This window comes from Pimephales promelas, chromosome 19 (assembly GCF_988280905.1).
Source record: "Pimephales promelas chromosome 19, fPimPro1.hap1.1, whole genome shotgun sequence".
NCBI classification, from domain to species: Eukaryota; Metazoa; Chordata; class Actinopteri; order Cypriniformes; family Leuciscidae; genus Pimephales; species Pimephales promelas.
In genome coordinates, this window is record NC_142787.1 from 20,148,665 (window position 1) to 20,212,556 (window position 63,892).

Sequence of the window (63,892 nt, forward strand, 5' to 3'; positions counted from 1 at the left end):
GCTTGAGTATGAAAACAACACTTATACTTACAATCATAGTTCAATTGATTAAGTACAACGCACAAAATTTCACTTTTTCACCAAACCTAATCAGTGTGTCAACAAATAAATACCTTTCATATGGAGTAACTGTCTTTCACAATGCAATGCTCACAATACTTTTGATATGCTTCTCATCTGACTTGCGTAAATACATTTGACCAACACTTAATCCAACTGATCTTAATGGTTAATCACTGAGCCGTTTGGTAAACCTATAGATTTTTATTTCAGCAATATACAGTATGGATTTTGAGAACTAAAGAAATAAACTGTGTTTGTACGAACATATAAATTATGTGTAACCACATATGATGAATACTCGTTATTGCAACCAAAATTGGTCACTATAAATGAAAGTGGGTGTGTAAACACTGGCCATTTCTTTCAACATGGAGCAGGATAGACAGCAAGAAATAGGAAGAGCTTGTGGCCAAGGGATCCGTCAGAGAGGTGGGCATGGGCACCAAAAGAAAGGTCAGAGAAAGGGTTGTTCATCAGACAGAGGGAGGCAGAACTGTTGTCTCTAATAAAGTCTGGGCCATCATTGTTGATCATGTAGTGAATTGAATTCATACTATGGCAGAGGCTGCCAGATTAGTTGATCCAAATCTAAAAAGTTCAACTGTCAATTCTATCATCCAAACTTTTCGCCAAGAAAACCGGTAGGTTTGGAGGATGTATACTGTTACATTTACAGTAAATTGTATGTAAATTCATGAAAATTCATCAGACATGTTACAGTATTGGTACAGTATGTTTATTAAAAGTATACTCTATGCTTAGAATCGACAGACAACACCATAGTGGTGGCCGTGGCCTTGTGCTGACCGACCAGCTAGAGAGACTGGCTTGATCCAAATTACTGTAATGTCATGTGTGCACTAAATGTTATGTTTGGTTCTCATTTAATTACATTTAATTATAGAAAGTAGACCCATGTTACAATTATATCTGAAAAAATAAAAACTAATTGGCCCAAATGATTGATAACACATTGGATGGATATTTTGGAAATGATAGATTATGTAAATGTTGTGTAATGTAAGTGTATTCCCTGATGTGAAAACTGTGTAATCTGTTTGTATAGTTCTGTAGCATATTAATTTACTGACTTTTAAGGCTGATTTGAAACATGTATTGCATTGTTTTGCAGTTGGATAAACTGATTGTTAAAAGTACTAAACTGAAAGAAGATTCATCCTGTCGTGTTTCGGTGATTGAACCAAAATGTTCTCATTACATATTACAATAATCTTGAGTTTGAAATCATGATTATGTGGACTGAGAACGTGTAACTGACTGAAAGCATTACATCTGGTTTTGAAAGAATTATAGCTGCTTACAAGTGTGATTCGTTTTGATTTTTGTACTACAAATTTTGAAAATGTATACATTACTTGTGAAAATAGTACCAAAATGAATAAAAAACTGTAAATTGTAGTCAACATAACTTCAGTTGTTGTTATGCTGTAAATGTTATAACAAACAGCATAGTTTTTTTTTGTCACTGATCAAAAAGACAGACAGACAGATGCAGCTCAGGGGAGTGTTTATTGCTCTGTCGCTGGTTGGCTAACACACAGATGTTGAATGTTGGGCTGTCGTTGTCTGTCTTGGAAGAGGAACTCATGACTGACTGTTTCCAGTTGAAAATAAATAAATTATAAAACCCGTGTGTTGAGGAGAAGATGCTGGTTTTCAAAGCATCTCAATGAGGTAATTAAGGGAGAAGAAGTTCAAGATCGCGTCTGAGAAACTTTGAAAGGAATAACGAGCCACCGAATCAATCACAGTAAGTGCGCGCAGTGTTTTTGTTATTTCTATAAAATATCTCTCTTTAAACTGTGGACATAAACATTTACCATTATTTTTATGATCTGCTGGAGGAAATTGTGTCGATTTAGTAGTGTCGGTTACTTTATAACATCATCTCATGTCGCCTGTTTAGATGTGAAAATGAAATCGATTTTTAAACAGGTTAACAGCCTTTGATAAGCATATCCTTTCTAATGCAAAAATAAAATGCTAAATTAACCGATTAACGTTTAATAGTGCTATATAGATAATATAGATATAGCTAACCATTAATTGGATATTTATTTTCTTGTATTTTTTTTGTATTAACAAAAAATATGCATATCAAATTTTTTTTTCTGTAATGTAAATGAAATTTAGCCTACTGTTTACATTTAATATATTTAATATAGCTAATCGCAGTCATTTTAATGAGAGAACGAGAACGAAAGTTGCCACAAGGTGACGTTGTCTCAAGGGCTGCATCTTAGTATAAAGTTTAGTCATTCATTTCAAAGTAGGCCAACACAAATATGCTTTTCTCTATTTTTCATGTAAAATAAATAAATAAAAGTTCTGTCATCTAAACTACAATTTCCCTATCATCAGGTGACGTTGTCTCAAGGGCTGCATCTTAGTAAGTATAAAGTTTAGTCATTCATTTCAAAGTAGGCTAACACAAACATGCCTTTCTCTATTTTTCACGTAAAATAAATAAATAAAAGTTCTGTCATCTAGACTACAATTTCCCTATCATCATATTTTAATAATGCTTGGGTAGCCTATTTTGTTATCCACTGTATGGAAGTAGATTCTACACAACTGTGTTCAGAACAAGGATATTTTTTTTATAAATGGCAGCTTGGGGCAAGTTGTCACACGTGTTTTGAATCAATATTTTTTATTCATAAATATGTCCTCAGTGGTGTTCAAATACCTCTACCAATTATTTGGCTTATCCTCGTAAACAAAGAATTCATTTCTATATACATGGGACGGATAGGTCCACTGAGGCTTCCATAGTTCCCGCATCTTGAAAAACTATAATAGCAGAGAGGGACAAAAAGTACTAGGCCAACGTGTTTCCACAACATATTATCATTCAGATTCAGATCCATTGAAAGCAGCCGAAATGGGATAGCTTTTTCCTGGTGGATAGCGCTAATGCAAGAGAAAGATTTCAAAAGACACGCTGAAGTCCTGCTTTCTTCTCGACAGGTAAGTCAATGTTACAGTCTTAATTACAAGCTTTTTTTTCACTGTTTGGTTGTGTACTTTATTTTATAGACAGATGAAACTGACTGGGCATCATTTTGACTGGAGAGGTCCAGCAGAGCAGCAGCCTGTTAATGAACACAACAGATTGTCCCAAAAGGAGATAAAGGCATGAAAGCCTTCAACAACATCAAGGAACAACCATGACAAATGCCTGTAAGCCATCATTTTCAAAAAGAAACAAATCAATATAACACACCTCTATTTATTAATGTAGACTAAACAGGCTCTGTGGAGAATTCGCAAAGATCAGACTCCAGAGATCAGAAGAACTGTTGCTATAAAAGTGGGTGCTATAAAGGAAGTATCAATACTGGATTTCTTCCAACAAATTACACCCTGAAAACCATCAATATGAACCTGACCGCCCATCTTCTGGACCTCATGCTGAAGGCTTCCAACCTCTCTCGCTGGCAGTTCATCCAGGAATACTCCATTCCTCCGTTGGTTGCTGTGCCCAGACTCCCTAGGGCCCTGCTTCCGGTTTTTGGCCTGCTCTACATGCTCATCTTTGGGTTTGCGGTGGTGGGTAACGGGGCGGTGCTGGTTCTCTTATGTCGCAGGAAGGCTCTGCAATCTCCCAGCACCTTTTTTATTTGCTCTCTGGCACTCAGTGACCTTCTGATATCCATAGTGTGTGTTCCTGCCACACTGTTGCAGCACTTCTTCACCAACTGGTTGGCAGGTAGAATTATTTCTTGTTCACGCTTGGCAGAAATCTTAGTTTCTGTTGTGTTCATGATGTTTCATAACTGTGCGTATATCCACGTGGCCACCTCATTTTTCCTTCATTATGTTTTTTTTTTCAGTCTCAGTTTTATAAAGTGAAAGCTTTGAAAATGTAAGTATATAGCCTATTGCTGAAATAGAGTGTTACATACTCTTAGTTAACAGTACACGAGTAAAGACCCTGATAAAAGGATATCAGGGTAATAGGGTAATTAATGGCAATCAATACATAAACTCAAAGTACAAAGTGTAAAGGTTTTATGTGTTTCTAGACATTCTTGTTCATTCATAACAATTCAAAAAGGTTTTTGCTACACTTCAATACATGGGCACTGAATAAAAGATGCGCTTGAATCATGAATTTAGTGATTAATTACCCTTGAAACACAAAAATGAGCACTAAGGTTTTTTTTTTTTAAGAGACAAACTGTGTTTAAAAATTTCTAGGCACCTCAAGGTATCATCAGAATTCATATACTTTTCCATCTCTGAAGAGGGTTTCTGATGTTATTAGTAATTCACTACAAAAAACTATTTACTGATTTACTTATGTTCTGCCAAATCAGTGAAAAATGAAAAATGCCTCCTTGTTTTTTCAACCATACAATGCATGTCAAAAAGCTCCAATGTTGTTTTAGACCCCATTTACTTTAATTGCATGCGCAAAAATAGTTGAAATTCAGGTTTGGATTTTTTTTAGCCATCAAAATTGTGCTAATGGCTGAATTGTGTTAATTCACAGCCCTCCTAAAAGTACGATGTCTGCAATGGAGCTGTCATCCATAAATGAGTTGTTGTGACCAGAAACAGCCTCACTAAGACTAGAAAGCCACTGTTGTGTTTAAACATCTGCATGTTATGTGCACTTGACATTTATCTGTATTTGTGGTATGGTTTTTCAACACTTTAATTACGTACAACAAGTACTCTCACATTAGAGTTACAAGTAGCCATTGCCTTATTGTTAAGATGGAAGGTCACCATTGATTAACCGAGATCAATGGAACATGCAGTTGAATTGTAAATGAGCTCTTTACCGAAGTTCTTGGAATCCTATTAGTTGCAGCAGCCCATATTTCTATAACAACAACGTTTGTGTAAACAACAAATGTTAATGTGGTTGTGTTGTTGTAGAAACAGTGTTCAAATATACTTTTTAGTGTTTTTGAAAAAAGTATCTTATGCTCACCAAGGCCGTATTTATTTGATTTCTTTGACAGCAAAAACTGTATTATTGTTACTGAAAATATAAATATAGATTATTACTGCATATTACAATCTAAAACACCAGCTTTCTATTTTAATTTATTTATGTGATGGATAAGCAGCATTTTCAGCATTATTACTTTAGCCTTCAATGTCACATGATCCTTCAGAAATTATTCCAATATGCTGATTTGATGCTCAAGAAACATTTCTTAATATTATCAGTTTAAAACACTGATTTAGCAGGATTTGTTGATTAATAGAAAACTATTTATTTTTATTCTTTTATTTAAAAGTATATATTTGTCAGATTTGATCAATCTAATGTGCCCTTTCTGAATAAAAGTATAATCTTTCTTTAAAAAAAAAAACAACTTACTGATCACAATGGGATACAATGCATAGATATACAGCTTTATGATTTTTATTTATAAAATCTAATATTTGATGCATTAAAGCAAACAAGTTTTTTTTTTTTTTTTTTGCAGTTCTGGACATTATTTCATCATAATACATGGCTACTTTCGATTGGCCGCCAATAAAAAAAAAAAAAAAAGCTGCCAGATGGGGACAATATCTACAAGCAGGGCCTACCAACCAGCCAGCCAAAATTTTAACACTTGACATAAACCAAAACAAACATTAAATAAACATAACTTCAATTAACAGTAAGACCAAGCTATGGCTGCCATTTGCTTTACAAATCAGACATAGTTTGCAGTTTGCATTGCATGTGCCATTAGCATCCGTCATGTTATATTTTAGATTCTGTCATTCGCAAGGGTTATTGACCTTTTAATCTAATGGCACAGCACAATGAAGGACAGTCATGATCAGCATGAAGTGAGTTGGAAAATAAGGGTTATAGAAAGCTGGATTAAGACTGCTCCACAAATCCATGGCAACACAAACCCAATCTGTGATATAATAATTTTGAGGATCATTGTGTCAGAAAAGAACATGCATGTGGTCCTGTGCTCTATTGCCTTCTGTCCTCATCATTGTCCATAAAGACCATACATTTACTGCCCACACATTTCCTTCTGTTAGTTAGCCATTCTCCGAAAGTCTTAGTATCCTATGCCTTATTGTTAAGTATCCGTTGTGTACATCTGGAATTATTTAGTTCATTAGCCTGTTCTCTCACTCAATTTCTGTCTCACTGATTCATTTGCTGTTCCTAAAACATTTTTTTTCATCTACAGGAGATTTTCTCTGCAAGCTAATACCATTCCTACAAGTGACAGCTATAGCGACCAGCATGCTTACCATGACGTGTATTGCTGTAGAGCGTTTCCAGGGAATCCTTTATCCTCTTCATGTCTGCAACAACTACTTTCTCTGTCATGCCTTCAAGATGCTGGGTGAGTTATGGAGAGAAAGAAATGAAAGATTTTTGGTGGTTAGTGGTTATTAACATTTACATTAGCAGCCAGACTTAAAATTTGTTAATGCATTTAAAGGTAGTTCACCCCAAAATGAAAGTTATTTCATTAATTACTCACCCTCATGTCATTCCAAACATGTAAGACTTCTGTTCATCTGCGGAACACAAATGATTATAATTTTGATGAAATCAGAGAGAGAACTGGAACGTTGACGCTTCAAAAAGTTCATGAAGAGATCGTGCAACTAATCCATATGAATTGAGTGGTTTAGTCAAAATTTTCTGAAAAGACTTGAATGGTTTGAACAGATTGAATTTAGGTTGCTATGCTGTACAAATATAGCATACATGTAGCATCTATATATTTGGGGAAGAAGGACAGTTTCTGAAAACACTACGCTGCACTGCTAAGGCTAATGCTATCCAAGTATTTGAAGGTTGAGCATGTAATCTCATTGGCTACTGAAACAGCAGTAACCAATAAGCTTTGACCTATAGATAACGATTTGATTGCAAGCAAGTTAACTTAAGTACATATCAGCCTGCACCATCTCGAGTTTCACGAAAGAACTTTGTATAAAGGAGTCCTCTTAACCCTTAAATGCATGAATGTTTTGCCAATCATTATTCCATATCCGGGTCTTTAGCGACCCAAATCTATAACAGAAAGAAACAAAAGAACAGGCACTCAGTCAAGTCTTCAATGAGGAGAAGGATACAGTTAAAAGCCCTTTATTAAATGTGGCATAATCAAAGTACATGAGTCAACATGTTTTGACAAACAAGTGGTCTTCTTCAGGGCAAAGCACTCTGGTTTCTCTAGCTATTCAATAAATGAAAACATAATACTTACATTTAAATGTGAATTTGCCGTCCACCACCGAATTCTTGGCCGCCTATTTTTTGTAATAAAAATGCTGTCGTCACCAACACAATGACTTATGGGGAGGAATAGGCCCCTTAGGATCTATTTATCGCTGCATTCCAATCCACTTTTAACTTGCCTAAGCACTTCCCCTCGGGGGAATCCCTGCCACCGATTTGAAGTGCGTTCCACTTCGTGAAGTGGACGAGGAACAGGTACTTGTTCCCTCGATTTTGACTGAGGGAGAGAGTCTACTTCATGGCGGTGTCCAAAACCGCTCAGTTGTTCACTCATTAACTAATCCTTAAATAATGTATGGCATTTGAGTGCACTATGGCCCAGTCCCAATATCTGCTCTTGCGCCCTTGTGCCCCTCAATGCAAGTTCTTGCTAAGGGGTGCAAGACCTTAGGTTTTCCCGATCCTCTAATAGGTCATAAGGGCACTTAATGCACCCCTTTTAATGCACGTTTTTCTCACTTCCGTCTTCCGTGTAGGCTTAATTTTTCAGATTAGAATGTTGCCGCTTGGAACGAATGGAATGATATTGATCTTTCAGAATTCGGACACCACTGCAAAATGGCCAACACCCTGTATAGTGCACTATATAGTGGATAGGGATCGATTTCAGACACAGCTCATATGTACACTTCAGGCAGCTCCATATACCACAATGCAACAATTGTGACGTCGTCCAATCACCACCACCACAAACAACTCTGATATATTAATTATATATATATATATATATATATATATAGTTTTTTTTTTTTTTTTAAACAACCCAAACACAACTACAGTACATACATTTGGATGCTGCATTAAACAAATTCTTATAGGGGATTTTTTTTTTTTTTTTTTTTTTTTTATAAATCAACTCCATGGCTGATTCCAAGTGATAAGGGTCTTAGGACATTCCTGTTCAGCCAATTAGAGTTTCCACCAGGTAGTGGGCACTCATGCAAGGTAAGCAATGACATACATCCGAGTGAACAAGACGGAGGGAAGTTAGCTAGTGAAGGGCATGATAATTTTGGACTGGAACGCAGCCTGAGTATTCTCTCTTTCATGGGGAAATGAAGGGTGCATTTGGTGTCGCTTTTGAATCAGGGAAGCCTTCGTCGCGCCGCTGTGACACAGTCGGCCTTCAAATACGGCCTTCGGAGGATGGAGTCTTAACATTGGGACACAGCTATTGTATCAGACATTGTCCACTTGTGGAATAAAGGTGAATTGCACTTATTCAGTGATCAAATATTCAATGACTGTTGTTCAAAAAAAAAAAATGTATACTTACTAGAGTTGAGCCGGATACTCGGCTGAAACGAGTATCCGGTACGGATAAAGCACTTTTGTCGAGTACGAATATTATACGAGTAATACGAGTCAATATCTGTGCTCGGATAAAAAAAAAAAAGTTATGTTGAGATTAAGGCTGAGCGATATATCAATATAAAAATATATATATATATTTTTAAATGTGATATGTAATTAAACCATATTGCATACCGATATAGGCTATTCAGGTTTGCGCTGTGATCCTTGCTCCAAGCAAGCTGCTGAGTGCTGATCCAGAGCTCTCTGCACTGCTCCCCGCGCCCCAGCCACTCCTTTTCCACTTTGCGTGCTTGATTAAAGCATGTTATGTTATGAAATAAAGTCTTTCACCTCAGCAAAACGGACTTTCTGTCCTGTCACCCGTTATACTGTAACGTTAGTCGTAGCGCACACTCAATTGCACGCGCAAATGCGGCTGCGCGCGCTGGATCGCCTCTGTATAAAGTGCAAAAGAAACTATACGAGCATGCAACACCGTTACGTTGTAAATTACACGAAATAAAAGCAATGCAGTTATGATTTTCATTCTATTCACCAGAGCAGTTTCCATGTTTCATAAACAGTTCTTGTTAGTATTGTGTATTCACTATTCACCATAGTAACTGTCGTTTCTATATTAACCCCTTAATGCCCCTATTTTTCTTTGTGTTATTTTTTATATTTTTTTAATGACTGTAATGGCTCATACCAACGTTGTATTAACAAAATAAATAAACCAATTAATAAATCACAATTAAAATTCCAAGGGAATAATCTGCAATGAAGATTTTTGTCATAGCTAATCATGCAGCCCTAAGGTGAAGAAACCTGTTTATTATTTATTCATTTGGTTTGGCAAATGTTCAAGTTTCAATAAAACTATACTTGTGACATGTCATATTTGGCTTTGACTGAACATTTGCTCTCACTTTGCAGAAAAAATATCGGGATATATTTTGTATATCGAAATTCAGCCTAAATATATCGGGATATGACTTTTGGTCCATATCACCCAGCCGTAGTTGAGATGAATACTCTTGTTCATTACATTTTACTTCATAATTGCAGCCACATGTGTTGTATTCATTGTTGCAAAACTTGTTTTGTAGTTCGTTTGTTATCGTGATCAAAACCATTGATCTGAAGCTCAATGCTGTCATGTAAATAGTTTTATTTCTTATCAGCAAAAAATAAAGCAATTTCAGATCAACCCATATCAATTGCATGCTTAAAATAACATACCGGTTAAAGCCCCGCCCATTTCAAGACTACCCGACCCACTTCCGGGTTTAGGCCCCGCCCAGTCCGAGTACAGATACAGATACAGATAATTCATATGGTTAACAGATACAGATACAGATAATGCTGTACTCGCTCATCCCTAATACTTACACTGTTACAAACCTTAGGTCATTAGCGGCCATATACATTTTTCATAAAGAATTAATGGGAAAACAGGCATTCTTTTTTCTTTTTCTTGTTATATTGTTTATTATGAACTGATTTAGAAATACTAAGAAGGTTAATGACTAATAAAAAAAAAAAACGTCCCGGGTCACTAAAGACCCAAGGTATGCTTTTAAAGGTTAAAAAAATATACAATATATATTTTAATGTATAAACACCCGTTTACAATGTGTGGGAAAAAAACAACAACTTATTTTTGTTTCACATATTATAATGTAGTACAAATAATATACCCAATAATATACTAAAAATATTATGTCCTACAAAATTAGCATTTTCATTCTTTTAAATACTAGTACTGTCAGAAAAAAAAAAACACAATTAATTTCACAATGTCTGACCTGTTTTTTGCAAAGCAGACTGAAAAATAATATTTTCAAATTTAGTTTCGGATTTCTTGCGGTTTCCAGACCTCAGTTTGAAAACCCTGAACAAGACAATACTGACATTTAAAATTCTAGAAAACAACAAATATTATGTCTTTTCCCTCATATACAGTGGCCGTGTGGTTGGTTGCCCTGGCAATTGCAGCTCCCTTGTGGTTTGTCCAGAAAGTGGAGGTAAATGTGCGACCTTAAAAAAAAAATACTACATTCACATGTCATTTCTAGAACAATCCCTATCATCACCACTACAGAGACCACTGTTTGTAGAGTAAATAGGCCATTTACACTTTGCTGCTGGACATTATGTCACCGACAAAACTCAAGTCATTAACAATTAGAGACAAGCAACACAGTGAACTGGGACAGAAACATCAGTATTCATCTTATATAGTAGAATCAGCTGAATCTATCTGAGGGAAGAAACAAATGTTCTAGTTTTCAGTGAATTTATTAAATGGTTTGTAATTATTAAACCAGAAGATGATATGAAAGAAATAGTAAAAAAAAAAGCTGCTGATAGTTTAAATATGATCAGATCAATAGCCACTTGATTCAGCAATTATTAGGCACGGCAGCGGCCGCTAGAAACAATAGATGCATCAACAATAGGTTCAAATTAGATTCTTGCTGTGCTAGCCTAGAAGAGACCATTGAGGGCTTCAAATGCAATGTTCATGTGTTTTCATTGAGATAGTAATGCCTTCCACATATTGGGTCTTTGCTTTATGTTTATCGTTCTCGATTATGCATCTTTCATGTTATCTATAAGCTCTTATTTTTCAAAGACGTCTTGCATGAATCACTCCAATCAAATGGTCATTGATGTCACGCTGTTTAACCAGAAGATAAACTCCATGAGTAGGATCAAAAGCTCACTTTACTCATTAGAAATGCCTGTCAGTCAGTAAATCAGACCCTTATAGCTGACTTTTTTTTTTAGAAACATGATAGAAGAATGAAGGGGTCACATAATGAATTTCCTCTATCCAGGTGAAATATGACTTCCTGTTTGATGTCCACTACACGTGTTGTTTGGAAGTCTGGCCAAGCCAGCAGCAGAGGAGAGCCTACACTACCTGCCTGTCCGTGCTAGTGTTCCTGGTACCCTTGGCGACCATGGCCATCCTGTACTGGAAGATCATGCGAGAGCTTTGGGGCAAACACAAAGTGCATGATGTTATGTTTCAAACACTCCCGGGATCTGAAATCAACAAGATTACAAGGTTAGTCTTAAAGAGAGTACTCCAAAAATGCTTGGTTAAAAAAACATAATATGCCTATTTTTGGCAAAACGACACTTGATCAAAAATAAAGGTAGCGCAAATGCGCCATCTAGTGGATGGGCTGGAAGTGATAGCGCACGAGAAATGCGCGTGATACAAACAGCTGCATTTATTCTCCACACAGTCCACAGCAAGACTATTCAAGAGGTCGCGGTGTAGTGTTTGTGTTGAACATTAACTGTACGTCCTAATGAGAAAAGTGAGTTTTATTTATCCGTTACTGGTTTAGGGTCGATTATATATGTGAATATCTAGAAATACTTCAGTATTTGGGTCATAAATCCACTCGAGAGCCGTGCAGTTGGCAAAGAATGAACGTCACCTTAGTATGCTTATGCATGTTGTTTGTATTTGTGTATTTTGCTATATACAATGTTAAAGGAGTAGTTCACTTTAAAACAAAAAAACAAAAAAAACTTTTGCTGATAATTTACTCACCATCATGTCATCGAAGATGTCCATGTCATTCTTTCTTCAAGGGTTAGTTCACCTAAAAATGAAAATTCTGTCAGTATTTACTCATTTGGAAGAATGTTTTAATCAAACAGATCTCAATATCTTTGCTATGCTCAGGGGTGAGCATAGCAAAAACACTGAAGACCTTTTAGCAAGGCACCGAACCCCCAATCACTCTTTCCAGGCGCAATGGCAAAAATGGCTGGGTGTGTGTCCAGGGTTTGCAGTCTAATATGTTTGTGTTCACTACTCACTTCTCCTAATGTGTGCACTAACTTGGAATGGGTTAAATACATGTTTACATGTCTCTTTGCCTTTTGTAATGATTGAATATATGTGCCGTTTAATTATACGCTGCTTTTTAGAGGCCCAATGAGCAGATGCTTCCATTTCAAGCATTGTGTAGCTTCTAGATTGTTGCTCTTGGATCAGATGATCTTGGTAGACTGGTACTTGAAATGCTGTTTGATTGACACCCTGTATTTAATGACATGTGTGTAACAATAGAAATGCCTTTCATTCTCAGGAGGAAGAAGCGTGCAATAAGAATGATGGCCACCGTGGTGCTGCTCTTTGCTTCCTGCTGGGCACCTTTCCATCTGGTCTCCCTCCTCCTTGACTATGGTAACACAACATGTCTTGTACCCTTCCCTCCTGCTTACTGTTGTCAATCTTCCTGTTTTTTCTGCCTCTCACACAGGTAATGCAACATAATAATAATTTTACATTTTTGTCTGTCAACCAGCTGCTGTCTTTCCTGTCATAAAACATTCAGATTCTCTTCTTCTTTTACTCTCCCCTCAAAACATATGAGGGTCAACAGATCATTCCTCTGAACCATCGGCAAACAATTTACAATTTTTTTAATCCATTGTCTCACACTTAACACTATCAACTATTGTGAGTTTGGTTTAGTAGCTATCAGTGACTCTATACAAAGATTGTTATTTTACAAACATCTGACAACAAAATATTTCATACTACATAAAACAATGCATTAACAAAATCTGCAAAAATGTCTAGCAACATTTTATGTGCCTAATTTATTCTATGATGATGCTTATTAAAATCAGTAAATGAATAATTAATAAAAGTCTTTCGTTATTGTAATTCTTGTTTAAAAGTTATAATTTAAACCAAATGTAAAGTATTTTTGGTGAAGTACATACATTTTTACATTAATTCAAATGTAAAACAGAGGTTACGTCAGTAACAGAGTATGTTTTGCTTTTTTAGTTGAGAATTGTGTCTTGTAAACAGCCCCTTAGTCTTTTATACAGTATACATAAATGTCCTTTCCTGGTTTAATATTTTAACCATTATCCTTACCATTATCGTCTGAAGTGCTTTTGTTGCAGAAACACGTGAACCATGGAAAGGACCATATTGTGCACGACAATGGAGTGCACGATGTGGAAGGAGTCCATTGTCATGTGCACAACATGGTTCTTTCCATGGTTCACGTGTTTCTGCAACAAAAGCACTGAAGACGATTTAACCAGTTCTTCCATTTCCAGTAAAATGACTTTCAAAAGCATTTGTCTGAGACATATTGTGTGTTTAGCCTCTCCTGTTTGGAAATGCAGGTTTAAATGTAACAGTAAAAAAGAATATGCGACACTAACAAGTTTGCATCACCAATCACACTTTCTACAGTGTACATTGTTACAGTGACTGATATGTTAATTGTCAATATTCTCCTTTTTCTTTTAAAAAGATTTTCAGTGAGAAATGTATAAAGTTATAGTTCACCCAAAAATAACAATTCTGTCATCATTTACTCACCCTCAGGTTGCTCCAATCCTGTAAACATTTCTTCGTACTGTTGAACACAAAGGAAGATATTATGAAGAATGTTGGAAAATGATCAGTTCTGGTGCATCATTGACTTCATAGTATATATTTTTTTTCCAACTATGGAAGTCAATGCTGGCCCAAAGTGGCCTGGAATTCCATCTAAATTGAATTTAAAAATGGCAGACGAAATGAATTCAAGAAACATTCAAGAAAAAAAACACCACGGTACTGCTTGGGGACTTACAATGTTCTACTGTGGCTTTGATTGGAACTATGTGTACACCAGGGCTGTGCACACCAAGGACGATAGCTATAAAGTTTTAATAATCGTTCTAATTCTATGAGATTAAGGAAGTTCTCAACACAACTAAAACGATAACGACACAGAGGAAAGATAACATTGGAATCATTTTTAGACCAATTTTTTTTTCTAGTCGATGAACAATACGAACATTGACAGCCAATCAGAATCAATTCAACTTGAACAAGTGACCATTTAAATCGACAGAAGACATATCTGCGGTGTGCGCTTATAATAAACAGAACTTTATCATGCATTGGTGTGAATTCTATATAGTTATCTTTATTGTGATTGCTTTTGATGTCATTTGGTCTTAACTGCCAATATTGTGCCAAAAACATGTTGTATTTTTGAATGTTATATCACACTCGCAATTGTGATGATTACAACTAACAATTTAGTTGACACTAAACATATTTTCCATATATCTGTGACGCTCATATTTTGCATCTCAAGCTTGCTAAAAAAAAAAAAATTTTAATCACAAACATGTTTTTAAACAAAAACAAGTCAAACCCCTAAAAGTCAATCCTGATATTATTTTTCATGGATAGTCAAATCCTGAAATTCAAAATTTTATGAAATTAGTTTTCTTGATTTGTGGGTAAATTGTCTTACAGCTTTATAATTTACCTTGCGTGTCTGTTCTCGAAACACAGGTCAGCTGGACCTTGATCTTGACTCTGAGTTTCTCCTGGTCAGTGTGGTTCAGATCCTGGGATTCAGCAACTCGGTGTGTAACCCATTGGTTTATGCCGCCCTCAACACCACCTTCAAGAGGGACCTACTAGCTCTGCTCACCCGAGGATGGAGCTTCGGCGGAAGAGTTTGCAGCTGTAGCGTGTGTTCCTGTTGGTCCTGGATGAGTCACAAACGAGTGGGCATATCAACAGTGGAGTCACTCGAACCCAGGCGGGTCCTGGAGACAACATCTAGACAAAGAGAGATCAGGTCATGGAGTAAACCTGCATGGGAAGCTGAACCAGAGAGGCCTGTGTCTAACATGTTTCCCCCCATGAATCTTCTTAGTGCCATCAGATCCAAAAAGACCTCCAGTAGTATGATACTTAGCGTCATTGACCCTCCACACACAGACAGCACGTCTAGTTCTGACCAGCCTCTCACAGTGATACTGGGAAAGTGAACTTTTGAGAGTTTTAAACCATCTCAAATTCACAACTATAGTATTTTTGCTCTCGGAATGTCTCCCACAGCTAATGATGTGGATTCAACAACCCGCAGGTCCCAGTTTTCAGACATTTGAGAGATGTTTTTGCGTTTGGAGCTCTGTTAATACTACACGACAAAGATTGGAGTGAGTCACCAATGAATCAAATTGAGATGTTTTTGAAGTGCTTCCAGTTTTTGAGCTTCTGAAGAACAGCTACAGTACATCATTAGTTTCGGTTCATTCTGAGAAGATCATTTATTTGTGCACCTTTCCTAAACTATGGTTATTATTTTCTTGCTGGAGTGGATTATTTGTAGAACAATGTCTTTTAATGTCAGTTTGTGGAGAGAAACACATGACTTTTGTCTGAAGTCATTCTACAAAACAATGTTCAATTTTTTTTTTTTTTTTTTAAATGTAATACTGCTTTTTTTACATCTCTGCTTAGCTCTTCCCTGCTATTTCAGGTGTCACCCTGAATCCTGCCTGTGCTCAGCATTCTTAGCTAAGAGAGTGTCTGTGTGTCTTTGCAGCTGTGAATATTTGCTAGGGATAAAGTAGAGTCCTTACCTGTTTTTGAGTTTATGGTGTGCTGAATGCTTGCTTAGCCATTCTGTTTGAGGACCGTCTGACAGGTCGTGCATCGCTGGCTCCGGTGGTCATAAGTCATAAAATTGTGTTGCCGCAGGACAGTTTCATTGATTGGAACATGTTTGACATGACCAAGAAGATTTGAAAGGACCACTATAAAAATAGAGTAAAATAGTGTAATAAAAATATAGTAAGGCACCACTATTTATAAAAGGCAGACACACACACACAAACATTTTATGGGGACTTTTATAAACATAATAATTTTAAACTATATAAACTTTATATTCGATCCCCTGCAGAAAATATTCAGTATTTTTACAATTTAGAATGATTTTCACAGATGAAAAAAAAAAGAGTTGATGCACATGGATAAAAAAAAAATTAGCCCATGTGTAAAATGAAATACTCTGCTGTATCTTTAATGCCATTGGCCTAATTTTCTGCTAGAGGTCCTGGACATCTTGTCCAGATACATGGATTCGATCAACTACAAACAGATAAAAAATGAAAACCTGACAGCCTGTGTTAGAAATAGGCTATTAAAATATGCCATGTTTGGATCATCCAACAGAACAGTGATCCAAAAACAAACTTCAAAACAAAAATGGGTCACTGAGCACAAAACCAAGAATTTGCAATGGCCCTCCTAGTCTCAGAACTCAAGAGAAGAAGCGCCAACATGGATCTGAGAATTCTGTATGGAGGAATGGTTCCAATGTGTTTTGAAGAAAAACATTTTACACACACACACACACACACACACACACATGTATATATATTTACACATACATACACTATATATATATATATATATATATATATATATATACACAATATATATATATATATATATATATATATATATATAAACAATTAATATTGATAATTAATAACAATACAAACATTGACATTAAAGGCATTTTAAATATGAATTATCCATCCAATTAAAATCAAAACTCAGACTGAAATGTAACCCACCGCATGTTAACAAATTAATAAAAATTCAATTCACTTTTCTTTCTTTCTTGAACTTCTGATGGATGAACTTGCCATGGAAAGTTTTTGGTATTTTTTTTTTTTTTATTGTTTTAAAACAAAAACATTCTACAAACAACTTTGCAACAGCAAACATTTGACATTCACAAACGAGCAAACAATTGTCTAAGGGGAAAAAAGCAGATACAAAACTTCTACTCGTAGAGAGATATTGTGGAAAATAAAGTGTAGAAAGAGCGAGCACTGAGGCATGCATCTACTGTATGTTAGAGGCATCAAGGCACAAACAATGTGGCTTCAATATAACACTAAAAACATGTATAAAAACCTCAGAAAACAGACAAAGATGGCATGAGCTGCTCGAGCTCCTGCACTTACATCTGAACAGACACTCAATGTTAAATTCAGTGCAAAAAGATAAAAGATGTGAGAAAAAAACAAACAAATAGTTAAGATGTGAAAAAAGGTCCCTTGAAATTGATGCAGGTTTTCTCTTGCTATTCAACTCTACGTCAATAGGTGGCAGTGCCTGCACTGTATGTTAGCTCTACAATTTCAAAATTAAATGGGGAAGCTCAATTGGGATGGGGAGCCATTTTGTCCTGACCTGATTTCAGCTTTCCATCAAATATATCCATCCTATTTCATACACCGATACATCTACATAGCTATACAGCCGAGTCAGAGGTCACAGTTCATTCACTGCTGTGTAAAATTGATTTAGAAGCCATGTTTATTTAGACAACATCTATTCCGTTTGTTCATTTTAAATTTCAATTTGTTCCTTCTGTTTGGTTTTTAGGCAGTACTTCATTACATCTACACTCGTAGGGCTTCCATAAATATATATCTATTAGTTTCCTTTAATAGAATTCTTGACTATGTACATACTAGATAAAACGCTAGTAGTTTCTGGATGAGCATAAATTTCCTTCATCTTTTAGCTATTTTAAAAACACGTACCTGTGCACTACCCCATAAAAAAAATAAATAAATAAAAAAAACAAGAACAGCGAGCAGAAGTTTGAAATGCCTCCTTATCCTTGACATTAATGCAACCTGCGGAAGCAGTTACAAGCGCCCAAGAGATACTGACTGTGGTACTCTTTCAAGCTTTTTCTTTATCTTTCATCATACACATCAACAACATGTCCACAACGAAGGACGCTTTTTCTGATTCAAACAATGATGATGAGTATAGTAAGCGACATGCTCAGGGTTAATTCAGAAATGTCTTAGCTACAGAAAAAACTATGTGGATATGGCTCTAAATCCGCTTGTAAAAGGACCGGAAAGGATTTGTCTTGTGAACATCTCAGTTACGGCACAAAAATGCTCCAGGAACACTTACTGTAGGTGAATATTGGTAACAGGTATAAATAATACGTTATTACACAATACAAATAAATACGTCACTTATTTAAATATAACAACGGAACAGGCAAGAAAGGTGGAGAAGGTGAAGAACAACTCAGCCTTGGAGAAACGTCATTGGAGGGAGAGAGTGGGGGATGTGTGTGGCAAAGATCACCTTTCACAGACTGGCATAATTCGAGGGCAGCCTAGCATATGAGATATTCTGTAAAAACCAAAGTAAAATGAATGGTTCTAAACTTCAAATGTAACCCTAAACTGCTGACATAACTGTACATCTAAAATTCAAAACCCACAGCTCATCTTAAAGCATATTTGTTCATTTGTAACTGAGTTGAGTTCATCGACAATGCACTGAGGCCAGTGCATCAAGTAACACTAGAATGCACATTTTAGAGGGAACACAGCGCCCTCTACTGCTAGCCAGTGTAAATCCTTGGAAAAGGGTCCAGTGTTGGCTTCTAAACCCACTGTGGGTTGGGCGCTACAGAGAGGCGATTCACCAATGTCTCCGTGACGGGACATCAGGTTCATCCAATAAGACCCACAGGCCCATTGGAGAGAATTCAAAAGGAATCTACACCTCTCAATTATTTTGTTCTTTTACTCGACAACTGTCTTGTAGTCTTGAAAAGACATCATTCATATTTGTAGAAGCCTCGTTCAACAGCCTTGGAGGCTATGTTTTCTGCTGAATATCGCTGGTCTAGGTCCAGAAGAGCTTGCAGTAACGTGTTAATGTTTGCCCGCAGGCCCTCTTTCTGCATCCACACCCGCAGTAGCTCGTAGACTTTGTCATTGGTATTTGTTTCGGCCACCTTGATGGCGTTGTCGCTCACGCCGATGCTCCGGAAGAACTTATTGTGGTACCGCACGTCCAGGGTGTCAAACAGGTCGAAACTCTTGCTCAGAGACTCCTCCTCACCTTTTAAACCAAAGCATAGAGACTTCAGAAATTGTCAAATGGCCAATTTCTGGAATATGAACTAAAAATGAACCAATTATAATGATAAATAGTGTATGTTGTGTGGTTAGGAATAATTAAATACTTAAACAGGAATAGTTTTAGATTAAATGTTTATTAAAACACTACCTTTCAAAAGTTTTGGGGGATTAACTTTTTTTAAAGATTTTTTTTATTCACTAAGGATAGAGCAAATTAATCAGAAGTCACAGTAAATACATTTATAACGTTACAAAATAGTTATATTTCGAATAAATACTGTTTTCAAGAGTGACAGTAATAAGAAAACACTGGAGTAATGGCCTCTGAAAAGTCTGAACTTTTGAATGGAAGTGAATCTTCTCTTATTTGAAAGTCTATCTTACTTATTGTGCATCTTATTTATCTAATGGTTCTTGAACATTTGAATTCTTCAGAATAATATACTTTTTTTCTTAAAAAAAAAATAGGCAAAACATATTTCTATTGTGTCTAAACTCACTCACTAAATCATTAAAGTCTGAATTACCATCTAACCCAGTCACTGAACCAATAAAGACGCATACAATATCAATAAAACCAAGAACGTACATGGTTACTAACGTAACTTCGGTTCTCTCTAGAAGAGGGAACGAGTACTGCGTAATATCTTTTGAATTAATGTAAAACGCGTTACGGCAGTATGCAGACATAGGCTTGCGTGCCTATTGGCTGTCCTGCGGTAACAGTAGCAGCCTTTCGAGAGAGGCCCTTGGTGACGTCAGATCCAATGGGGGCACTTCGCGCCCAATACGTCCCGCCGAGACAGGCGTGGCCTGGGCCTATAAATACAGCTCGATGGGCTAATATAATCCGGCGAAGCAAACCAGGGCGTGGTTCGCCGAAGCAACGGGGAAGACAGTACTGATCTTTAGACCGAAAGTAGTTTAGCCTTATAAATGTAACCTTAAAACCTTAGAAATGTAGACGAGGAAGCCCAGCCTGCCACCATACAGTTATCCTGCAAGGTAATCTTGTGGACACTGCCAGCCTTTAGCCTGAGCCCAGACCAAGAGGCGTTCTGGCAGCCTGTAAAGGTCTGTAAAATGCCTACCTATGTAGGCCACCACTGACATGTTGGAGTGGACCAAGACATGGTGACCTTTTATGCGAGGACAAAAACACCTCAGCACGTTGTCGACTGCGATCATTTCTAGACAGTTTTTGTGTAGGAGCTTATCCCGTTCTAACCACCGGCCAAAGAACGGTCTGCCCTCGTTCAGCGCTCCCCATCCCGAGGTGGAGGCATCCGTGGACACCATCTTCACACTCGAGGAAGTCCCAGAGTTTACACCTGACTGGTAATAGTCGATTGCTCTCCAAGGTTTCAGAGCTGTGACGCATTTCTGATCGACCTTGAGGCGAAACAGACCGGAGGCCCATGCCCGAGGTGGTACTCGCGCTTTTAGCCGTAACTTCAGCGGAACGCATGCGAAGCAGACCAAACTGGAGAAGAACCAGGTCTGTAGCGCTGCTTCTGGTCCTTCCTCATCCAGTTTTCGGAGAAGGTCGGCTTGGAAGATCTGCAGTACGACCATCGAGTGTAATGCCGATACAGCCTGCCCAGCGGCGGTATAAGCACGGCTATGCGTAGCGGAAGTTAGGTAGGTAGCGCTGTATTAGCTCGCCGTCTAGCAGAGATCGGGCAAAGATGGGCCGCTATAGCTTCTTCTACTGGAGGAAGAGAGTGGTGTCCTCTGTCTTTAGCACTGTCCACCACGGAGAATGCTGCTGGGACAGAGGAATGCACTCTTGCGGAGAAGGGGGCGTTCAAAGACTTCGCGACTTCTTTATGAAGTTCAGGAAGAAAAGGCACAGGCCTAGAAGATGGTGGAGCGCGGTCCCTTTGCAGGAAACATCCATCCAGTCAGTTGTACGGGGCTGCCGCCCACTCAAGGCCAAGGCTCACTAAGGCCTGTGAGAGCAGACGCATCAGCTCAGATTCGATGCTGGCCCGTTTCCCTGACGACTCGTGGGCACAAGGGGGGGGAGGTCCCCCCTTTCCCCCTAGCGTCAGATATTACGCAGTACGGGAGAACCTCTCGTAAGAGAACTGTTATGTTGTCATGTTGTACTGATGGTCAAGTTGTTGTTTTTTTGTTTGTTTTTTGGAGGGAGTAATATCTTACCAAGAACAGGAACAAGTTTTCTGGGAGGACTGTCATCCTATAAAAGAAAAAAAAAAGAAGGTTGAATTTAGTTAACAGGACCATTCAGCAGTCCCTTCAAAACAAGGATCTTTTTTTTACACATTTGAAGGCACCATCTTGTCGTTTCATGGTATTTAGCTGTGTAAAATCTGTGCGATTGATCTGAAAAGACCCTGAAAAGTTGCTAACCTTCGCCCACGACTCTATATCTCTCTCAGTCTGCCTCGGGGCCGGGGGACTCGATCGAGGCAATTCTTCCATGTAGACAGCAGGAGGTAGAGCAGACAGACTGGTTTGGGAAGAGCTGGTTGTGTTCGGCAAGCTGTCGCCCAATCCACGGTCTTCATCCTCCACAGGTATACTCTTGCTACTTGTTTCCTGGGTTTCTTGCGTCAACAAGGGGCGGGACTCTGGGCGTTGCTCCTCCTCCCTCTCTAATCCAGCATTGCGGCTGTTCTCTTGTTCCTCTTCTGATCTTGGGCACTTGTCCTGAGTGAAGGCAGCAACAACAACTGATTAAAACTATGGATTAAAAGTAACCAATTAAACAATACATTTTTACCAATTTATAAAATAAATATAATAATTTAATTACATTTAAAGTTTATTTAAAGCATCAGAATAATATTAACCAAAACAAATTTATCTGATAATTTTAAATAATGCATAAAAAAGGTACTTACTATGGGAATCTTCACTTCTTTCAAATCACCAGCAGTGTCTGTAATAAAGTTGACAGCAAATACAGTATGTCCATAAAAAGCACATTAGATTTTCCACTTTGCAGATCTATTCGTAATACTATGAATGTTGTACAATGTACTATTCAAATAGCTTGAAACTTCTTCAGAAGATATTTTATGAAGATATGATCAGATTCTCCTTCCTAAAATAGCCATCTTTGGCTATTCAGACAGTTTCCTCTTTGCCTCATTTGCAGCTGGCATTAATGCTGGGCATGGTTGTGGCCAAGATAATTATATTAAGGGATATAAGGTCTTAAACCTTGAAAAAATATGTCTAGCAAAGTCCCAAGATTAATTTAATTAAATTAATTTTCCCAAGATTTAGGGTCCAATATTTACATGATGGCAGGACTTAAAGATTTAAATCGTTATACTATGATTTTTGTGCTGATTTCTATCCCCTTCTTTTACATGATTTACCTTCCGTCTGTATTTTATTTAGGCACTTATGTCATAAGTAATATCATTATAATGTTGTCTGGCCCTTTTTCTTGGGTCGATATTGACAACAATATTGAAACTTATCATACATATATAAAAACTCACTGCTATGTTATTCTCAGCGTTGGGTAGGTTACTCCAAAAAAAGTCAATAAAAACCTCGCTCTAAAAAGTATTGCATACCTTGTTGCTAATTACCTGATAAATCCTAAATACAATTCTTTCAAATAAATAATGAAAAACTGCATACATTTTTCTTGAACTCTAAAACAATAATTGATTTTAGTCAATACAGTATTTAATGCAATTACATCTTAAGTAACTGTAATTACAGAAATATTAAGGATAATCGCTTTCTTTCATTTTTTCAAAGGACAAGTAATTAAATTACAGTAATAACACTATTATTAATCACTTAGTAATGCATTACACACCCAACACTGGTTATTCAATACAAGGACTAAAAAAGGTTTCCAAACATACCACTTTGATGACGTTGACATTTCTTCCATAAAAATAATCCAAGCAGGATCAATATGATCAGAACCACAATTGGTATGACAACCGCTAAAAAAAAATAAAAAGATTAGATTAAAATGTTCCTTCTGTTAATGACTGATGCAGTGTAACTACTCACAATTAACTTATATTAAAATAATAAAATAAATTATAGAAAATAAGTTAATTTTGGACCATGTCTATACGCATGTGCGGACCTTACCTATAGGATTAGTGTTATTTGATGCCGATGGCTTGTCTGTTGGACCTTCAGTCGGATAAGAGGTGCGCTTCCTGCATTTTGTATTGGATGTCGCAGTACAACGGCTCACTTCTTCCTCATCAGCTTTGCACCTGCAAACCCACGGTCAAAAATGATGCCTTTTAGAAAAAGTGTGCAGCCAAAGGCTTAAAAATAGCAGTCGTAAAATTGCTATCATTATGAATAGCACAATGAAAGCCTCAGGGTTTAAAGGTGGAGAGAGTGAATCAGTGGGAAAGGGATCTGACTCATTGGATGTGGTGATCTAAAGCAAGGGCTGAAAGGTTAAGAGACTAGAGGCTGGGAGTGTCTGATCTGTCTGCTTTGGGAAGAGCACATTCCAAAGAAAGAGGAACTCACCTGGTGCATTTCTTGCACACTTCACACGGCTCGTCTGGCAGGCAGAAGAAACCAGATTTGCATTCACATTTGGTGTTGCTTGTGCTGGTGCAATCTGCAACCATGATCTGATCTGTAAAGGGTTGGAGAGAAACAAATAGGTATGGTAAGGGTGGGAACAAGGATGAAGAAACCAGAAACGAGTGGGAGAGAAGCAATAGACTTAATTTCTAAAGGGTGACCAGAATTGGATCCATATGTTATATCTGTATTGAATCTGGATTTTAGATCAAATGTGACTAATAAATTATACAAGTCAGTTTTGCTTTGGGAAAGTTCATATGCATGGAACAAATATGCCTCTGAATAGTGACATGAATTAATGTTGGATTAATCCAGATTCAGAGAGAATGATTCAGTGACTATCCGTTACATCTTTTATCTGAAATAGAAAAGTCTTAACACGTGTCTGAAGGGGGAAGTGAATGATTGGATCAATCCAAATTCAATCCACATATGAAGAGAATTATCTGAAGCTAGATTCTTGCGTATAATTATACAGAACTAGCACCCGACTCAGAAAACAGTTGAAATGCACCTTCGAACAGTAAAATCCATTATTAAATTGCATGTCGAATACATCCAGATCCTGATCCATATTCGATCCAACTTTAGATCAGATGTTTACATGCTAAAACTAATCCCTGCTTCAGAAGACAATAGAAATGCACCTCTAAAAGATATTTAAAATTTTGCATAAATACATATTTTCGATTAAAAAAATGCATTCAATGTAAAATTGTTAGAACTATTCTGGGCCTCACAGAACAAAAAAATGTCTCTGTAAAGGGTGAAATATATCATTGGATCAATGTTGGATCAATACAGATCCAGTTTAAGATTCAACTCACTTAAGATTCAATTGATATACTGTATGCATGGAAAGTTAAGGCATTGTCCACACAGACACGGGTATTTTTATAACCAGAGTTTTTCCTCCTATGTTTAAAAAAAAAAAATCCTGTCCACATGAAAAAGCAAAAACACGCTATCAAGTGCCGTCAAGAGCATGCCACACCAGCAGGCGGCGATATAACCCTAACCGTAAAGCCACGTTGGCCAATCAGAAGCCTAACAAAAAGTTTTTACAGGTTCCGGTAGGCGGATAACGTCGCATCGTGTGCTCATACTCTGACGTCGCAAGGCAAAAACCCTGGTTTTACTGTCTACACGACAACACTTTAACCGGCATTTCTGAAAATGTGGACGAACGGCCGAACCGCATAAAAAAAAAAAGTCATGGTTATAAAAATACCCGTGTCCGTGTGGACATGGCCTTCATCAACACACCCTTGTGACTCAGCAGGCAGAAGGAATAACCTGAGAGTGATTAATTGAGCAAAATAGATTCCGAACAAGACTGCACATGATACAGGCACACCCTGCATCATCCTAAAACACACGCATGCACACAATCCCGGACAACAGACACAAAGGGGTGCATGCACTGGAGTATAGTTCAGTCATTCATACATACACAAATGGCTAGTGAAAGAACACAGGAGTGGGGCCACACCCAGGACGTGTAACATTAGGAGATCAGATTCCCAGGAGTGAGGTGTCCAGCACAGGAAACACTACACTCAACTCTATTCATGGGGCCTGCTTATGTCCCCATCCTCATGCAAATCCTATGGGAGGCTTATTGTCTAAACAGGCGAGCGAGTTTTTGTTTATACGAAAATGTAGTGTTTACAACAGAGTCTGAATCTGAACAAGCAGTAGGATCTTGTGGGAAAGAGTGTTTAGGTAAATCAAATGGTTTAATAAACGGTGAACGTGGCTGTCCAATCAAAATAAACAGCAATTTAATGGATGGCTTTGACTTCAGAGGAACCAGAGACAGACTAAATAGCTTTGCAGAAGAATGGAGCGTTCTGCGATGGATTCAACATGCTTGAGATGTTCCGTCTCGCTCGCAGATCACAGTATGCCGCACATTCTTCCGTCTTGAATCGAAATTTCCAAAAGCAACGAATTCTGACGCCAGTTTCGTTATATGATTTCGTTTCGTTTTTTTGTAATATCTGTATTCCGACAGCAGTTCCAGAAGTTAATTGTTTGTCCAGTAGTCACCGGCGATGGGTTGTGTTATTGCCTTCCCAGCATGCCGAGGACCATGTGTGTTCCATTATTCACTCGAGATGTATAAATGTTACATTCCTGTGAGCTCTGCTTCTCTGGAGAGTCAGTGCAGACTACATATGGCTGTCTACTGGAAAACTGAACAATCAATTACAATAGCAGAAGGTTGAGATTTCTGTATCTCAAAGTGCCAGTCACAGACCGGACTCAAACACTTCTTTAAACAACCCTAAGAGGAAGATCGGACCTGTTTTTTTTTTATACAAAATGACTGGTTTGGAGAGGAAAGTGTAGATTGGAGGATGTTACCTCTGTGACACTGGCTACACTGCAGACACTGCTCCATGCCTGTGGGGTGCTCGGCGTACGTGCCCTTCTCACACGGGGAGCAAATGCCCTTCTCCTGGTCCCTGCTACACTTCTCTTTCACATAAGTGCCTGTGTTACAGAAAACATTTTATGACAGACATTACATATCAACATGCATCATTTTCAAAAAATGGGAGAAGAATGAGAACCAGTGTGTGTTCAAAATTCAAATTTATTTAAAATGCTTTTATTATTAAAGCCAGAATACAACATTTAGGCAAAGATGTTTTGTGCAATTTTGAGCCCTGTGTAAAATAAATGCCACTTTAAAATGTAAAAACTTAAAATGACATAAGTCTCATTCATTCAAAAATGTTTTTCTTAGTATATGCAGAAACTAATCATCTAGTATTCAAATATTGATATTTTAATTTACCATTTTTTACTAGTGTTTTGGTAAAAATATTTGAGAATCTATTTTTTTTTAAAATCATGATAAATGAAATTTGTTCCTGAACATAGTTTGTTTTATGCATTAAATTATTTTTATTGACTGTTTTACATGATTTTAACATCTTGAACAAGCATACGCTATAAATGACTTTAAAGGCGTTGCTTTGAGCAAGTTGATTTGTGTTCACACAATACTTGCCTTTACAAGAGAAGTTGTCACGGTTCGACAGGATCTTGTCAGCTACTTACCAGCTTCACAGTTCTTGCAGCAGAAGCTGTTGTGCGGGTACTCTTGGTTCTCCATGCAGCTCATCTGCCTGGCTGTGCGGTTCTGGACGTCTCCTGCAAACCCGAGCTCTGCTGCCCCATGACCCAAAAAAGTCAAAGCAAAGAGAATAGGGACCTAGAGGACAAAAAAAAAAAAAAAAAGAAATTCGACTTTTCAGTATGACTTGCAATTTATGTACCTCAGTGGGTAATTGGAAAGAGTTTGGTCTTACTTCCTTAAATCTATAAAACATCAATTATGAAATTATTAATTAACTGAAAGTGTTAGTGCAGTCAATGAATTAAATTAATTACGATTAATATCTTTTTCATATTGAATGATTTTTGGAAACATACTTGACACTTTCAATTAAACAAAAAAAATAAAAAATAAATAAATAAAAGAACTATAGACAAATAAATGAATTACAACTAAATTAAATTTAAATAACTTTGCAGTCAACAACCACAACAACAGATGTCTTTACTCATCTTCTCATTAACATTATATAACAAATAAATGACTTGTGAAATATCTGGATTTCAATTGCTGTTGCTGTTGATGGATTGGTATTTAAGCCTTCCTGATGAGGCTGTTGGGGCACACAAGAGAAAAAAAAAATCCAGGAAAGGGCTGCAGATAAGAGGTTTCTTCTGGAGAAATACCAGTTTTGTATTTTCACACGACTGGAGCGTCATGCTCTCTCTCTCACATCTAGAATTCTTTCTCAGCTCGAGGCAAACAGAGAAGTATTCTGACTGAGTTCTCATAGCTGACCTTGTGTGAGAAATCTAGCATTTAATTCAAACCATCTGATGTGAACATCTGCAGAGCAAAGCAAATTAACAGAGCAGGAGAGAATCTTTTCCTGGACCAGAACAAAAGAACCTACCCTGACAAAACACACATACACAGAACGCTAAATGTGCTGTGGGATCCAAAGAAATGCCAGGAAACGTCTAAACTTTTTCAACCGGTGAGTCGTTAGCAAGTTCTGATAAGATCACAGACAAAACAATGCTGAATGCATATCATAAAATGCAACTCTTATCATGCATATTTATGAAGGCAAAATGTCAACTTATCCAATAAAATAAGGATAAAAAAAAAAAAAAAAAAAATCGACAAAGACACTTAAAAGTAATGAATCTATTATTTGGAAATGACTCATGAATAATTTGTTTAATAAACCTTTAAAAAAACAACTCAAATATAAGAGCTACAGCTTTGAATAAATCAGATGATTGAATCAAACTCTCTGAACTCAATATTTTCATAAAAAAGAAGTTTTCCACAAGCTTACTGTTCATAATATGACAATGTAAAGTTAAAGATGCACATTTGCGACAGACATTTAAATAAACATTTTTTTAGAACATGCTCCCCTGTAGCAAAAATGAACGGTTACAAAAGTGCAGTAGCAAAAACAGCCTGTCGAACTGGAACATGGAGAAAAAATCTGTGGAAAATGGTCATTTAAGTCTAAATTTGTAATATTTTGTTGGAAGAAACCTTGACTAACGTTATAAATGGACTTTAGAGGAGGAAATACTTAAACACGTCTCTTTCTAACATTAATGCGGCACTATAATCAAATGTTCCCAGTGCTAGTATTTGGCCAGTCAGTTTGGTATCTCTGTCTTTTTGTCTCAGAGGATAATGGGAAATGTAGGCCGTTAGATGGAGCCGATGGTTTCGAGTTGCTGGTGAGGTGTATGGCGATGGTGTTGTGTGTCTGGGAGAATGTGGGTCATTTGAAGTGGCGGCTCTAAAGTGTGTTGTTTAGCCGTAAATGAGGCTCTCTCATTGTGACATGCTGAAAAGAGGGAGAAGAAAGAAGGGGCCTCAGGGACCGAGTAAAGTGCTCGTCTGAAGTAGAAGACCCCTGCTCCACATGCACAGTCCATACAGAGCTGTTGACTCCCTCACACACACACACACACACACACACACACCTCTGTCTGCTCACCACGACCCCAAATATCTCTTCTTTTCTCTCATTTAACTGACAGAGAATGCGAAGCAACCACCCTATGAAACTCCTTTTTCCACTTAAACGCACACACAGAGTATAAACCTTGCCTTTACTCTTCTCCATCTCCCACACACATTGGTTTTCTTTGAACGTGTCTGTTAGACACTCATTTACCATATGGATGTGCTCATATGTACACACACACACATCTCTTTTATCTTGAACACTTAACAGAAACCTCACAGCTCCATCTAGAGCGTAGGGATGTGGTGCTTTTCTCAGTAGTGCAATATATAACATTACATGTAATGTAAAGTGCTCACTTATATCAGAGTAAATAAACCTGTGAAATAAAAGCTTGAAGACCAATCAAATGGGGTAATCTTGCAAGAAAGTGGTTTTGCTACAGAATGCTAGTAAACAAATGCCCATGCAATCAAACAATGAAATATTTGAATATATAAATGATCTCTGTTATGATTGACAAACTGTTGTTCACCAATATAATGAGCACGGTTGTCCCTTAGGGAAGGCCAATTCGGTCACATGTGACACGTGAATATGTGACATCAATCTGATCTAATATCTGGGGGGCCTTGCCTTACGCTTGCGTTATGTCGGTGTATGAATGAGTGAGTGAATGGGTGAATGTGAGGCAAAAGTAAAGCGTTTTGGTGGCCATTGGGTCTGTGAAAGCGCTTTATAAATGTAGTCCATTTACCATATATGCAAAGGAACTGGCTGAATCCTTTAAACCCTACTATATGAAAAAAAATCTAAATGAAATCGGAATCAGAACAGTAGATTATGCAACTATAATAGTAGCAGGCAGCATCGTTGTCTCAAATGATGATGCAGCACATTTGTTACATTGAGAAATTATGAAAAAACTAATATAATTTTTAAAGCCAATTTGACAAAAAACATTAATTCAAGTCAAAGTAAATAATGAGTAAAAAGGTTTTAAAAAAAGCAACATTATGACATCATAATTAAAATGGAATACACTACTGTGCAAAAATTAGAGGGAAGTCTCTAACGCTCACTAATGATTGGATGAAAAATACAGGTAAAAAACATTACATTGCGATTGAAATATTATAGCAATTTCATAGGGCTATATTATTGTCTGGTTTCACAGGCAAGGTTTAAGCCTATCCCTAGACTAAAATTCATGTTTGAGCCGTCTAACTGAAAGCAAATTGCACTGACATATCTTAAAATTATGTCCATGACATTTTTTTTTGTTTTGTTTTTTTAGAAGCAGTAAAACTAACAGTAGGACAACAATATGTAAGTGCTATAGACCTTATGTAACCCCGCCACTTTTCAGCGCTTTTTCAGCGCTATGCTCGTTGTCTTTTGATTTCCGGTCTGCATTTTCACAGTGATCTTGCATAGGTATGAATGAACTGCTCGTTAAAAAAAAAAAATCCCGGTCCACATCTGCTTTACAATGCTCATGATAACTTTTGTTAACTCAACAATACAGGCTACCGACTCAAAAAAAGCATAATTTTTAAAAATGCAGAATAAGGCTTTTTTTAAGGCAAGATCATAAAAGCTACATAAATGTTCTAAATTAACTAAGGTGACATCCTGACTTAATCTAAGCACTTTCTGTGAAACCAGGCCAATAATATTTAATTTATTCCTGAAAATATTCACTTCTAGGAACTCATCAGTGTAACATATCCTTCAGAAATCCTTCTAAGCAGCACAACTGTTGTCAAAACTGATAATAATAAGAAATCTTTTATTATTATCAGTTTTGGAAACAGTTGTGCAGCTTAATATTTTTGTGGAAACCGAAATATATATTTTTAAATATAAAAAAAAATATATATATATTTTTTTTAACAGACAGTTCAAGAGCTTTTGAAACAGAAACATTTAATATCATCTTTCACTTGCTTTTACTAATATATTCCATTCTTCCTAAATAGTATTAATCTCTTTCTAAAAACTCTGATAGTGTATCAAGTAGAGTGCATTGCATTGTGGGGCACAGAATCCCATGCAGTGTGTGCTTTGTTCAACTTCACATACTCCATCTTTTTGCAAATCTGAGTGTTGTATGCCTGCAAAAAACTGCATTACAAAAATAGTACAAGTAACATGCTATTCTGTAGCCTTTAACTCCATGTGCTTTTTAATGTTGCAGTTAAACTACACCGCTGCCAACAATCTGCAACAGCAAAACTTCAGATGTTGACAGTGTAATATTATGTACTAATAGTTGTAGAATAGCAACAGGGTTGCCAAAACAGAAGAGGAATCAGAGAAGACATACCACAGAGGTTTACAGCACACTCACTAATGCTACTTGTAAACTAGTATCAAATAGAGTCGAACAGCTGCGTTAAGACGCCGCGGAGGACCGGGGGTATTATGGCAATATGGCAATAAGCGCTATAGTGTCTGACGCAACCACAAAAAAAAAAAAAAAAATAGGTTCTTGACAACTATTGCATTGTCAAACCAAATCTTTAATAGATGAAATATCCCACCACAGTAAATCAACTCAAAAACAGATTGAAGACTCTATTCGTAGATGCAATGTTAGGAACTCAGAGGAGTGTACAATGGTCCTCTTGTTGGAAGTCGGACTGAGTCTGACTATCAGCCTTGAGGGGAACCGAAATGCCATCAAGTGTCCACACACAGACAGTAAAACCTTGAGACAATGAAATGAGTCCAGGCGAACCAAACGCATGTGTGAGAGTTTTTTGAGCGAGAGTGTGTGTGTAAAGAGGGAAGTCTGAGACTAACTTTGGCTCCAAAGGAGCTCTCTGGATGTCAGCCATGCCTTGTTGTTCTAAGGGAGTTTCCTGGATTGAGCAGCGCTGTTGAGCCACACTCTCTCCGCGCTCACGTCAGACTTTCCACAGACGTTCACATGCACACACACGCACAATCGCACCATTTAGACGCAGCCGTCGGGAGGTGGGGTCAGAGAGTGACGGCTATGGAGCGCTGGAGGAATTTGAAAAGAAAGGGAGAAGGAGGACAGATACAATAGACGGAGTGTGAGAGGTCCAGAAATGGCGCAAAACGTAGGGCAGGCGCATGGGACTTCGGGAAGGCACGGAGAGAGTGAAAGAAGAGAGATTCCTGGATACACTGAAACCATTCAGACGAGTGGAACATTAAAAGTCACACTAATGAGTTACAGTACTCGCTCTCTCACACCCAAACACACACACACCGCAAAGACTGAATTTTCCCAGACAGGATAAAAAGTATGGAGTGAAGCACACGTATCAGTTGCTGCAGTCTGAAAAATTAGTAGCTACATTAATGTCCAACACCTGTTCTGGCCCCATGGGAACATGCAAACCCATCTGGGTCAAAGTTCACAGATTTGCCAATGACATGAACCCACCAACGACAGCAGAGCCTGTCTGACAGACATCTATGCCAGCGCTCGTTAAAAAGCAGTCAAAGTTTTTCCTGACTGCGTTTGTGTGTGCGAATGCTATGGAAACTCCATGTCTCCATGGCGACAAGTCTGATCCTGGGACAGGTGGTCTTTTTTTTTTCTTTTGCGAGGCACGGATAGGCAGATTGAGGGGGAAGTGACATCACTTCCTGTGTCTGCACATTCCAGATCTAGTGAATCACTGGATTTCAGAGTAGCACTAGAATCAACTTGTCAGCTATTTTGCTGACAGCTCATAGAGAAACTATTAAAACAAACAAAGAACAACAATTTTTAGACGTCATGATATGACTTGCTAGATTAATTATTTTTTTTATTTTTTGGGGGATACGTCTGCAATTTCAGCCACACCTTTTGAAGCTTTTAGTAAACAACAGTTACTTCACAAAACAACAGTTTAGCAAACAACAGTTCCTGGTGACTTACACCTCAAAACAATCTTATTTTCAAACATGAATCAACAATTGGATTTTTTTTCTTCTGACCTGTGATTATTTTTTACTGTGGCCCCAGCACAAACTATAAATGTCAAAGTTTTATGAATTGTAATGTATACATTTTTAATAAAAAATTAAATAAAAAATGTGTGTGTATATATATATGTACTTTATTTTATTTACAATTTAAAATTTCTAAGTTTATCATTTTCCCCACATACATTTATTTTTTCATTAAAAAAGTACAAGTTAGACAAATGGAAATCATTCAATTTTTGTAAACTTTTTAACTTCGGGTTTTCAGGAAAACTCCAAGACAGAAATTGGAAAGTATGAATGGCAAAATATGCATGTACATGATAAAAAAAATACATATACATAGTACACATACATAAAGTCATGTTTATTTCACTGGCTTTTGTGATACATTAGCAGGCCACATCAAGACAAAAGACAATAACAATTTAGTAGAATAATTCCATGAAAAGACAGATCTTGTGCTAATAATTATAACTAACACCGTTTAGAAAACTAATCTCGTCTGAAAAAAGCTTGTGTGGAACGACGGTCTGGCTTTTATTATCTAGCGCTGCTAAAAGTGAACTATTGTCTCCATTATCAGTGCTTCAAGACTATCCCGATAAACCTCTGGTGAACTGTGACAAAGGCGTCTCAGTATAGTGGAGGGACGCGGGTCAGCCGGTAGGCATGACCAGTTAGAACGAAGATAAGACCAGAACAAACTCAACGCAAACCGGCTTCCTGCTTTCCCAGGCAATTCATTTATACTGGAGGAAACAGCAGTGAAATCTGTTTCAGACTTCAAGGTCTGCGCTCGGTTAAAAATCAAACTTGTGCACAAACTTATCTCACAGAACATCCTCAACAAAAATGACAAAGAAACACACACACGAACACACATTCACAGCATCCAGACAGCCTGCGGTAGGGTTTGGCCAGTAATAGGTGGTCAGGACGTAGACCAGCGTGGTAACCTTAACCTACTGGATGAGAGTCCTCCAAACCCACAATCACTTTGCACTGGCAGCTTACCAAAGTGGCATGTTTAGACCAGAGGGGACGCCCTTTTCCTTCAGTCTGAGTGAATAATTGCTGAATATGGATGGAATAACTTGTGAAGATGATATGAAAACAACTTGCAGTTTGACAAAAAAGCAATATCCCAAGGAGGATGCCAGCATTTTCAAGTAGGGGCGTGAAAATAGATGATTCAGTTTGATACATGATACGATGCGATACTTTCACATTCTATTAAACAAAGCCAAAATAGAGTTAAAGGGACGATTCGCCCAAAAATGAAAATTCTGTCATTATTTACTCACCCTGAAATTGTTCTTAACCTGTAAGAATTTCATACTTTTGCTGAACAGAAAAAAAGATATTTTGAAGAATGTCGCTATCCAAACAGTAGATGAGCCCCATTGACGTCCCATTGTGTTTTCTTTTCATGGTATGGAAGTCAATAAAGCCAAACAACTGTTTGGTTACCCATATTCTTCAAAATATCTTCTTTGTTGTTCAGCAGAAGAATGAAATTCATACCGGTTTGGAACAACTTAAGGACGAGTAAATGATGACAATTTAAATTTTGGGGTTAACTATCTCTTTAAAATTGTGAGTTTTTTTTTTAAATGATTATTTCAAATGATAATGATAAACAGTTCTGTACTGTACTGTAAATGTTCACTAAAATGCTAAATTTGGTATTACATCATGAATGAACTTGAATGGGCTTGAACTTGGTGACACCAGCCAGTAGCATAATATAGTCACCAAGTTAAAACCATCTACCCTTTTATATAACTGAAGAAATTAATTAGATGACTAACTTGTAAGACTAGTCTAAGCAGTTTACGCAACTAGCCACTGAAATATTCATGATTCTGCTAAATACAGAAACATGCTTGCACTCCGTACTGACTACATACATTTAAATAATAATAAACCTTATTAAAGAAATTATATTTTATATTTCACAATAATAATCATGGAAGCTAAAATGCGAAATAGTTTCAGTGAACTAAACAATAAATTGTTGCATTGTTGTGTTGCGATATACTGTTACTATGCATGCTTTCACCACTATTTTCAAGTGATTGATTTGAAATAAGAGACAAACCAGAAGTCCTACCCATAATTGAAAGAAAAACAAGAGAGGGTTGACCCTAAAATATGGTGGCTACCCAAAAGCTATTCTAAATGCTATTTATGATTATTGAATGAACGGCAGAGAAAGAATGAATGAGTTTTGTTTAACTGGCTGACCACCAAAGTAAACGTAACTGAGACTGGTGGTCACACAAAAGCTCATGAATGAACTGGTTAATGCCAGTGGCAGCATACAACCAACACAACCACAGCACACAACAGTTCAAAGAAAACTTTGGCCTGAATGAAAGCGCTAAGTGTGCTGGCTTCCTTTGCTACACTAAAACAATTGAGTTTACAAAGCTTGCTGCCAGCTCTAAACTATTAGGCGAGAACATGAAATCTACATTGTTTAAAAGTGCCCATTTCCATATGTGGACGGGCAGCTGTACGTCTTTCTCTTTCATACGCACACACACACTTATGGCACAATCTTGGCTAGCTGACAATGGGGTCTCACAGGTTTTATTGTTTAAACTTACAGTAAGATAAGGCAGTCAGTCATTCACGTTTGCCACGCGTGTGTACGTGTTCAATTACGGCTACATCCGCACACTACATGCTGTACAGTGCATTGCATTATGTATGATGATTGGAACTGGCGGATTGACAGGAGTTTTTCCCTGTTTACAGATGATTTCTATCAGAGCTATCGGTTAAGGGAAGACACACCGTTCTTCATTATTTCCAGTGGACTGGAACAGGAACCTTATGGAATCATGTGCCTTACATTACCCGCACTCACTCCAGTGTTTTACGCATTATACTGACAGGATGCACATGATAAACATGCTGTACAAGGATACAGACTCAACGAAAGAGAAAGAAAATGACTGATAGGGAAAACACATACATACATACATATACATTATATATATATATATATATACACACATTTTAAAATCACAACCTGCATAAGTACCATGACTCAAAAATAAACAACAAAGTTACCATCTGAACATTTGTTTGTGTGTGTTTGTGTGTGTTCTGTGATGGCAAAGCTGAATTTTCAGCAGCCATTACTCCAGTCTTCAGTGTCACGATCCTTCAGAAATCAAGATAGATTTCTTGTTACTATAAATGTTGAAAACAGATCTGCTGCATAATATTTTTGTGCAAACCAAGACACATTTTTAGGATTTTTTTGACAAATAGAAAGCTCAAAAACACGTAACTTATGACAAATCTTTTATAACATTAAAAAGCTCTTTATACTATCACTTTAGATTAATTAAATACATCCTTGCTAAATAAAAGCTAAATGTTTCTTTATTTTTTTCATACTACTACTACACTATACATTACTCATTTTGCTATAGGCTAGTGAGTAATAAAGAAAGTTATGGATTTCAAATACTGATATTTACATTTAATATTTGCACAGCTAAAAACCAGAACACTGCTCCTTTAAGGGGGGGGGGGGGGGGTTAACTCATATGATTCACTGCCCCCAGTTTTCACCTTTTTAATAGAATTACGGGAATGAGATCATCACAAACGCATAGTTCGTCAACATAGGCAAAAGTGATTTCAAAACAATGCATACTCCAGTGAGATCACTGCTGCCCTTTTGATGCAATACGCCAGTCACACTCATACTGAAACTAGTGAACTCTACCTAAACCACAGACCATGTGCAGGCATACAGGCATACACACACACATACACATACACACTAGTATCTTGGGTATGAGCGTGTGAAAATCTGTAAATGGCTCCTCTCGGAGAACACAGGAAACAGTCAGACAATGTGGAGACTTCAGTTCAGCTCCATGCTGAGCGACAGAAAAACACACACACACACACCGTCTTTGAAATGAGCAAACTCGACTAAGTTTTGGTGACAACAAGCTACACAATGATTTACCAACCATCTGATCCTTTAAACAATGCAATATTTTCTCCTAAAACCTGTTGATGTCAAATTTCATCAGTTATAATCACAATCCCAAATCTTTATCGACCATTTTTGACCTGCAGATTCTAAAACCTCCAGCCCAACGAGTATACCCCCTATACCAAGCCCTCAGCCCGAGATTTTAGGCGGGCAGCCTGCTGTCCTCAGTGTGCGTGGGAGGATATTAATAGCCCGAGAAAGCCACGACAGCACAGCCTTCCACATTTCAGATTTCCTGTGGCTTTTCTGTCTTTAAAAGAAAAAAAGTGCAGTGCATAGTGAGTGACCAGACAGGACTGTCCTAATCTCTTTCCATTAGAAAGAGGAAGAGAGGATGATAGAGACAGACAGACAGACAGACAAAGACAATGTGAAAAAAAATGTGATTTACAATACACTTCCTGCGTAAAACCACATCTGCGGTTCTTCACTATATCAGCCTATACGAGGTGTGACATGTTGTGTGATGAGATAAGTTGAGGAATTTTAAGTCTAAAAATAAGTTAATTCAACTTAAAATGGCTGATTAACAGTTACTTCTTTTCTTCCCAAACAAACTTGTATGTCTTTGAACACCCTAGATAGCATGCTTCATGTCTTGAATTACTGGTTTTGGCCCACATGCAGAACATCTGAACTTATTGAATAAAGGTGTATTCAATTTACCTAAACTGGAAAGCGTTCTCTTTTTTGACAAGTAGGCAAGTACTTAATTAGGTGGGACAAACCAGATAAAATGCAACAGACTGAGTCAGAAAAGTTGAAACTTAACAGCCAGAGAAAAGAACCTCTAGCCACCCTTGCCAAATTTAATTACCACTAAATATTTTCATTTATTTCCAGCCTTTTCCATGGAAACATCAGGAGGTACATAGCTTGACTATGCGTCACAGATCAAAGTCCCATGCAATGAAAAGCTTTAAAGCCTGGATGACTCAGTGTCTCTTCTCTTTGTACGACAACCCCATTGATTATCAAAAACAGGTCGAACAAGTTTTTAAAAAAGTCTTATTATGGTTACAAATCAGCTTTGCTCTTCTCAACTGGTTAATCTTTAAGCTACTGTATTGTTATCAAAAGAAAATATGCGTCATTATAGTCAGCACTAACACAAACAACCCTGCAAAAACAACCTGTTTAATGGGAGACAAGATTATCAGAGCCAAGTGGTACGTGAATTGTGTAAGATGGCATTTTAAGCCTGAAAAACGTATTCCCATGACATTAGGCCAGTGCCACGCTGAGTTGCCCCACTCATTAGCCAGCCTCAGTTCAGTGAGCTGACATCAGACGGAGGCTTTGTGCCGAATGCCTTTCCCATCACTCACACAAGCAGGAGGTTCAGTGTTTTTTATGCTGAATGCATTCTTTGACCTATTCAGGGTGAACATTAATTCAGGCATCTGCAAATGTCAAACTAAAGTAATTCTAGAGCTGTAAAGGTGTTCAATTACACATGATTAGAATAAACAGTTTTTGATTTATTAAAGACAAAGATAAGGTAAAAAATCTAAACTATTAAAGATATTTAAAATAAAAAAGTTAACTATAACATTTCTAAAGTAAAGTAAAAATATGATAAAATAAAACTTACTAAAAAAAATACAAATTACAAAAAATAAATTAAAAAAGCTGAGCCTAAAACTGTAAGCTCTACTATGCTTTTTCTATTTATAGAAACCTTATAATAAAAATAAAATATCGCTCTTTGCCCCATGATGACATCAAAACCAGATACGGTTTTAAAGGAATCATCCACACCGCAAAATCTACATGGAAAACATCTGCAAGGCGTGACCAAACTACAAACTGACACTATTATCCATTGGCTTAAATGAGACATAACACCCTCATCTAATTTCATACATTCAAGCGCACACCCTAATTTAAGCGTGTTTGACACAGTGGCAGGTTACCCAATCTGTGATACACCTGTGGATTCATGCGAGGAGAAGACATAAGAATAAAAGCGAGAGCGAGAGGGTGTTGTTTTCAAGGAGGAGAATCACCAATGACTGTTCAACTTCAAGTCAAACCAATGGGTAATTATTGTTTGAAGACACTGGATAGGGGGTAGAGAACTCACATACACACTCTCTCTCTCTCTCTCAAACACACACACACACACACACACAGAGAGAAATGCACACTATTAGCGTTTTAACTGGAGTCAATGGGGGTTGAATAGAAGGGTAGCTGAATAGCAGGCACATTGTAATATATGTAACACATCTCTCGTTCAGTCACTGAATCTGGGTGCAGTGACCTGTAAGGTGTGGCTACCTTAGACATAAATGAATCTCTGACAGATGCTTTGCCTTTCCTGGGAAGAGCTAAATGGCAAAAAAAAGAGGGAAAAAAAGAAAGCCTGACCACAAACCCACATGTTATCAAGATGCTTTCATTTCGACAGCAGATAATCTTTCAATTTGTCTCCCACTTCTTGAACTTTTTAAAGCCACAAGTAATACCAATATAATGTCACAAAGAAGAAAATCTCATGAGCTTATGATTCATGAAAGAACTTAATTCCCTAATTGAATGGATTTTATCAAAGGCATACTTACTTACAAAGGCATAAACTCCCATTATTGGGTGAAGTTGAACTAAATTAATATATGAAGAGTTCAGATGCAAAAGCCTCTAAATGCCATTTGAAATTTTCTTCTTTAATGATGATTTTTATCAAACTTGTATATTTAAGTTCAGTAATTTCACCTAAATAACAATTAATAGGTAATTATCATTACCATTTAAGTGAAATTACTGAACTTAAATATACAAGTTTGGTAAAAATCATCATTAAAGAGGAAAATTTCAAATGGCATTTAGAGGCTTTTGCATCTAAACTCTTCATATCTTAGGCAATGTACCCACCATTTAGGTCACTTTTTGCCTTCACTAATTAATTTTAAAAAGGTCCTATGCTGCGACAAATATTTCACTTTGTTTAAAATATTTCATTTTAAATAGTAACATAGTTTTAAATATTCTCTCATACATATCAGCCAAATAAGTAAATTTCATTTAAATGCATTTAATGTCAACTATTCATCTCAATCAACATACCGATCGACATCCTTAAAAAATATGGCAAACTGAAAAGCTTGAGAACAAGATAAATGTGCTTCTCCTCTCAGTATAAACACTTCTAGACCCTGTTTATTGTGGGAAGTCTAGACTCTAGAGCATTGACTAAGAAACAGATATGGCACGATTTCTAACACACAATCTCCCACAAATCCACATCATTCTGATTACTCTGATAATGAGCGTTAATTGCATCAGGCAAACTTCTCTCTTCCTGTCTCCTCGTTAATGTGGATTCCATAAACATTTGACGGAGCGAAGTGACTTTAAAAAGGCTCCTAATGAGCAGCGGGATGTGGACTGTGCTCTGGAGTCTTTCTTGTGGATCCTGGGGTATGCGCATGTCCTGTTTGGATTTCAGAGCCGCTCAGAGAGATACCGTGCACACTTCCTGTCCATGCCCACACCCTAGAGAGCACACTCCGATAACATCGAAGGAGTTTGAGAGGGTAAAAAAAAGGCAAGAGGGAGAGAGAGAGAGATCTGTGATCCCAAGAAATCTAAAAAAAAAAAAAAAAAAGAAGTGTATGAAAAGACTAATGGAGAAGGGACCCCTGCTCCCTATTGTATGATAAATGTTTGTGATTGTGGGTGGAGAGAGTATACAAAGATCTGATTCCTGTCACTGGCATCTGTGTTGACAGGAAGTTTACAGTAGGAGCTTACGCCTCCGTCCACCCCCCTCCCCATCCGCTCTCACTGGCCCAAGAATGTGTGAGCTATGCAGACTGGCAAGGATGAGCTATCTTCATCTAGTAACCAGCCAACCAGAGCAGACTCATAACTTAGCATAGTTTACAGCATGCATAAACAGCCCCTGTTGCAAACAACCTCTGCCCTGTCATTTCAATAAACAAATGCGGGCCTCAAAGTTGGGCGAGTTCAACTGGGGCTCATGCTGTTAAGGCAACAAGATTACTAGTTAAGATGATGATCACTCCCTTGGCTTTGATGATTTAATTATCTAATTAAATACTAGCTGAATGCCTACTTATTACACAATAAATGAATCTACACAAAAATACTTGCAAGTACAATGCAACACTCATCATGTGTTATTTTAATAGTCACTTATCTTGAGGGTCGCTGCTCTAAGGAACGGTGTAGTTTTAAGTTAAAGATACACAGTATGAGCCGTGTGTGGCTCTGGAGTCAAGAGAAAGTTTTAAAGGTGACTTAAGGCATTCAGCAAGTGAAGCGTTTTTATAGTGCCACTTTTGGCAGAGCAGAGCTGGAAAAACCAACAGAAGAGCAGTGAATGGCTCTTTCAATGTGGAATAAACACTGGCACTACTCTTAGAAAACTCTCACAAGGCAAGGTTCATAAGAGAAGAGAAGACTGGACTGCTTTTAAAGTTATAGACCGACAAACAGTCTAGCTGTTTTTTTTTTGTTTTTTGTTTTTTGTTTTTTTTGTTTTTTACACTTGTTAACCAATAAATGCTTTATTAGAAAGCATTATTTTGCTTTATTAGCTATATTTTGCTATATTTTTATTAGAAGAATTATTACTAGTAATTATTATATTATTATTACTATTTATAACAATCATTAAAATGTATATGTATTGTTTTAGCCAAATTATAATTTAGTTATTGTGTCAGAAAGCAGAAATGAAAAAATAAATAAAATCACTTTGCATATTGGTTAGTGGGCACTCAAACATAATATCATAAAAAATAAATCGCACACATTATGGCCGTGTCTCAAAACATACCTAGACAGCACTTTATGACATCTTAGCTACATTGAATGCCCAAACATGTTGCCTAGGTAGGGAGCTCACTAGGTTGAGATAATGATTTTCATAAGTAGGCTACACATTACTTGTAGGCTACTCAAAAAGCGTAACTTATATCAAACGTGTTCAGATTCTAAAATTAATATACAAAATAGCACATACCACTCCTACGGTAATATTTACAAACCTGAGTCAAAAGTTTTCTGAACATAAAACCACTATAAAATATCAGTGCCCAGCATACCCAGTTCTGACAATGTTCATTATCACTACCCAACTTTCATAATGTGTTATCAAACAAGCATTTCACATCAAATTAAAACAAAGTAATAAGTAACAAAAAGGCCCGACTGAAATGTTAACAAAAGTAAGAGCCATGAATAAATGCACATATAGCCTAACGTCACCGAAAAGTCTGATAACGCATAACGACCGACACTAACTTACATTTAAAGCGGCATGACCCGATAAAACCAGGAATTTACATTCACATCCATGTTTACGACAAGAATAAAATAACAGTGAGCCTACAATAAAATAATTCAATACACTGCGAATTATATACACATTGCTTAATATCTACAAACAATAACCCGTCAGATTCCTTACCATGGCTTTCATCGTGGATTTGTCCATCCGATGAGGATGGCGTGCTTCTCCGAGTTTTCCAACTAACGTTACAAGTTTATTCGTCTCACACTCCGAATTCAATACTTGCAGACCAACTATTTAAAAAACAATTGACGACGCAAATCAAAGTACATCCAAAGTTCGACGGCCTGTCAGGACCGAATCATTTTCGGCTCTCGGGTGCTTGCTTTCTCATGGAAACACGGTTGGTGTAATGCGACGCTTTCTCTCTGATTTATGAAAAAGTTAGGTCAGCGTGCGTGACGTCATGTCACATCCGTATCATCGACCAATCAGAGAGATGGAGTCTCGACTAATGTGAGCCGTGATTTACTGTACTACTGGGCTGGGCAGATCCGAGAGATTGAGTTGCGACACTCTTTGATGTCGCCGCGACGGCTGTCACGTGGTTAATGTAAGCCCCATAGTTCCATAGCATAGGCTACACACTGGCTGTCATGTTCTTCTAGGGGACATGCAGCATAATTCTGCCCTACAAAGCAAAAAGGCAGTAACTGCAGTTTTGGTAAAGCATTAATTATTACAATTTTCATGACATTCAAGGCATCCTTTGTTATATGACTAAACATCTTATCTTAAATGCGTGTCGTTTTAGAGAAAAATGGTAGTCATTTGTACAGTAACTGCAAAAAGCCCTAGCAAAAGTCATTTTTCTCAGTTCTGCACTCTGCGTAGTTACTGCCTTTTTGCTTTGTAGGGCAGAATTATTAAACGGCAAATATAAAATAAAACACACACAAAGAACTTTTTCAGCTGTTACTGCATTATTGCATTTAGTCAATGTCAGTTTTGCATTTGGACAGGCAGGGTGACAACAAAATAGCTACTATGCTATAATATTACTTAGAACTTTTAGGCTTTTTTTGGGAGGGAAAGGTTAGTGTTCATATTCGCATTGGTAGTAGCACTGGCTTTAGCGGATTTCATCTGATTATGGACGTCTCATGATATTTATTTTAGCACAACTGGGCTGTAGGCCCTATTAGGCTATTGAAGAGGTCTGCAGTGGCGGTCAGTTCAGAATTAACGACCAACATAAAATATAAATAATTACGATGTGCATGTACAAATTAATGATTTAGGAGGGAAATTGACTGCTACCATAGTGTAGAATGCAACTACTATATTTGCAGCAATGTTCTGTAAATATTAACTTCATAAAATGAATCCGGAGAGATATGAGTGAATTAAATAGGTTCCTGATTACGACCCATAACTGTTAACGTACCCTTTCATCATACATAAATGCATGTATGCATGTGTGTTTATGTAGGCCTATACGCATTTTGACATGTATTATGCATATATACATTACACACATGACCCTAATCCATTTAAAATAAATTAAAAGTGTGTGTGTATATATGCAGAGTTCAGATGCAAAAGCCTCTAAATGCCATTTGAAATTTTCTTCTTTAATGATGATTTTTATCAAACTTGTATATTTAAGTTCAGTAATTTCACTTAAATAACAATTAATAGGTAATTATCATTGCCATTTAAGTGAAATCACTGAACTTAAATATACAAGCTTTATAAAAATGATCATTCTAGAAGAAAATTTCAAATGGCATTTAGAGGCTTTTGCATCTGAACTCTTCATGTATAGCCTATATTATTAATAATAGGCTATTAAATATTATATACATCAGGTTACCATATAGGTTAGCAAGGATTAGTGATGTGTTGGTCACGTAAGCTAGCTGCAATTAGCATAACCTATTTCAATAAACATTACCTAAAACTGGCTACATATAATATAACTACTGATTAGATTCACAAGGGGTCAAAAATAAAAAATACAGTAATTTTATTAATTTACCAGCGAGCGTACTTCGGAAACACTGAAAATGAATGGGGTTCAATGCTGGAACCAACAGTGTTTTGAACTATTGGCTGCTCCACGACACGCGTTACTTCCGCATTCCAAAGTTCTTATGGCGGTCTATGGGAGTGTCAACTCTATAGCTCTCCAACTGGGACATTCATTCGGTGCCTTAGTCGCCAATAGCCTACAAGTTATGTAATTTTCAATCTTAATTTAAATGTTACATATCAATTAATAATAATTTCAGTGGATAACAACTAGGATAACAACTTTAAAATATGGACTTTTTACACTGAATTAAAGACACATTTCTAACGACTTTATAAAACCTTACTCTGACAATTATACAAATTAGGTCAATTTAATCAACCTAATCTTATTTAGTTTTCCCTCCTCTCACAAAAATAAAGTAAAAAGCCCCAAGTTTGCTTCTGTACAGGCAAACAATATTACATAAAGGGTGGATTGCCGCCCCCTGTACCTGAACACACCTAAATGGTCATTTTAAATGAACAATTTCCCTTCAAAAAGAATTTAAGAGGATGATACAAGGGGAATTCTGCTTTCAGCAGGCACAAGGCAATCCTTCATGCCAAGCCTCTGATGCAATGCATATAAGCCTTGAGTCGTGTGATCTGCTCTGCTTCATTTGTGCCTCTGAAGGTGTGGGTACAAAATATATAAATAGCCTTCATGACAATGGTCACAAAAAACAGAGTCTTATGAATACTTGTTGTCATAGTAGGACAAAAGTGATGTGGTCTCTTTCTTGTTTATGTCAGACTCAATGTGTGTGGTTTGTGAGCTCACTACCAAAGATGTAGCCTACTGTGTGATATACTTTGGGCTCAGAAGTATTTTATAAATTATTAGTTGTTATCTTATTGGCTAAATTGACACTGACCCTTTACACTCATAAACGCTATCTTTCCAAGGTTGTTATGCAACCTGTCTGATATGTTTTAAAAGCACTGCTGTGCTGTCAACATCTTATGATTAAGGCGATGAGGTAAACGCCAATAAATTTGATGTTGCAATCTTTCTCCCGAGGGCTAAACAGGTGGTTAAAGGGTAACCATAGAAACCAACCCAAACCCTCACCATATGCATAATCACACACTGTAGATTTGCAAGGCAAATCAGGTTCGGGATTTGAGTACTACTTGGCAGAAACGGGAAACTGATTGTCTTCTTTTGATTTGGATTCACACATCATTTACAGTACATGCTCAGGTTTGTCATAGACATTCATGGTACAGTTTACACAATTGTGTTTCATGCAGTTAGACAAATCACAAGGAAACATGCTATCATTTTAAGACATATGGATATGTTTATGCATGCTGCCATACCTCAGTAGTCTTTCTAAACACCAGTACAAAAGGTGGCAGAAGACACAATGACAACCTGGTATGCAAGCTATGCTGAGAGCTTATAGTCTAAAGAGGTTCAGAAAATGTAAGCAAGATTTTGACATTTTAAAATGTGTAAATAGATACATAGATGTGTCTAAAAGCTCCAATAATCTTCTCAGTGTCATTCAATAATCCACACATCTGTGCAGCTGTTTTGGCAGCCCATTCTCACTCCCAAGGCGTCACCTAACTGACGCCTTGGGAAGCATTTGACCATGCTTCAATATCTGACGCTTTCAGTTAGATGACGCCCTAGGATCGCGTGTACCCTACCCCCACCCCATACCTAAACCTAACCGCGTCCTTTAACTGACGCTTTCCTTTAGCGTTAGTTAGATGACGCCGTAGGATCGCGTCATGTAAGTGACGCTAAAGGGCGCCTAAAACGTCAAATATTGAAGCATGGTCAAAGGTGACGCCTTGGTTTTGGTGGAAGGGTCATTCAGATCATTCAGTAGATTTTATGTTTCCATGAAACAATGCATATTTTACATCAAATATTAATCAACTTTCATGCCACATGGTGTTTCATGCATAAATCCTCCCTAATACAAATTTATAATCACTAGTACTTAAGAATAAAATAAAATATAAACATAAGTACTTGGCAAACCGTGAAAACCAAGGAAACAGGAATTAATGAAACTACATTTTCATGACAACGAAATATTAAAATGGAAAAGGTTTTCCTTTTCGGTTTTCATGTACAGACGACAACGTTGTCAAAACAATCCCTGTTCACACGGATCCGCTCAAGGACTAAAAACACTGTATTTTTCAAGTACAGTCGACAACGTTGTCAAAACGATCCCCGTTCACATGGAAATGCTGTATTATTCAGGCCAGTAGTTGGTGATGTCCCTTTGTAAAGAAACACTACTCGCCTTTAGACTGTGCATGTAATACGCATGTGTATAACATCACAGTTTTCACAAATGCGTGATTTTGCAGTTTACACAGAGGCGATAACGGTATCGTTTTAAAAAGCTTGGACTTTGAAACTGTTGTGGCAAAAATCCTGTCAAACATCATTACTGTGTTAGAGACACTCAGAGTCAAATTAATAAAGAAAGAGAATTATTTATTCTTGCAAGAATAGGCCCAGTCACCAACACAGCAGTTACACCGTGGCCCGAGTGAGACACCCTCAGGGAGACATGAGACAGCTCTTATAGTCTTTTCAAGGTTCCTCTTCACCCACTGTACCTTCACCCACCCAGATAAGGTCCTTACTGCTGTAATGTTTAGTCTAAAGGATAAGGACACAAACTGGTACTGAAATAAACTGGCCAAAACTGGTCAAAAACTCCCATATGAGGTCCTGTACCATATGTTCCTGAAATGTCACCCACAACCACGTAGACATCTATATTTTACTCATGGAATAGGTTCAATGGAAAAACATGGCTCAGAATACCTAATAATCTTCACCAATGATTAAAATTTCCACAATAATCCCCCCACAATAATCATTCAGTTTCCCCATAATCATAATAATAAAAGCTTTAAGACAAATTTTAAGTCATATCATCACAAAATACTCTCTTCATCTCTGATTTTACATGAATGATCACTCTTCTTAAACATTTGTGAAATAACATTTTGAAAAGAAAAAGCTTAGGCTGTTAGATATTAAAAAAAACAAGAAATACATTTAACACATATTTCACTTTAGCTTCCGCTACCTGTCTCGTCGCATACTTTTGTTATTCATTTTGTTATTTTGTTATTAAAACTGTCATTTTTTACCAATTGAACAGACGACAGGTTTTCACCTGTCTCTGTAATCATATTCACCCATGAATAACAAAATTATCAGAATAACACATTCAATCCTAACTCCTACCATTGAGCTTTTCCCATTAATCCATGCCCATAGTAAGCTCTATTGAAAGCACTGTTTAACAAATCTAACCAGAGAAGTTTAGACCAATTTAGATGTTCAAAATGTACTCTAATATCTCTAATCTCTAGATTTTCTACATTTGCACCAATCAAATCAACACATAGTTTGATTCAAACAAAATCATCACAGGAACAGATTCTTCTGTTAAACTTACACCATTTGGCTGTTGGTTCCTCCAGGTGTGTTGATCATCTCGTTCGCCCCACTGTTAGCCAGGGTGACACTTTGCGTATCGTTGCAATCGTAATCTTTTCGGCGTAGGTGAGGGAGGCTGTTACTAGCACTAGCCTTTGACCCCTCACTTTGTGCTCTATTGGATGGTTGAGGCCTGTTGGTGTGAGAGGCTTGGACCCATGTGTGTCACTTTCTCCAACCATTTTCTGATCCTTACAAGGTTTCCCTTAAATCACGACCGCACCCCCACTGGAGTGAACCATTTCTTGCTTTCACCTGTGAATGGAGACCTTAAGTATTTTAGTGACCGATTTTCTAGCCGCTCGTCCCTTTTGGTGTGACCTGTGGAATCAACAACCTGAAACATTATCACTGGATAATTTCTTGCTCTTGCTCACTTAAGGGTAATTTTCCCCTGGAAAACACTCAGCCCATATTGCTCATGTCTACAACACAATATTTCTACATTTGGAACAGAATTAGTTCTGTTTGCTGCAATCCATCCTGAAGTTCTGTAAAAGGAAGTCTTAGTCATGCGCTGTGCAAGTGTGGCACCTTTCCACCACGCTAATAACCCAGGCCAGGATAGCTAGTCAAATTCATCCATAGCCATTATTTTATTAGACACATTCTGCTCTGTCTCAAAAGTCTGCATGATCTGTAGAGAAAAACAAATGCCAAGGTTATTTTCAGATAGTAAAGTACACATAGTTTCTTTTGTCTGCTGTGCTGCCACATCTGCCCTGGTATCTCCTGTTAAAACAGTCCTGCAATTTTGTTATCAGCGTGTGCGGCACACTTACAGACAGCAATGTTGTCCCACCTGTGCAATGGCTTTCAGCAAATGTGAACCCCTTAGTAAATATATTTGGCAATTGTTGTCATCCCCCTTTTGATGCATAACCCAGCTCATGCATCAATTTAAACTAATTTGATTTGCCATCAACACTAACCCAAACGGCGTCCTTCAGCCATCTTTTGCCCATACATCTTTCCCTGCCTCTGAAACCAAATATTACAATTTACACTTAAAGGCCCAATCTCATCTTCTTATTGAAGTATTTGAAGGGTAACGGCCCTGAGTCTCACAGCGAATCCTGCATTTCAGGCCTTTTGTTTGGTCTCTCAAGTCAGACGAATTCACAATTCCAATTTACATCAATACTTAATCTGATCTTCAAATCTACACCATGAATGACAAAAGTACTACTACTAGACAGAGCTTGATGACCAATCAACTTAAAGCTCATCCCATGTTCTGTATTTTCTTTTCATCTCAATTATCAGCTTCTTTAAAGTTTGTAATTTGCCTTAACCCATCTGCGATGATAAAACAGTGATAAAAACATACAATGCTTTCGCCATCAAACACACACACTCATGCCTGACTGAACTGCTCATATTCTCATATTCATCTTTTACCTAATTGTACAGTTTCAAAGCATGTCTGTTCATTATTTACTTGAATTTAACAAGGTCAGCTGGGTTGTTTTGGTTCATTATCATTATTTTGCTTCAGCTTGCTTTAGCAGGCCGATAACAGAAAGACAGACACATACCATTCCTTCCTCCACTCAAGCAGTCTCTCTCACTATAACAAAAGGCCCTCAAATTACCATTTTCATGTAAATGAATGGCCAAAACGGACAAGAAGTTTTCCGTTTTTAGTTGAAAATGGTGTTCTGTAAACAGCCCCTAAGAGTCCATGAAAAACTAAACTTTTACATCTAGCTATAATGGGATTTATTAGATTAAAACATGCACCCTGTTACTTAAAGCATTGTAAATGCAACAGGGTGGACAACTGGACAACTGCCATAGAATGTGAATTTGAAATATTTGCTCAGGATTATTTGGTTATACTATACTAGCTAGCTGAAGCTTGGCAAACATTTTTTCCCACTGACAAGACTAAAAAAATAATTGAATTTCAACAACGCATTCTCACCCCAAGGCGTCACCTTTGACCATGCTTCAATATTTGACGTTTTAGGCGCCCTTTAGCGTCACTTACATGACGCGATCCTACGGCGTCATCTAACTGACGCTAAAGGAAAGCGTCAGTTAGAGGACGCGGTTAGGTTTAGGTGTGGGGTGGGGGTAGGGTACACGCGATCCTAGGGCGTCATCTAACTGACGCTAAAGGGCGCCTAAAGCGTCAGATATTGAAGCATGTCCAAATGCTTCCCAAGGCGTCAGTTAAGTGACGCCTTGGGGGTGAGAATGGGCTGATTTCAAAACTGTTTCCAACAAACCTGCTCAATCACATTCCACCAAACTGTAGGAATGACCCAGAAACCAATTTTTTTTTTTTTTTTTTACGAATTTAAAATCCATATTATACATAATAATAAATCAATTTATAGTGGCAGGCACCACCGCAAAGTCTTTATATCCGACAAATAAATTCTTGCGCAGAAAAAAAAGGCATATTCGAGCGCTGTGGCGAGCCTGTGATGACAAGTTGGGAATGCCTTCTGCTTTTTTGAGTTGAAATCTATTGGAAAACACTGCAGAGGAATTATTGTTCACATTGTGGGAAGGGCTCCCTCAGCATAGCGCTATGAGTAATGCCTGTGGCCGGCCGCAGAGAATGCCACTCTCACACACTTCACTGGATTAAGGTCAACTTTGCATGGCAGTGTTGCTTACAGGCATCTGACTGTTACTTTTCACACTAGCTTAATTAACCAAGTCTGCGCTATTCCCCTCAAAATCTCTCTTTCACTCCCACATGCATAAACAAACAAAGCAAAAAGTCATCATTCCTACTGTTTTTGGAGCTCAAAGTGTACATGGAAGGGTCAGTGAACTCATGCCTGATAATGGATTTACTGCTGGACAAGCCTAATTATCAAATATTTTTGACATCACTAAATTCAGAGATTCTTTCCATGCCTCCTCCTCTCCATTTAATTATTTTTAAGAGGAAGGGTTTTGGGTGAGTCCAAGGACACTGTTTGGAATGCTGGAAGATGCACAAACATTCGCATGGCTAAAGGGTTTTTTTTTTTTTTTGAAAAGGGAGCATAAGTATGCAGTCAGAGGAACGAGCAGATTATGTTTGACAAAATACAGGATGGTGGCGGTTGACACCAGGATACTCTTGTCTGGCATGCAGGATGTGTCCCATAATTCAGAGCAATGATCTGTGTGGCCTCATGCTCGAATAAATGTGAAGCAGAATCATATTTTTGTGTTCTATAAATCATATCGTTGTATACATTTTTGAGAACAAGTGCACTGACAAATGCTTGGAAACAGTTTTGATTTAGTACAGCAACTATCAAGATTGTAAGCATGACTCTTTGAGAACATTTATGTCTATTTATGTCACAATACATAGGCACACACATGCTGTTTATTGTTTTGTAGAACACACAGGGTTTTCTATACAATATGTTTATAGTGACTGCTTCTGAAAAAATAACATTAACTGTAATTTGAGCTGGATAATAACTGAATATTTACTTGATGTGCAATTCATTGTTATATTTGCATATACACAATACCTACCTGGGCAAAAATGGGCCAAGCCAAAAATGGCAAATATTTAGTATTTAGTATAATATTTAGTCTTTTAATGATTTTCACCATTTTAATCACAAATCACTGGTCAGGAAATTAGCAAGAATTGCTAGCATAGCAATAGCTTTACTTACCATAGGATAACTTAGCATAGAATAGCCTTTCCCAATTTGCAGACAGATTTTTACAGGAAGAAGAGTGAGTGTTGTTCCACTCAATGTTAATGGCTTCTAATAGTTCATGAGTAGTTGAAAAATGTCTCCCAGTTTGTTGGAATTTAAAGGGATTGTCCCCCCCCCCCCAAAAAAAAAAATTAAAATTGTCATCATTTAAATATAACAATCAAATAATAGAATTTTTAATTGACAAATAAAAAGTCATCATGTTAATGTAAAACCTGACCGAATGAAGACCGCAGTCATTGTTTGCCTAAAAGAAAATTATGAGTGTTTGTCTTTTTACATTCCTTCCTGTGTTTGCTTTCACATATATGTGTGGATTCATGGGATATTCTCAAAAGCCAGAAATGACTTCATATTAAACTTGCCTGACAATAGCAAACCTGAACAACCCACGAACACCTGGCCACACCTTTACTTTTTACTAGACCGGATACACCCACACAGTCAAACCACATCATTGAACACAAATATGGTGCAAAAGTCAATGGTGCCCGTCAACTGTTTGGTTATCAACATTCTTCATCATCATCTTTTGAGTTCAACTGAACAAAGAAGGTTATACTAGGTTTGAAACAACAAGAGTAAATGATGACAGAATTTTCATTTTTGGGTGAACTATTCCCTTAATGTTTTGAGGAACTATCCCCTTAATGTTTTGAGGAATTGCTTTGTTCCTTTTTTGGATAAAAGCGTCTTATACATGCCTAATAAATGTTATGATAATGATGATAATTATTATTATTATTTGCGGAAAACCTCCTCATGTGAGCGTAATTTTTATTTATTTTTTTCAATTCGCAATTTCAATTTGCGCAATTTGAAGTGTAATGGAAACGCTACTCGATGCTTCACTGTGGTAAAGATACATTTATTATTATATTGCTCACCTTATTTTTGAAGACAGCTCTGCAGATCACCATGCAACTCGTATTTCATTGTGATTCATCACTCCACACAACTTCCCATATTCTGCCAAAAACATTCTGTCTTTGATGTTTTTCTAAGACAGCAATGGCTTTTAAGTATTGCTTTTGCTTAACTGTAGCTAATTTCTTGACCAATCAATTAAATTAAGACAATTATTATTATTATCATTATTATTATTTGCCTGGGAGTGTACATTTAATCTATTTTTGCCATAATCAGTTTTGAGGATTGTCAACATGTTTAAACAGGGATTTTGGCAAAACAACCTGAAAGTCTTGCAACATCGGTATAAGACATAAAACAGATTCCTTGAGATAGATTGGGATAAGAATAGTAAAAGAAACTACTTATTAAAATTTTTTTTTTAAAATGACAAGACACAATTTTCTCAAAAGTGTGTCTGCATAATAAAGAAAATAGCTCTATTTGTGGTCTCAAATGTTTGCAACACTTGAGAGATTGAATCTGATTCCATGGGCTTTCTCTACTTCCATGTTTCTGTCTTTGTGTCACTTTTCCATAACAACAACAACAAAATATAAAAAATATATATATAAATACAGCAGAATAATAGAATTGTAACTACACTAATATTTAAATGATACAAATTAATTTGGACAAATTTATGTTCATGAGTATTTACAAAAAAAAAAAATGAAAAAAAATTGATGAAATAATTGATCGATTTAATAATTCGAACAAAAAAAAATAAATTGACAAATGAATAGATTGAGATATATCAATTTAACCATTTGATTTTTTTAAAAAGTTAAGTAATAAATTGTTTGACAAAAAATTTACAAATAGTTTTTAATGAATGTGTTCACAAATATAACAATCAAATAATAGATTTTAAATTGACAAACAAACAGTCATCATGTTAATGTAAAACCTGACCGTATGAAGGCCAGTCATTGTTTGCCTAAAAGAAAATTGTGAGTGTTTGTCTTTTCACATTCCTTCCTGTGTTTGCTTTCACATATATGTGTGTGGGTTCATGGGATATTCTCAAAAGCCGGAAATGACTTCATATTAAACTTGCCTGACAATAACAAACCTGACTAATGAACAACCCACAAACACCTGGGCACACCTTTACTTTTACTAGACCGGATACACCCACACAGTCAAACCACATAGTCAGTGTTTATTGCATAATCACGTATGTGTCCAGACATCCACAACCAAAAGCGAATCATATGAGGAACAACAGATCCATAATACACCATCGTGAGTGGAAATGAAACAGCATGAAAGCACAAAACTCACTTACCATTTCCTGCATTTTGCCAGCTACCAACCACAACACATAGCCTACTATTATTAGGTCTCTAATTTATATGATCCTGTTCATTTGAATCAGATCAGGCCATATGACCTGTTGATAAACTAAACGGCTGCGTTTTCTCTCGAAACAGATGGGAAATGACACAAGGACGGGGAAACGGGGGCTCTGAACTGGAGTTGAAGCCGAATAGGAAAAAGGAGTGAAAATAAAGGGAAGGAAAACTTCCTGAGCGTCACAGGCTGCTCCAGTGACGCCTTCTCATTGTTTCTCAAGTGTTTAAAACAGAAAGAGACACAGACTTGAACTTGCTGCTGTGAAAGCTGCTGATATGTTTATAGTTGCGTGTCTGTGAACTCGCTGTCGGATAAAATGAGTTCCTGTTGCAACATTTACCCATGTGACAGATGTAACATGTGACCATGTTTGTCTACAAGTGTGACACTCCACAGCTCAGTTCAGAACCCGATGTTGACGATGTTGATGTTATACTTCTTGGGATGAGACTGTGTTACAAATATCTCTGAAACACCTCTCCATTTTGCTACAAAATGTTCCAGCAAGTGTTCACGTCCACACATCCCCTCATTTACCCCCTTCTTACAATCATCAACACCGACAATTCACTGAGAAACAAACCGGACACGGCCACAGGCCTAAAAATAAACCCTAACGGCTCCCCAAGGATTTCATTGAGTCATCTGCATTATACAAGCTTTCAGTGTCCGTTTATGTGCTCTTAAAAGTAAATGAACTTTCCAACTTTCCAGAAACAAGTTAAAAGTCTGAATTTGATTCTGTTATTCGCAGAGTAGTTCACTTGTAACTTTCACCGGGAAAATGATCTCGGCAGACAGAATGTTCCTTTCATTTTTCCGGAGCTCTGTGGTTGGAGAAGTGGAATTTGCAAGCCCTGAAACGGTTCAAAATAGGTCATGCTAACTCCACAGCACTGGAAAACAATCGCAAAACACAAACAAAGAATTCAAGGGCTTTCCCAGGGACAGTTAAACCATCTGAATGCGATTCCTCGACACTCCTTTTTGGTCAAGTACCGCAATTCTAAGCAAAGAAGACCTGAGAAGCCAGCTCCATGTATATTCACAAGGTAAGTATTATCTAAGAGTAAATCCGGTAATTTAGTATGGCTGCCGGTGATAAGGGCGTGTATTTTTCCTGTGTCACGTTGTCTATTCAGATCACTGGAGGATAATGCTCTCCTGACCCCAGCACCAGTCTGCTCCCCGTATCACTTTCTCCCTGTCTCTTTCTTTTATGATCCCTGTCTTTGTGTTTTGTCTTTACAAATACAAATGCACTTCCACTCTCTCTCTCTCTACAGTCTAGAGCAAAAGAGCAGAATATCAATCGCTACTTTGTCTGTATACAGGGCCAAGGAATATGAAAAGAATCCGTTATTCAGTTTGGTTCGATGGTCCACTTTAGACACTCTATAAGTCACTTTGCAACATGTCATGATGCAACAATGCTACATTTAACGCTCATTAGAGTAGACAGAATGCCTGTGGGACCATAACAATAAAAAGTTAGCAGATATTAAGCTGACAATCTACTAATACTCTAATGACTGCTAACATGGAGCTGCAAACTTATTTGTACAGTATAGCTAGGATGTCCAAAGTGGATCATCGAAATAAAGTGTTAGCTTTAGTTTGAATATTCTGCTTGGCTTTTAGTTTTTCCGATAGTTCAAACCGTTTAAGGTTTTCTTTTCCAAGTATTTAATTCTTGCAGTCATTATCTAAATAGTATGGATGGACCCAGAAAGGATTTGGAGAATTAAGCCATATTTAAAACTGCATTCATTTTATTGCCATAGCTAGCTAACACAGATCTGCAAACAAATAATACTTAGGCCAAATAAAGTCAAATAAATAACCTTTTCAATATATATGTACAAGGGACGTCTCAAGAAAACAGTAAATATCAAGTTAAATATCTGAACAGAGTATTTTGTGTATGAAATTATGCAATGTTTTAATAATGTGTATTTGGGATACATACTGTAAAATAGTTATTAGATTAGTTGTATATAGACAAAGGAGACAATGTTTTGTTATTTCAACCTGAGAATCGATGGTGATTTAAGATGTGATGAAAATTACGAGAAAACTTTTTTGAGATGCATCCTACTGTATAAGATATTCTTAATGGGCAATTTAATTAAAATAATACAAATTTAGTAAAGAAAATGTGTTTTGTTCTTAAAGGTTACAGGGCCAAAAATGTCCGCATTTAAAGAAAAGTGCCTGTGCTGAAAAGCTATTTATATTTTGTCAAGGCAATGATATCTATACATTACTGGGTGTAGCTTAAAGGGTTAGTTCACCCATAAATGTAAAATTATGTAATTAGACCTCCGTTCATCTTCGGAACACAGTTTAAGATATTTTAGATTTAGTCCGAGAGTCCCTTTCTGTCCCTCCATTGAAAATGTATGTGTGGTATACTCTCCTTGTCCAGAAAGTAAATAAAGACATCATCAAAGTAGTCCATGTGACATCAGTGGATTAGTTAGCATGTTTTGAAGCATCAAATACATTTTGGTCCAAAAATAACAAAAACTACAACTTTTATTCAGCATTGTATTGTCTTCCGGTTCTGTTGTCAAGCCGCGTTCAGTGACGCTGCTGACGTGTTATCAGTGCGCCCAAGCTTCGTTTACAGTCTGAGGGAGACACACGCTGTAAACAAAACAATATTCGTAAACATGTCTAAGGATTTCGACACGCATTTCTTTTGCCCAGCCATATTTATTTCAACCCGAATACACAGACGCACCAGGTACATGTTGACAACAGAACCTGAAGACAATACAGTGCTAAATAAAGTTGTAGTTTTTGTCATTTTTTGGACCAAAATGTATTTTTGATGTTTCAAAACATTCTAACTAATCCACTGATGTCACATGGACTACTTTAATGATGACCTTAGATTTAGAGTCTAAATCTAAACTGTGTTCCGAAGATGAACGGAGGTCATACGGGCTTGGAACGACATGAGTCATTAATGACAATTTTCATTTTTGGGTGAACTAACCCTTTAAGCATCAAATTTAACACAGTCGCTAGTGTTAATAGCTATTCTTTCAGCAAAAGACTGAGTAATATTTCTACAGATATGCGAGGAATCTTTAGCAGTTCCAGATGTCGAATATCAGCCTGTGATTTAGCTTTCAGCAGGACCCCTGCCTAAAGGATAGCTTGTCAGAGTTTTTAATTTAGTAGACATGATTAAATGTTTTCTAAAGCCTCAGAAAAGCTACATAATGGACTGATGTTACCTCAGAAAGTATGCTCCCTATTCACAACTTACGATGGGATTTATACATAATATTATATAGAAATAATTTCAGTCAGAACAAACAATTGCAAGTAACACTTTAAATTAAACATGAAACATGAAGTAGAAAAACTGAAATAGTATTTCAGCTCCAATAATCTTTCAGTAATCACATAGTAGAGCTGACACACACACACACACACACACACACACACACGCACACACACACTTCTAAAAGTCAGTTAACTATTTTGAAGTTGTCCTTTCAATATGAATTAGCAGTAAACTACAGTACAAGACTGAAGCATGTGGTGTGTTTAAAGTATTTGTGTATGCAATGGTGGTTTGTCTGAATCAGTGAACAGACTCATAAACACTGTGAAGCAATGAAGCTCTCCTCATTGGCCTTGACCTCTGTGCACCCTCCCTCTCTCTCTGTTCTTTCTCCCTTTTGTGTTTGTGCTATTGAATATCTGCCCTCCCCGAGGGCTCAAGACTGAGACCAGGTCTTTAATGAGACATGGGTCACTATGCCCAGTCGACCTCAAGACACACACACACACACACACACACACGCTTATGTGGGTGGGTGAAAACGATAGGAAAGGAGAAGCACAGAAGATCAGAGGTGTCCTGTGTTTCAGGTATCAGATATGGTATCATAGGCCTTTGCACAATGGTTTCAGAGTTTCTTCAGAAGCATCCATAATATTAATTAACAATGCGTGCATGTTCAAAAGTTTGGGAGCAGTGTTTTTATTATTACTATTAAGTTAATGTATTTATTTTGCAAGGATCAACAGTCAACAGTAAATATGTTTATAACATTCCAAAGGATTTTCTGAATAATAATAATAAAAAAAAATACTTTTTTTACTTTCTATTCATCATCATGGATGTAGCACACTTCCAACAAACATATTATGCAGCACAACATTGATAATAATGAGAAATGTTTCTTGAGCACCAAATCAGCATGATAATAAAATGGTTTCTGAAGGATCAGGTGACAATGGAGATTGAAGTAATGATGCTAAAAATTCAGCTTTGCCATCATAGAAATACTTCACTATTTTAAAATATATTAAAAATAAAGAGAGGAAACAATTAATAATATTTCACAGTACTATTATTTTTCTTACTGTATTTTGACCAAATAGAATAAATACAGTAAATAGAAAGAAAAATCTTACTGCAAAATGTTAAATGGTTGCCTAGTGTAAGATCAGAAAAACAACAGTTACCACGGTAAAACGACAAAAAAACATGGTGTGTTGATACATACGCCATGGTAGCAATTGATGATCATATTCCTTTATAATGCTATTTACATGATAAAAGTTCTTCAAAGAATACCATGTTTTTTTAATATGGCAAATATCCAAAAACAGTGCCATAGTCAAAAAACAATGTAGACCTACTTTAATATATGATGGAGAATAGTTTATTTTCTTGAACAATAGAATTTATATGGCACTCCAAAGTACTTTAAAGTTTTACCATGATACGTGTCTAAAAACATGCTAGTGTATTGGTAGTTAGACAGAACAGGTGGGTGGGTTTTACGGTGAGTAACAGGAAAAGAGAAAACATAATGATGTCAAGAAATGGGGTGGAGGGCCTCAAACAACAGTAAACAGCAGGAGAGAGGATGTTTGTGTGTGTGTGTGTGTGACATCATCGGTTTGGCTGTTGATTTGGGCATGAATACATGTAGGCTACTCACTCTCAACTCACAAACACACAGTAGAAATGTGGTCTGATCAGTTTTTCTTTTCTTTTCTTTTTCTTTTTTTTTTTTGCTTAAACCGACCTCTGCTAGGCTAGGCCTATTTACAGCATAGCCATACACTGCTGTTCAAAAGTTTTGAATTTCACAGTTAACTTGTTTTTTGAACCGATTGTGCAAGTGTAAGATTTCTTTAAAGATGTGAATGCACAATGCAATGTTTTGAACAGTAGACAGCCTACAAGTGATAACTGTTTTGAGTTTTGTGTCTAGAGTTTTGAAAAATGACATTAAGGTTCTGAAAATAGTAGCAAAGTGATTGTAAAAAACTGTAGAATGATTTCTGAAGGATCATGACACTGAAGACTGGAGTAATGAAAATTCAGCTTTGACCACAGGAGTAAACTACATTTAAAAAGATATTAAAATAGAAAACAGTTATTTACCATTTACGTTTTTTTTTTTCTTACCGATCCAAAACTTTATACATATAAGGGGTCAGTAGTGCAATATCATATTTGTGACAAAGAAAGTCAAACAGGTTTGGAATAACATGAGTAAATTATGACAGAACATCAATGTTAGTTTAACTGTCCATTTAAAAGAAGCCGATTTCAAATGCTCACATTCCACAGAGGCAACTATTCTGGGGAAAAAAATAGATCAGCACAGTTTGACACAGATGACTCAGTGAAATAGACAGAGAGAAAACAAATGGAGGAAAAATGAAAGAGACAAGAATAAAGAAAAACAGACGGGGGACTTAATGCCAATGTAAAGAGTGAACAGGCCTGACGAGTTGAAGAAAGAGAGGAAAAGGAACGTAATAAATGAAGGAAGGACAGAAGTAGACAGTGAGCAAATAAAGATGAAAAAAAAGCTCTGACAGATAGAAGAAAAGAAAATGAGACAGAGAGAGACAGTTGATCCAGACTGTTGTCTGATCCGGTCTAAGGCAGTTGGCCCTTGGCTTCTTCCCAGGCATAAATGTACAGTAATTCAAAGCATGCGACTTGACGTCGGCTGGGGAGAATGTGTGTGTGTGTGTGTGTGTGTGTGTGTCTGTCTGTGTGTGTGCTGTGGTCAAAGAGTATGCATCTGTCACCTCCAAAAACACACTAATTCACTCAAACAAACAAGGTTCCTTGTAAGACTTACTCATCAACACAGATGATGAAATTACTAGTGTGTGTTCATGCCGACTAATACGATTGCTAGTTACTGTCCAAGACAGTATGTGTTCCAGCTCTATATGCCTGAAGCTTCACCCTCAGATGTACTGATGTCCAATAAATGTGGCACATCCCCCGCACTCATAGATTTCATGAGTTCACACTTACACCAATTAAATAGAGTAAAGATTATGCGTATTTGGCTCAGAGTACTCCCGTTGTAAGAATATTAGGACTAGAAGTGATGAGATGGGGTGGTGGAGGGATGCTGTTAAACTGTCAACAAACAGTAGTAAGTTTGCTGTGTATATACACTGCTAGTCTCTAATTAGGCTTGATTATCTGAATGTGCTCCATGTCTTTAATTAGGTTTAACTATCTGAATGTGCTCCTCCCGAACTTTGTTAATAAAACATTATTTATAGTCAAAACATAATAGAAATGTCTAGTTCTGACTTTGAAAATTTGACTGCATGCAAATTGAATGCTGTTGTTGTGACTGCACAATATTATTATGGCTGTATATTGTATATCACAATTATGAATCTAACGAAAACATGTTCAGGTCTCAACCCAAAATCCAAAGGGAACACTTTTTGCATGACTGAGAATATTTTCTTGATTTTTTTTTGGTTTTTGTTTCTCATTATTCACAATGTTGATTCTCAATAATGAATGTAATACAGATATGTATTAATTTATACAGCAACATAACAGTATTTTTAACGTCTTAAAGTAAAAAGTTTAAAGTATATATATAATTTTACATTAGATACTGTATTTAATTTTATATAGACCATTTCAAAAGATGTAAACAACACTGTTGTTCCTGTTTCAGTTTGTTAACACTAGCCTACATAAAAGCTGGGATAAAATACAACCAACAGAACATTTAAAATTGAATCAAAAAGTTAAACAAACATCTTTAAGATGTTTTCATTACATGTGAAATAAAGAAAACAGTTACAAACTGAAACAGGAAGTGTTTCTGGACCAGTGTTGTTTACATCTTTTGAAATGGTCTATAAATAAATAATTATGTGTTATATTTTTTATTTAGAATTTTTCAGCATAATTTTATTATTTGTTTTTATATTATTCAACATTATTAGAAATGTATTTTTATAATAAATCATATTATATAATCATTTTCTAATAATTTTGATGTACATATATATATGAAGAGTTCAGATGCAAAAGCCTCTAAATGCCATTTGAAATTTTCTTCTAGAATGATCATTTTTATCAAGCTTGTATATTTAAGTTCAGTGATTTCACTTAAATGGCAATGATAATTACCTATTAATTGTTATTTAAGTGAAATTACTGAACTTAAATATACAAGTTTGATAAAAATCATCATTAAAGAAGAAAATTTCAAATGGCATTTAGAGGCTTTTGCATCTGAACTCTTCATATATATATACATGTGTGTGTTATGTATATAATTCAATATTACACAAAAAAATGATAAATTGGCTTTAATTAACTTTTTTTATGTTCCACATAACTGAGTTACGTTAAACAGAAATAATTTGTTCATGTAACTTCAACAAAATGGAATTAAGTAATTTTAAGCGATGAACGCTGAAACAGTGTTAAAGTTAATGAGATAATTAAGTGAATAATTGAGGGATGATTGATCATTATTGAAGATGGTAACAAGCAGAATCACTGAAGAAGTCACCATTATGGTTATCAATATGTATGCGTTGGTTTTAGTTGCTCTTAATCAAAGTGTTCATTTAACACTCTGCTCAGAGCGTAATTGGGTCGCTTCAAGTGACTTATTCCATGATGTTGAAGTTACATGAACAAATTATGTTTGTTTAAAGGAGCTGTATGCAAGAAACGCATTTCAATTAATCCCTGATGTCACTAGACATTAAGAAATCATGTTCATTTCAAATACTTATAACAACAGTTAGTGAGGCCAGGATATTGTCATTTAAAAAATGAAGTCGCAGCCCTTGACTGATGTTGATATTGTCAAGTTGTGTTTTGTTTTGATGCGTCACCCTCCACCGATCTACCAATCACAGACTCAGTAGTGTTGCGGCATTCGGGTTGCCAGCTCTTCTCTAGTTACCACAGCTGCATATACAAACGTGTCGGAATCGGATAAAAAAACTATCGTTGCGAAACCCCCAAAACCTCGATATGAATCCGAATTACTTTGTTACAAAGTCCGAATTAACAGAAAGAACTCACTGTGTAGGACTTGGAAGCTGTAGCAGCCTACATTCCTGCTGGAACCTGCAGCATATCTGGCAACCTCGAGTCATGGGGGAAGACGGGGATACACTCTAATTTGAAAGTGAATGCAGTACCAGTTTTGGCCACAATCTTGCATACAGCTCCTTTAACATAACCCAGTTATGTGGAACCTGTTGACATAAAAAAGTGAATTAAAGCCAACATATCATTTTTAGAGTGTATACAGACAATATAATACATTTATTATATAATAAAATATTTAATATACCGTTATATAAAACATTATACAGCAGATTAAATAATTATATGCCTATTACTTTGGAGGAAGAATTGTTTACATTTGAATAAAGACATATAGAAGAACTGCAACAGGCTTTGGAATGAACAATGTCCACAGACAAGGTAGAGTTTGTTGCATGATTTCATGAAAGTATGATGTATTGCAAAATCAGGAAGAAAAACGTAATAATGACTATTGTAACGCTTGACGTAAAGCAAGTCAAATTTGTAGTTTTCTTATGTGTCATTAGAACTACAAAAACGCGACCCGATCTGGCAATCTCACATAGCGTGCTTATAGCAGATATAGGACCGCAAAGCGTATCCAGAAGTGCCTTTCACCCTGTTACGACTTAATGAACCACTGAAACGATTTTGGGAACTTTATTTCATTGTTCCGAGTTCACACATTTTCGTAACGTTTGATCATGATGGAGTGGGATTCATAAAGACATTCCTCCGGGTTACGTTTCAGCATGAAGTCTGCTGCAGACAATATTCCACATCTTTAGCTATGAACTCATGGAAGAGTGCACAGCAGGGCTGAAATGGAAAAGCCAGCCATGAAGAGATGGAGGAGAGGGGAGGGGGGGGGGGGGGGTCAAGATATCACCAAAATTACAGTAAACATTTCCTGCATTGCAACTACACTCTGTATTTTACAGTGAGGATTGCAGAACCATAAAACAATCCTACCAAATTTAGTCACACTTTAGGATTAGAGCCCAATTCTCACTAATTACTAAGTGATTTTTGTCTCAATGAGACCCTAATTACTGATTATCAATCGTTAGTATGGAATTAGGTAGGATTAAGGGATGTAGAATATGGTCATGGAGAATATGCCTTTATAATAACTAGTAAATAATATCCTAATAATATACATGAGGATTGGACCCGTAACTAAAGTGTTATATGCAACAAAACACCATTGTGCATCAATTATAACAACAACAAAAAAAAAAAAAAAAAGACAATCACATCGAATGTGATGCACCCTAGGGACTTTTAAATGCTTTTTCAACAGTAGTTTGCATAAAACTACATATATTGTTGTCCTATTAAATATACATTTTTTTTTAAAATTAGGGTAACCAATAAACTGCAGCCTTTTTACATGTTTTTGCACTGAATATTTTTTACTTCCTTAAGTGCATCTAACAAACAACATTGCCTCCCAATGAAAACAAAAGTGATAAAACGAAGAGAAAGAGTGAGTGGTGCGCTTGTATCCAGGCTACACAGGAAGCAAACGGCAAAACAAGGACGTGAACAACAATTCAGACCTTTTTCGAAAGGTCTGCCCTCGTGAGCTTCACATGACTCCACTTTCCCCTGCCCCTCTTTTTGTCTCTCGCTTTCTTTCACTACACAAAGCCGTGTACTTGAGCGTTATCTAGTTATCTCTCTTGCTTGAAATTGCTGTAGTTATACAGTTAGCTGTGACCTTTCTTGCTCTGTGCATTGCTCCCTCCCTCCCTCTCTTTCTTCATCTATCTCTTTTCCCCTCTGT

At 36.9% G+C, this 63,892-nt stretch overlaps 2 protein-coding genes and 1 long non-coding RNA gene across 3 annotated transcripts; 1 reads left to right on the top strand and 2 right to left on the bottom strand.

The window, feature by feature from the left end:
* Positions 1–2,948: 2,948 nt before the first annotated feature.
* On the top strand, positions 2,949–16,808 carry LOC120490896 (pyroglutamylated RF-amide peptide receptor). Its single transcript, XM_089123759.1, has 6 exons — positions 2,949–3,796; positions 6,252–6,410; positions 10,580–10,641; positions 11,458–11,690; positions 12,733–12,830; positions 14,964–16,808. The coding sequence occupies exons 1-6, from the start codon at positions 3,466–3,468 to the stop codon at positions 15,446–15,448; spliced, it is 1,368 nt and encodes a 455-aa protein (XP_088979885.1). The 5' UTR covers positions 2,949–3,465; the 3' UTR covers positions 15,449–16,808.
* LOC148970796 (uncharacterized) lies at positions 11,543–15,020 on the bottom strand. The gene is made up of 4 exons (XR_016147736.1): positions 14,938–15,020; positions 13,992–14,028; positions 12,189–12,240; positions 11,543–11,668 (listed from the first exon to the last, which is right to left on the bottom strand). It is a non-coding gene; the product is annotated as an uncharacterized LOC148970796 (long non-coding RNA).
* A 2,082-nt stretch (positions 16,809–18,890) lies between the features above and the next one.
* Positions 18,891–42,650, bottom strand: tnfrsfa (tumor necrosis factor receptor superfamily, member a). The gene is made up of 10 exons (XM_039688163.2): positions 42,393–42,650; positions 27,014–27,167; positions 26,312–26,440; positions 23,879–23,990; positions 23,480–23,610; positions 23,242–23,325; positions 22,255–22,292; positions 21,761–22,060; positions 21,551–21,587; positions 18,891–19,364 (listed from the first exon to the last, which is right to left on the bottom strand). Exons 1-10 carry the CDS (start codon positions 42,417–42,419, stop codon positions 19,078–19,080), a joined length of 1,299 nt encoding a protein of 432 aa, XP_039544097.2. The 5' UTR covers positions 42,420–42,650; the 3' UTR covers positions 18,891–19,077.
* Positions 42,651–63,892: the final 21,242 nt, after the last annotated feature.

Excerpts from the sequence above, each read along its gene's own strand:
- LOC120490896 (XM_089123759.1), top strand. The coding sequence starts at position 3,466 with ATGAACCTGACCGCCCATCTTCTGGACCTCATGCTGAAGGCTTCCAAC. Across the intron at positions 11,691-12,732 it reads GAAATCAACAAGATTACAAG|GAGGAAGAAGCGTGCAATAA; the intron begins GTTAGTCTTAAA and ends TTTCATTCTCAG. Across the intron at positions 12,831-14,963 it reads CTCCCTCCTCCTTGACTATG|GTCAGCTGGACCTTGATCTT; the intron begins GTAACACAACAT and ends CTCGAAACACAG.
- tnfrsfa (XM_039688163.2), bottom strand. The coding sequence starts at position 42,419 with ATGGACAAATCCACGATGAAAGCCATG. Across the intron at positions 22,293-23,241 it reads ATGTCAACGTCATCAAAGTG|ACACTGCTGGTGATTTGAAA; the intron begins GTATGTTTGGAA and ends ACTTTATTACAG. Across the intron at positions 19,365-21,550 it reads AAAACTTGTTCCTGTTCTTG|GTGAGGAGGAGTCTCTGAGC; the intron begins GTAAGATATTAC and ends TTGGTTTAAAAG.